At 47.0% G+C, this 72,089-nt stretch overlaps 1 protein-coding gene across 3 annotated transcripts; it reads left to right on the top strand.

The window, feature by feature from the left end:
* Positions 1-25,615: 25,615 nt before the first annotated feature.
* Positions 25,616-52,368, top strand: LOC123428742. Of its 3 annotated transcripts, none has more exons than XM_045112915.1 (7): positions 25,616-26,138; positions 26,591-26,632; positions 48,802-48,884; positions 48,973-49,074; positions 49,188-49,402; positions 51,226-51,320; positions 51,757-51,846. In XM_045112915.1, the coding sequence occupies exons 1-7, from the start codon at positions 25,991-25,993 to the stop codon at positions 51,777-51,779; spliced, it is 708 nt and encodes a 235-aa protein (XP_044968850.1). In that variant the 5' UTR covers positions 25,616-25,990; the 3' UTR covers positions 51,780-51,846. The 3 variants fall into 3 exon arrangements, with proteins under 3 accessions (XP_044968850.1, XP_044968840.1, XP_044968844.1); XM_045112905.1 differs by having other exon boundaries at positions 25,633-26,138; positions 51,838-52,368; XM_045112909.1 differs by lacking the exon at positions 26,591-26,632 and having other exon boundaries at positions 25,634-26,138; positions 51,838-52,368.
* Positions 52,369-72,089: the final 19,721 nt, after the last annotated feature.

Below are 72,089 nucleotides of genomic sequence, written 5' to 3'. Positions count from 1 at the left end.
ACTTTCAGTCCTGTACCTTTAACCTGCTTAGTATAGGTGGAGCAGTCATCCCCTCTGACCCCGTAGATCAGTTGCCCCGCTTGTTTCCAAATCTCGATCTTTGATCGACGAGCCAGACCCGACACAACACATTCACCCCCTTCGTGGTACAACGCTACAGCGATACTATCGGGTACCGAGGGTGACACCTCGCTAAGTACTCCTGATGATATCTCTGTAGTATAGCTAGTCGGTCGTGGTTATCGAGGGTGATTCCTCTTTCACCATTCCCGATGACGTCTCTGTCGTGCCACCCCGCGAGTGTGGGACCCCCGAGGGTGATTCCTCTAAGCCCACTTTGACGGGTACATCATTCGGAATCCAACGAGGGTGATTCCTCGGATTCCCCTGATGTTACAACCACACAGTTACTCGACCATGTTACTGGGATCTTCGGTGTTTAGTTGTAAGACGGGTGGATTCCCGCGAGACTGTGTTGCTGGCCTAATTAAGATGCTAATGGATTTGGGTATTTGATCTGGGTTGGTCGGAGACCTTTTCGCACTAACCGGCTACGCGGGAAGAATTATGGGTACTCGGCGTCGCGGTATCAGCCGAAGCTTTTCAGAAGCCAGCAGTGTAGCGGCGCGCGCCCGAGTGGTCCCGAGATGCATCGCGCTTGTGATTAAGGGATGCTAGGACTGACGTCGGCCGCCCACGCCACGTGCAGGAGCGTGAAGGGGAACTGGGCCCATGAACCCTTTGTGCTTAGGATTTAGACCGGCGGGCTGGCCTCTCTGATTAGTCTTAGGTGGGGCTGCGACGTGTCGATATTCCGAGGCCGGGCAGGACCCAGAAAAGTATGTCCGGCCAGAGTGTTATCGAGCGTGACGGGACATGTGGTGCACCCCTGCAGGGATGAAAATTAACTATTCGGATAGCCGTGTCCACGGTTACAGGACGACTTGGAGTTGTGCCCTGATCTTATACAACTACAATTGTCACTTAACTGGAATTAGTTTGCCTCGGGATTGCTTCCTCGCAGGGAGTCGAGGGAGGATCTTTAGGCGTGACCTCACTTTAATATTGCTGCAACAATATGACTATTATTGTGTTACCCCTGTTCTACTCTCGTCTATTGCTGCAAGACCCTGAAGATGCTAGTCTTCGATAGGACTAGGCCTTCTCTCTCTATTCTCGCATTGCTGCAGTCAGTCCACATATAACCCCCCTTCTTTGATACTGATGCATAATTAGAATAGTTCTGATGTAAGACTTGCGAGTACTTTGGATGAGTACTCACCGCTGCTTTGCTCCCCTCTTGTCCCCTTGATCCGTTTGTTGCGACCAGATGATGAAGCCCAGGAGATGGAGGTCCCCGTCGCCGACGACTGCTACCCCGACGGTGCCTACTACTACGTGGAGGCCGCTGATGATCAGGAGTAGTTAGGAGGTTCCCAGGCAGGAGGCCTCGCCTCGTTCGATCGTTGTATCTTTTGTGCTAGCCTTCTCTAAGGCACCCCATGTTTTATGTCTGTACTCAGATATTTGTTGCTTCCGCTGACTCGTGTGTTTATCGAGCTTTCGTATTCTAGCCCTCGAGGCCCCTGGCTTGTAATATGAAGCTGATGTTATTTTATTTGTGTCTAGAGTTGTGTTGTGATATCTCCCCGTGAGTCCTTGGGTTTGATCGTACGCATTTGCGTGTATGATTAGCGTACGATTAAGCCGAGGGCGTCACAAGTTGGTATCAGAGCCAACTGCCTGTAGGTAGCCCCCTTTCCAACTCCTTGGCCGAAGTTGAGTCTAGTGTTTGAAAAACTTACTAACACTGATGTTGTAGCTTACGGGCCCACATCTCAATTGGGTGGTATTAGTATCTTTTACTCCTTTCCTATACTCTGGGCTCTACTTTCTCTTCTCTTTCGGGTCAAAGATTTTACTAACTCTAACATTAGGTTCTCGAATCACATCAATCCGGAGCGCTGGACTATCTACTCTTTTTCTCGTGAATATGTATTACACACACTGTCATTGACATCCGTCAATCTTATTTTAAGATGCGTCCCGCAAGGCAGCACGTGCGCCTGACACAGGCCACCGAGACGACTGGGTTCCCGGCCATTTTGGTCGATCTCCTGACCAGGCTGGGATATCGCTGGTACCCCGAGTACACTGTGTTCGAGGATTTCCGCGAGTACAACCAGTACCAGTACCAGGCTGAGGTTCGCATCTTCGACCAGAGGGGCGGCGAGACCCTCGAGCGCCATGTGTTCTGTGGTATTGGAGTGTCGGTCGAGATGGCCGTCCATGATGCGGCCTACATCGCCATCACCCGTCTCCGTGGAGCGTACCCTCACCTGGAGGAGAGCCCTTTCAGATACATCCCGCATGCTCCTGCTGCGGATGAGACTGGGTCTGATCTCACTGCCTACGCTTCTGACGTTCGGGAGCGCAGCGACCGTTCCTACGTCGCTGTCTGCGCCCCCTACGTGACGCGTCGCTACGACGCGCGGATTCTGGTGCAGTACACTAAGGCAATGGATCGTGCTTTCCGAGCTCTGACTGTGGAGTTGTATGCTACACGCGCTCGTATTTACGACGCGTTGACAGAGCTGCAGCCATCACACTGTCCGAGGGTTCCACCTATGCGCATCCGCGAGCCGAGCAGGACAGAGCTACCATCAGCTCTCGAGTGGACTGATGTTGGGGGTAGAACCCCTGCACTTGGACCTCAGCTCCTCGACTGGATGCGGTACCCTCACTAGAGTCACAACGGGACACAGGGTCCTGTCCCTACCTTCTATCACCGCCAGCTACCAGGATTCGATCGTCCTCTCCGACGTTGATGTAGCCTTATCGCTACATCTCGTTGTGGTACTCTTCCACCGCGTGCCTGCGCGCCGCCTAGTGAGTCCAGGGTATCGTCAAATGCGTCCGGGCTATCGCCAAATTTCGAGTTTTTAATCGTTAGTCTGTAATCGAACTTATGTATGGGTCTGTATGTCGAACTCAACTACTATGGAGTATCTATCGCATTTCCCTTTCATTATGCTTGATTACTTCATGAATGCGTGCGATGCCTTTCGATTACTTTAAGCTAAACTACCCCTGCTAAATATTTAACAGGATGGTTAGACCAGCTGGCCGCCCGCGTGGCCGTGCCAACGATGCACCACCCCCGCCTCCTGAGTATATGGCGGGGATGATCCAACAGTTTGAGCTGAACCGCCAGTTTATGCAAGGGCTCATGGATCAGTTCCAAAGGCCAAACATGAACCAACCACAAGGCATGACACTGCAAGACTTCTGCCGTCTCAACCCTGCGATCTACCGCAGCTCAACTCAGCCTCTTGATGCTGATGACTGGCTCCGTGACATTTCTTATGAGCTAGAGTCTGCCAATGTGCCCCTGGCGACCTATGTCAACTTTGCCGCCTACTTTCTGAAGGGTCCCGCTGCTCAATGGTGGGACAGCCACAGACGCTCTCAGCCCGATGGAACTATCATCACTTGGGCAGAGTTCAAGGCTGCTTTCCGTGCTCGATACATTCCCCAGGGAATCATGGATCGGAAGAAGCGTGAGTTCCGCAACTTAGTCCAGGGCAACAAGACTGTGGATGCTTATCAGCGGGAATTTCTGGAATTATCTCGCTATGCTGAAGAAGACATTGCGACTGATGCACGCAGGCAGGAGAAGTTCCGTGAAGGCCTCCACCCTGATATCAAGCTGACGCTCCTCGTTCAGGACTATGCTGATTTCGCCACCCTCGTGAACAAGGCTATTCAGGTTGAGACTGGTCTGCAGGAATACAAAGATAGCAGCAAGCGCAACCGTGACATGGGCTCATCTTCGGGCTCATCTGCACAGAAGCGGAAGATCTGGATCCCCAACAACATGTACCATGCACCTGCTCCTACTCCGAGACCGTCCTATGCTGCACCTCGCCTGCCTCCTCCACCACCTAGGCAGCCGAGGCTTCCAGCTCCACCGCCTCGAGTCCCTCCTTCCCGTCCTGAGGATGGGCTGTGCTTCAAGTGTGGCCGGCCAGGTCACCGTGCTAGAGACTGCAGGCAGAATCAGAATCAGCTGGCACTTCCCGCAACTGGCCGTGGCAACAACCAGAACCGCAACTTCAACACTAAGCCTGCTTATGTTCGTGGTCAGGCCAACAACATTGATATGGGTCAATCTCAAGACCAGCCTGCTACCGTGATGGGTACACTTCTCGTTAACTCAGTACCTGCTTCTGTATTGTTTGATACAGGAGCATCGCATTCCTTTATGTCGGAAAATTTTGCATACATGCATGACATTAGGAGCGAAGAGATGAACATCCCGATAGTAGTAAACACCCCTGGGGGCGAATGCCGAACCTCTGTGGTTTGCCCCCATGTTCCAGTTGAAATTGAAGGATTAGAATTCCTTGCCAACCCCATCCTACTAAAGTCATCCAACATTGATCTCATATTGGGGATGGACTGGTTGAAAGCTCATATGGCATCGATCGTTTGTGCCACCAAAACCGTCCACCTCCTACACCCTTCAGATGAACTAGTAAGCTACCATGCTCATCTCGTCCGTAATGCTGAGGCACGGCTGTATGCTTTGAATGCATTAAATACGTCGCCTCTTGAAGGGATTGAAAACATACCAGTGGTCCGAGAATTCCAAGATGTTTTTCCAGAAGAACTTCCGGGGATTCCCCCTGCTCGAGCTGTCGAGTTTGTCATTGACTTGGTACCCGGTACCACTCCTATTGCCAAGCGTCCTTATAAAATGCCACCACATGAACTCCTTGAACTTAAGCAAGAAATTGACAACTCGCTCCGTCTGGGTTTCATCCGTCCGAGTTCCTCTGCTTGGGGAGCACCTTCTCTCTTTGTTAAGAAGAAGGATGGGACAAATCGATTGGTTCAAGACTATCGTCCTATCAACCAGGCCACTATTCAGAACAAATATCCTCTCCCGCGGATAAATGATTTGTATGATCAACTTGCTGGTTCCACCGTTTTCTCTAAGCTCGACTTGAGGTTGGGATACCACCAGATCCGTGTTCGCAAGGAGGATATTCCAAAGACCGCCTTTGTTACTCGATATGGATCATATGAGTACACTGTCATGTCTTTCGGCTTAACCAATGCACCGGCAACCTTCTCTCGACTGATGAATTATATATTCATGGACTACCTCGACAAATTTTTCGTGGTATATCTGGATGATATTCTGGTGTTTTCGAAGAACAAAGAAGAGCATGCTGAACATCTTCGTCTTGTACTGGATAAGCTTCGGGAGCATAAACTCTATGCGAAGTATTCCAAATGTGAGTTCTGGCTAGACGAAGTGACTTACCTTGGTCATGTGATTTCCAAGGATGGTATTGCGGTCAACCCCGAACGAATTCAAGCTATTCTTGACTGGACTCCCCCGAAGAATGTCAAGCAAGTCAGAAGTTTTCTCGGACTCGCCAGCTATTGCCGTCGATTCGTCGAGAACTTCTCCAAGATTGCGAAGCCCTTAACCAACCTGCTTCACAAAGGTGTTAAGTATGAATGGACTGATAAGTGTCAGGAAAGTTTCCAGGCACTCAAGGACAAACTGACGTCCGCTCCAGTACTTGCTCCTCCAGATACGAAAAGGGATTTCGTCATATACTGTGATGCTTCTCGTCAAGGAATAGGTTGTGTCCTAATGCAGGATCGCAAGGTGATCGCTTATGCTTCACGTCAACTGCGTGCTCATGAAGAGAACTACCCAGTTCATGATCTCGAGCTTGCCGCAGTCATTCATGCATTGAAGGAATGGCGACAATACCTTGTCGGTAATCGCTGTGAAATCTACACCGACCATCAAAGTCTGAAGTACTTGTTCACTCAACCGGAGCTGAACCTGTGCCAACAAAGATGGATGGAGCGTATAGCAGATTTTGACTGTAGTATATCATATACCCCTGGCAAGGCTAACGTAATGGCTGATGCCTTAAGTCGCAAGTCATACTGCAACCACCTCCAGGTTCATCAGGTTCACGATCGTCTGCAAGAGGAATTCCGTAAGCTGAACCTCCACATTGTTCCTCAGGGTTACCTTGTTCCCCCTCCTGAAGAGTATCAAAAGATGAACCTTCGTGTTGTTAATCAGGGTTCCCTCAGTAACCTAGTGGTTGAACCAGATCTTGTGAGCTCCATAAAGAATATACAAAACTTTGACGATGATGTCGACAGGATTAAGAGTTATATTGCGAAGGGTAAACCCTCCTTTTTCACTGTTGATGAAGGTGGCGCCTTGTATTTCAAGGGTCGCCTATTCGTCCCAAATAAGAAGGAAAATCTCAGGATGACTGGGAAGGTGATGGAAGAAGCTCATGACACACCATTGTCTATTCACCCGGGTAGTACCAAGATGTACCAAGACATCCGGCAGAGATTCTGGTGGCCCAATATGAAACAGGACATTGCACGCTATGTGGCAGAATGTGATATATGCCATCGTATCAAAGCAGAACACCAAAAGCCTGCTGGAACTCTGCAACCTATCTCTATTCCCGAGTGGAAATGGGATCACGTTGAAATGGACTTCGTCACTGGTTTTCCCAGGTCTCAGAAAGGTAATGATGCTATTCTTGTCGTCATTGATCGACTGTCCAAAGTTGCACATTTCCTGGCCGTCAAAGAAACGATTAATGCTAGTCAGCTGGCAGATCTTTATATGTCAAGAGTTGTTTCACTTCACGGTATTCCGTTGGTAATCAGTTCAGACCGTGGCAGCTTGTTCACTTCTAAATTCTGGGAAAGTTTTCAGAAGGCTATGGGGACTCATCTGTCTTTCAGCACTGCATTTCATCCTCAATCCCAGGGACAAGTTGAACGAGTCAACCAAATTCTCGAGGACATGCTTCGAGCTTGTGTCATTTCTTTCGGTAAGAAATGGGAGGAATCTCTCCCGTATGCCGAGTTCTCTTACAACAATAGCTATCAAGCTAGTCTGAAGATGGCCCCTTTCGAAGTATTGTATGGGCGAAGGTGTCGGACTCCTCTGGATTGGTCAGAAACTGGGGAACGATCACTCTTCGGTCCGGATATTATTCAACATGCCGAAGATCAAGTCCGCATTATTCATGAGAATCTGAAGGCTGCTCAGTCTCGTCAGAAGAGTCAGTATGACCGTCATCATCAAGATATGGTCTATCAACCTGGCGAAAAGGCTTATCTTCGTGTCACACCAATGAGAGGTGCACACCATTTCGGAATCAAGGGCAAGTTAGCTCCTCGTTATATTGGTCCTTTCACTGTTCTCGAAAGGCGTGGAAGAGTGGCTTATCAATTGGAACTGCCGGCGAACCTTTCTCAGGTTCACGATGTCTTCCATGTTTCTCAGCTCCGTCGCTGCTTCAAGGACCCTATTCGAGCAGTGGATCACGATATGCTAGAGCTACAACAAGACCTCTCTTATAAAGAGCATCCGGCCCGCATTCTCGACCAAGCTGAACGTAAGACTCGTCGCAAGGTCACCAAGTTCCTTAAGGTGCAGTGGTCAAATCACTCTGAAGATGAAGCCACTTGGGAACGCGAGGATCATCTTCGTAAAGAATACCCCAGACTCTTTCCCTCTACCTCTTAATTCTCGGGACGAGAATTCTTGTTAGTAGGGGAGAATTGTGACATCCTCGACTTTTGCTACAGTAGTAATTGTAATTAAGCTACAGTGATCAACCGTTAATAATGCCATGTCATCGGATTTCCATCTCAGACCCGCGTTGATTCGAGTTTGTCCGGATTTCAAATTTGAAAACAAAAGTAGAGTACGTTATGAGTTCATCGCAAATATTAAAAGAATATATATGTAAAAAAAGGGAAAGTATTAAAGAAATAATAATGATAAAAGAAAGAAAAGAAAACTGAAAGAAAGGATTAATAAAAAGAAAAGGGAAAAGGTAAAACAAAATAAAAACAAATCAAAAAAAAAAAGCAACCCACCCCCCCTGGCCCAACTGGGCTCAAGGCCCAGCCGGCCCCCACCTCCATCCCGCAACCCTAATCCCCGTGGGAGCCGCCGCCTCCTCCCCTCGCTACTCCCTCCCTTTCCCACGCCGGCGAGCCGCCCCCCCCCCCACGGCTCCTCTCCTCCCCCGGCGGCCCCGCCCCTCACTGCCTCCTCGCCTCCCCCCGCCGGCCTCCTTCCCCTCGGCCACCTCCTTCCACGGCGAGCCCCGGCCGCCCCTCGGCCTCCTCCTCCCCGCAGACAGCCCCGGCCTCCCGTCGGCCATCTCCCGCTCGGTCCGGGAGGGACCGGGCAGGGAGACGTCATCATCTCGCCGGGTCCGACCGGCTCCCCCTCGTCGGCACATCACCACCATCGGCACCGTCACCGCCTCCACGTCCGTCTCCACCGTCAACTACGTGCGAACTCCGGCTTCACCGGGCCGTCACGTCACCGTCGGTGAGCCCCTCCTCGGGCTCCTCCCACCGTGTCGATCTCCTCGCCGTCCCGGTTCCGTTCCGGCAAACGGGGCCTCGATCCGTCGACGGTGGACTCCGGTAGGAGGGATTAAAGTTTAGGTTCTTCTAGGTGGTGTTAGAGAAAGTTGTTCTCTGTCTCTGTTAACAGAGAGAGAGAGATGAGTGCTGTGAGAGAAAAGAAAAATGAAAAAGAATAAATGGTGTATTAGATGCGTATGTATGTATGTATGTATTCGATACCCGTATTATGTATGTATTTGCGTATATAGTCATGTGGAGAGATACGACATTTGTATGTTTATTTATTTGTGATTTAAAATGTGTATTTCGCCTTAGGTCACTTACCGGTGGGGCCATTGCACCCGGGTCTATGACAGGGAGGCCCCACGCGTTAGTTGAAATAAAAATATAAAAATAATGTTTTCTTAAAATAAATAAATAAATAGATATTTAGTTAAGATAATTAATTAACATAATTAGAGTATGACACGTGGGTCCCTCGTTGAATTAATCTGATTAATAAATATTTAATCTTAAATAAAACTTGTGCCTATGACGTTCGGGACCCGCTGGTCAGTTGACCGGTCAAACGTTGATGTGAGCCTCACATCACGATGATGTCATAATAGGATTTTACTAAATCTTTTAAATCTGATTTTAATTCTTAAATAATTAATAAAACTTTAAAAATTAATATTAAATAATCCGTAAGTCAGATCAAAATATTTTCAACATGAAAGTTGATCAGCAGAGCGAGACGAACCCGGGTACACGGCCCGTTCGTCTGTCACGCGTCCCTAGCATAGTAAACATGGAAATTTTCCATCGTTTCCAATATAACCGGTAGTAGCCCGAGACCCGGAAAATATCGTCAGATATTCTTCCGACCCGTCAATGACGGATGTTGCTGCGTTAGTTCATGTCTAGCCTGCATTTTTCCATGTCATGATTTGTGTTGCATCGGTGCTATTATTTATTGTTTCTTCCCCCTCTTCTTACCGGTAGACCCCGAGACTGACGCTGCTGCCGGGTTCATCTACGACCCTGCCGATCAGTCCTTTGCCGCAGAGCAGCAAGGCAAGCAAACCCCCCTTGATCATTCCTATATCGCCTATGTCTTTCTTCCTACTGCTTGCATTAGTATTTTGCTACTGTTGTAGTTAGCTCCTATATCTGATGCATAGCCTGTTTTTGATGAACTGCTACTTTCAGTCCTGTACCTTTAACCTGCTTAGTATAGGTGGAGCAGTCATCCCCTCTGACCCCGTAGATCAGTTGCCCCGCTTGTTTCCAAATCTCGATCTTTGATCGACGAGCCAGACCCGACACAACACATTCACCCCCTTCGTGGTACAACGCTACAGCGATACTATCGGGTACCGAGGGTGACACCTCGCTAAGTACTCCTGATGATATCTCTGTAGTATAGCTAGTCGGTCGTGGTTATCGAGGGTGATTCCTCTTTCACCATTCCCGATGACGTCTCTGTCGTGCCACCCCGCGAGTGTGGGACCCCCGAGGGTGATTCCTCTAAGCCCACTTTGACGGGTACATCGTTCGGAATCCAACGAGGGTGATTCCTCGGATTCCCCTGATGTTACAACCACACAGTTACTCGACCATGTTACTGGGATCTTCGGTGTTTAGTTGTAAGACGGGTGGATTCCCGCGAGACTGTGTTGCTGGCCTAATTAAGATGCTAATGGATTTGGGTATTTGATCTGGGTTGGTCGGAGACCTTTTCGCACTAACCGGCTACGCGGGAAGAATTATGGGTACTCGGCGTCGCGGTATCAGCCGAAGCTTTTCAGATGCCAGCAGTGTAGCGGCGCGCGCCCGAGTGGTCCCGAGATGCATCGCGCTTGTGATTAAGGGATGCTAGGACTGACGTCGGCCGCCCACGCCACGTGCAGGAGCGTGAAGGGGAACTGGGCCCATGAACCCTTTGTGCTTAGGATTTAGACCGGCGGGCTGGCCTCTCTGATTAGTCTTAGGTGGGGCTGCGACGTGTCGATATTCCAAGGCCGGGCAGGACCCAGAAAAGTATGTCCGGCCAGAGTGTTATCGAGCGTGACGGGACATGTGGTGCACCCTTGCAGGGATGAAAATTAACTATTCGGATAGCCGTGTCCACGGTTACAGGACGACTTGGAGTTGTGCCCCGATCTTATACAACTACAATTGTTACTTAACTGGAATTAGTTTGCCTCGGGATTGCTTCCTCGCAGGGAGTCGAGGGAGGATCTTTAGGCGTGACCTCACTTTAATATTGCTGCAACAATATGACTATTATTGTGTTACCCCTGTTCTACTCTCGTCTATTGCTGCAAGACCCTGAAGATGCTAGTCTTCGATAGGACTAGGCCTTCTCTCTCTATTCTCGCATTGCTGCAGTCAGTCCACATATAACCCCCCTTCTTTGATACTGATGCATAATTAGAATAGTTCTGATGTAAGACTTGCGAGTACTTTGGATGAGTACTCACCGCTGCTTTGCTCCCCCCTGTCCCCTTGATCCGTTTGTTGCGACCAGATGATGAAGCCCAGGAGATGGAGGTCCCCGTCGCCGACGACTGCTACCCCGACGGTGCCTACTACTACGTGGAGGCCGCTGATGATCAGGAGTAGTTAGGAGGTTCCCAGGCAGGAGGCCTCGCCTCGTTCGATCGTTGTATCTTTTGTGCTAGCCTTCTCTAAGGCACCCCATGTTTTATGTCTGTACTCAGATATTTGTTGCTTCCGCTGACTCGTGTGTTTATCGAGCTTTCGTATTCTAGCCCTCGGGGCCCCTGGCTTGTAATATGAAGCTGATGTTATTTTATTTGTGTCTAGAGTTGTGTTGTGATATCTCCCCGTGAGTCCTTGGGTTTGATCGTACGCATTTGCGTGTATGATTAGCGTACGATTAAGCCGAGGGCGTCACACCGGCACCCTGCCGGAGGGGACTTTGGAGTTGGAGGGCTTCTTCATCATCATCATCACCCCTCCAATGACTCGTGAGTAGTTCACTTCAGACCTACGGGTCCGTAGTTAGTATCTAGATGGCTTCTTCTCTCTCTTGGATCTTCAATACAAAGTTCTCCATGATCTTCATGGAGATCTATCCGATGTAATCTTCTTTGGCGGTGTGTTTGTCGAGATCCGATGAATTGTGGACTTGTGATCAGATTATCTATGATATATATTTGAGTCTTTGCTGATTTCTTATATGCATGATTTGATATCCTTGTAAGTCTCTCCGAGTCTTGGGTTTTGTTTGGCCAACTAGATCTATGATTCTTGCAATGGGAGAAGTGCTTGGTTTTGGGTTCTGCCATGTGGTGACCTTTCCCAGTGACAGTAGGGGCAGCAAGGCAGACATCAAGCAGTTTCCATCAAGGGTAAAAAGATGGGGGTTTTATCATTGGTTTGAGATTATCCCTCTACATCATGTCATCTTGCTTAAGGCGTTACTCTGTTCTTATGGACTTAATACACTAGATGCATGCTGGATAGCGGTCGACGTGTGGAGTAATAGTAGTAGATGCAGAAAGTATTGGTCTACTTGTTTCGGACGTGATGCCTATAGAAATAATCATTGCATAGATATCGTCACGACTCTGCACAGTTCTATCAATTGCTCGACAGTAATTTGTTCACCCTCCGTCTATTTGCTTTCATGAGAGAAGCCACTAGTAAACACTACGGCCCCCGGGTCTATTCACATCCATCGTTTACAACTCCACTTTTACTTTGCTTTGTTACTTTGTTGCTTTCAGTTCTCACTTGGCAAACAATCTATAAGGGATTGACAACCCCTTCATAGCGTTGGGTGCAAGCTTTTGTGTTTGTGCAGGATCTTGAGATACTCTTTCGCCGGATTGATACCTTGGTTCTCAAACTGAGGGAAATACTTACCGTCGCTGTGCTACATCACCCTTTCCGCTTCGAGGGAACACCAACGCAAGGCTCCAAGGCCACGGGGGAAATCCTTTGCATACTTGCCTAGGAAGTCCCTTAAGGCGTAGCCGTAGCTGAAGGATTCCTGGTGCCGCCGACACAACTATTTCTGGCGCCGTTGCAAGGGATACACAACAAACATCAGAAGTATTTCCGGCGCCATTGCCGGGGAGGAGAAATCAAGATCTATCCAAGTAGGTCTCACAAACTCTTCTCTTGCATTTACTTTTGTTGCCAGTTGCCTCTAGTTTTCCTCTCCCCCACTTCACATTTGCCGTTTTCATTCGCCTTTCTCCTTCGCCGTTTTCTTTTGCTTTTTGCCTTTCCCTTTCGCCGCCTGCTCCTAGGTTTGTTCGTGAGAGATTTTTCCTCATGGCCAAACCAAACAATTTCAGAAAATTGGAGGAGATTGAAACTAATGTCAAAGGTTTCATGTCTTCACAGTTTGACCAAAATAGTTACTTTCGTAGGGAATTAAAAGAGCAAAATTCCTTTTTGGTCTGCTTGAATAAAGAGGTCGATGATATGGCCAATGATTTCCTTGCACTTAGTTCCCAGTTTGCTCATCTTGAAAAATTGGTGGGCCAAATTTCTGACAAGCAGGCTACCTTAGTCAATAAGATGGCAGCTAAACCTGAAATTTGTGATGAAAATCATGAAGATCATAAAGTGCTTGGTGTGTCTCCTCTTGAATCTTTGTTTTCGCGTGTCAAACCTACTTATGGAGGGGCTGGATATGAATCCACTTTGGTTGAAAAACGCCCCAATGATTCGGAGTCCACCTATCTTGATGATAAAGGTGTGGAGAGTGGAGTAGAAGAAGTCAAAATTTCGGGTAGTAATGAAACTCCCACTTTGGATTTCAAGGAATTCAATTATGATAATTGCTCCTTGTTTGAATGCATTTCTTTGATGCAATCCATTGCAAACTCTCCACATGCTTATAGCCAAAGCAAATCCTTTACCGCGCATATCATAGATGATATGATGAAATCTCTTGAAGAGAAGCTCGAACTAGAAGTCTCTATACCTAGAAAACTTCATGATGAGTGGGAACCTACAATCAAAATCAAGATAAAAAACTCTGAGTGCAATGCTTTGTGTGATTTGGGTGCTAGTGTTTCCGCGATTCCAAAGTCTTTATGTGATATTCTTGGTTTTCATGAGATTGAAGAGTGTTCTCTTAATTTGCATCTTGCAGATTCTACTGTCAAGAAACCGATGGGGAGGATCGATGATGTTCTTATAGTTTCAAATAATAACTATGTACCCATGGATTTCATTGTACTTTACATAGATTGCAATCCTTCATGTCCCATTATTCTTGGTAGACCTTTCATAAGGACTATTGGTGCTATCCACGATATGAAGGAAGGGAATATTAGATTTCAATTTCCCTTAAAGAAGGGCATGGAGCACTCTCCTAGAAAGAAAATAAGATTGCCTTATGAATCTATGATAAGGGCTACTTATGGTTTGAGTACCAAAGATGACTATACGTGATTCCATCACTTTCGCCTAGCTAAGGGCGTTAAACAAAAGCGCTTGTTGGGAGGCAACCCAACGAATCTATCCTTTTTCTTTCTGTTTTGTGTTTTCCACACTTTCATAATTCTATTATGATTGTGTTTTTTGTGTTTCTTTTTGTGTTTGTGCCAAGCAAAACCGTTATGATTAGTCTTGGGGATGATCGTTTGGTCATGCTCGAAAATACAGAAACTTTCTGCTCACGAAAAGAATTTTCATTTTTTTTCTGTAAGAGATTTTGAGTTTATTCTTTTTGCTTCTGATGGCTACGCAAATTCTTCAGACTGTCGTAATTTTTCAGAATTTTTTAAGTACAGAGTATACGAAACATACAGATTGCTACAGACTGGTCTACTGTTAACAGATTCTGTTTTTGTTGTGTTGGTTGCTTATTTTGATGAAACTATGGATAGTATCGGGGGGTATTAGCCATGGAAGATTGAAAGTACAGTAACCCAACATCAGCACAAGTAGAATTGAAAGTTTGCTGCAGTACCTAAGGAAGTGGTGGTTTGCTTTCTTGTACTAATGTTATCACGAGTTTCTGTTTAAGTTTCGTGTTGTGAAGTTTTCAAGTTTTGGGTGAAGTTCCTATGGACAAAAAGATAAAGAGTGGCAAGAGATCAAGCTTGGGGATGCCCAAGGCACCCCAAGAGATTCAAGGATGTCGTAAAAGCCTAAGCTTGGGGATGCCCCAGGAAGGCATCCCCTCTTTCGTCTTCAATCCACCGGTAACGTTACTTGGGGCTATATTTTTATTGACCACATGTTATGTGTTTTTGCTTGGAGCGTCTTGTATCGTAGGAGTCTTTTATTTTGTTGTGTCACAATCATCCTTGTTGCACACCTAGAGAGAGAGACATGCACTCACCGTGATTTTGTCGAGTTTCACTTATATCTTTTGGTAGACCATTCAGCTCACATGTGCTTCACTTATATCTTTTAAGCTAAATACTTTTGCTCTATGTGCTTCACTTATATCTTTTAGAGCACAGCGGTGCGTGGCTTGGTAGTTGATCTATGCTTTGAAAGTAGTCTCAAAAGGGGTAGTTATCCAAAGGGATACGAAAACTTCCACCTTCATGTGCATTGAATAGTTAGAGAAGTTTGATTCATCTCAATTAGTTTTGAGTTGTGGTTATGGTAATATTGAAGTCATGCTAGTAAGGTGTTGTGGATCTAGAAATACTTGTGTTGAAGTTAGTGATTCCCGTAGCATGCACGTATGGTGAACCGCTATGTGATGAAATCTGAGCATGATTAGTATATTGATTGTCATCCTTTGCGTGGCGGTCGGGATCGCGCGATGGTTTATACCTACCAACCCTTCCCCTAGGAGTATGCGTTGAATGCTTTGTTTCGATTACTAATAAAAATTTTGAAACAAGTATATGAGTTCTTCATGACTAATGTTGAGTCCATGGTTTAGATGCACTTTCACCTTCCACCATCACTATCTTCTTAGTGCCGCGCAATTTTCGTCGGTGCACAAAACCCACCATTAGCCTCCCTCAAAACAACCACCATATCTACCTACTATGGCTTTTGCAAAGTCACCCTGAGATATATTTCCATACAATCATCACCATGACATGTGCCACCACGTCTACATTGCCTTTGCATGACCGTAAGATAGCTAGCATGATGTTTCCATTGATGTATATGCCATGCTAGATCATTGCCATGGTACACTACCGAAGGCATTCCATATAGAGTCATAATTGCTCTAAGTTTTCAGTTGAAAGTGTGATGATCATCATTATTGGAGCATTGTCCCATGTGAGGAAACAAAATATGCCAAAGAAGCCCACAAAAAAAGAGGCCAAAGAGCCCACCAAAATAAAAAATAATGTGAGAAAAAGAGAGAAGGGACAATGCTACCACTTTTTCCACACTTGTGCATATTGAGCACCATGATCTTCATGATCGAGAGTCTCTCGTTTTGTCACCACCATATAGCTAGTGGGAAAATTTCATTATATAACTTGGCTTGTATATTCCAATGATAGGCTCCCTCAAAATTGCCTTAGGTCTTCATGAGCAAGCAAGTTGGATGCACACCCACTAGTTTTCTTTAAGAGCTTTCACATACTTGTAGCTCTAGTGCATCATTTCTATGGCAATCCCTACTCATTCACATTGATATCTATTGATGAGCATCTCCACAGCTCATTGATATGCCTAGTTAATGTGACTATCTTCTCCTTTTTGTCTTGCAACCTCCACCACATTCCACACCATCTATATTGTTATAACCATGGCTCACGCTCATGTATTGCATGAGAGTTGAAAATGTTTGAGAAAGTAAAGGTGTGAAACAATTACTTGGCCAATACCGGGGTTGTGCATGATTTAAATTCGTTGTGCAATGATGATAGAGCATAGCCAAACTATATGCTTTTGTAGGGATAACTTTCCTTTGGCCTTGTTATTTTGAAAGTTCATGATTAGTTTGCTAGTTTGCTTGAATTATTATTGTTTTCACGTTAATAGCAAACTATTGTTTTGAATCTAATGGATCTGAACATTCACGTCACATAAGAGGAATTACAAAGGACACCTATGCTAGGTAGCATGAAAGCATCAAAAATTCATTCTTATCACTTCCCTACTCGAGGACGAGCAGGAGTTAAGCTTGGGGATGCTTGATACGTCTCAAATGTATCTACAAATTTTGATGGTTTCACGCTGTTATCTTGTCTTCTTTGGTTGTTTTATGTACCTTTTTATATCTTTTTGGGACTAACTTATTAATTCAGTGCCAAGTGTCAGTTCCTGTTTTTTCCGTGTTTTTGACTCTTTTCAGATCTGATTTTGGAACGGAGTCCAAACGGAAGAAAAACCCCGAAATGATTTTTTCCCGAACGGAACAAGTCCAGGGGGCTTTTGGGCCAAGCCAGGTGGGCTCCTGGGAGCCCACAAGCCCCCACTCCGCTACCAGGGGGGAGGCGGCGGTGGGCAGGCTTGTGGCCTCCCTGGCCGCCCCATGACCTAGGTCTTTGGCCTATAAATTCCCAAATATTCTGCAAAAAATATGGGGAGCCTCGAAAATACTTTTCCGTCGCCGCAAGCTTCCGTTTCCGCGAGATCTCATCTGGAGACCCTTCCCGGCACCGTGCCGGAGGGGACTTTGGAGTTGGAGAGCTTCTTCGTCATCATCATCGCCCCTCCAATGACTCGTGAGTAGTTCACTTCAGACCTACGGGTCCGTAGTTAGTATCTAGATGGCTTCTTCTCTCTCTTGGATCTTCAATACAAAGTTCTCCATGATCTTCATGGAGATCTATCCGATGTAATCTTCTTTGGCGGTGTGTTTGTCGAGATCCGATGAATTGTGGACTTGTGATCAGATTATCTATGATATATATTTGAGTCTTTGCTGATTTCTTATATGCATGATTTGATATCCTTGTAAGTCTCTCCGAGTCCTGGGTTTTGTTTGGCCAACTAGATCTATGATTCTTGCAATGGGAGAAGTGCTTGGTTTTGGGTTCTGGCATGTGGTGACCTTTCCCAGTGACAGTAGGGGCAGCAAGGCACACATCAAGCAGTTCCCATCAAGGGTAAAAAGATGGGGTTTTTCTCATTGGTTTGAGATTATCCCTCTACATCATGTCATCTTGCTTAAGGCGTTACTCTATTCTTATGGACTTAATACACTAGATGCATGCTGGATAGCGGTCGACGTGTGGAGTAATAGTAGTAGATGTAGAAAGTATCGGTCTACTTGTTTCGGATGTGATGCCTATAGAAATAATCATTGCATAGATATCATCACGACTCTGCACAGTTCTATCAATTGCTCGACAGTAATTTGTTCACCCTCCGTCTATTTGCTTTCATGAGAGAAGCCACTAGTAAACACTACGGCCCCCGGGTCTATTCACATCCATCGTTTACAACTCCACTTTTACTTTGCTTTGTTACTTTGTTGCTTTCAGTTCTCACTTGGCAAACAATCTATAAGGGATTGACAACCCCTTCATAGCGTTGGGTGCAAGCTTTTGTGTTTGTGCAGGATCTTGAGATACTCTTCCGCCGGATTGATACCTTGGTTCTCAAACTGAGGGAAATACTTACCGTCGTTGTGCTACATCACCCTTTCCGCTTCGAGAGAACACCAACGCAAGGCTCCAAGGCCACGGGGGAAATCCTTTGAATACTTGCCTAGGAAGTCCCTTAAGCCGTAGCCGTAGCTGAAGGATTCCTGGTGCCGTCGACACAACTGTTTCTGGCGTCGTTGCAAGGGATACACATCAAACATCATGGCGGTTCCGGCGAGGGGGGGTCGCCGGAGGGGCCTCCCGGGGTGCGGGGCGATGGTGACTGTGCCTCGATGAGGGCGACGGGGAGAGGGGGACCTCCCTGCTCGATCCCTCCTGGATCGAGCGAGAGGGAGGGTCCGGCGGGTGGAGGGAGGAGGGGGCCATCAGAGTGGGGGCGACGGGGGGGGGGGGACTGGGGTGCCGGCGAGGATGGGAGGTCGCCGGGTGGGGTGATGGGAGGGAGGTCGGCACGGTGCAGGGGCGAGCGGGAGGCGCAATGGCCAGTGGGGTGCTCGGCCGACGATGGGATAGGAGGGGCCGAGCAAGATCTGGAGGAGGAGGGGTGCTCGGTGTGGGAGAGGAGACGAAGGGGGGAGCGCTCGAGGGGGATCTGGGGTGACGGGAGTGGGATGTGCGTGGTTGGTGGGGAGGGTGAGTGGGGCCTGGGGCGGTAGGTGAGAGTGGGGGCTCTCGGTGGGGAGGGAGTTGCGAGCGGGAGTGGTGGGGTGAGCGAGCGCCCGTGGGATGGGACGCCCATGGCGGCGCGCGGGAGGAGTGGGAGGCGGGGCAGGTTTAGGGTTGCTCCTGGTGGGGGGGGGGCTTTATACCCCCACCCATTAGGTGGGCCGAATGGGGGTGGCCGGCTAGGCCATTTTGGCCCACTTGGGCCACGGGCTTTTGTCCTCTTTTTTTATTATTTATTTTTATTTACTATATCCTTTTATTAGTTAATTTTATTTACTTTCTTTCATTTTTTTATTTTTCATAAATCTTCTATTTTAAATATATATAGATTACCAATAATTTTAAAAGTGTCTGATTCACTTTTATAATTCGTTAAGGAATTTTTTTATAACTCCCCTGACATTTTTATTTTAACAATCGAAATCTTTTCTCGTTTGACTTTATCTTTATGTTTTGAATTTTGATTCGGTTTCAACTAACACGAGATCATTAATATAATTCACGGTGACGTGGCATCATTAGCGCGGGATCACTGTAGCTTAATTACAATCATCACTGTGGCAAAAGTTGAGGATGTCACATCATAGATCTTTGGTACAAAGATCCCAACACACCCATTGATGACTTACACCTTCCACCTGGACCCAGTCACATGGTGACTTCATTCATCAACGAAGAAAAGTGAGGTTCAAAAGGAGAAGTTTTTGCAACAAAATCTTCCAACAATGATGCTAGAGCAACTTGTCTCCACTCAAGCTGAGCTGAAAACCCTCACTCACAAATACACATGTCTTCAAGCTAAAAGTAAAGGCGTCACAGTGAGGTTTTTCAAGGCTGCTACTAAAGCCATTGATGAGTACAACAACAGGGTTGCAGTCCGAGCACAACCATCAATTCCTCAGGCCAAATACACTTTAGACCTGGCTGATGAAGATGAAGAACCTGCAGCTCATGAACCTGCTGCTGATATACCCGTTGCTGATGCAACTGCTGCTGATGAAACTGCTGAAGCATTTGCCAGGCCTGCAACTGCCTATGCAATGCTTGAAGAGAATGCACCTTCACCAAAGTCTTCAAAGGTGAAGAAAGTCCCACTTCCTTCTGCATCAGAAGTGAAGAAAACCAAAGCAACTGAGAAAAAAGCTAAGAAGAGAAAGGCATCAACACCTTCAAAGTGTTCAGAGGAAAAACGCCTAAAGACTCTGCGTGCTTCTTCATCTGCTCCAATTAATGCAACTCCTCTCAGTGTTTCACCGTCATACATGATTGTACCATTTGGTGAAGAACAAGTCATTCAAGAAAGGGATGAGGAAATGGATGAAAACGGGCCTGCAACATCCACACCCATAGATGAGGAAATTCAAGTTGATGACATTCCTCAAGCCTCAACTCCTCCTCAGAACCCAGAGGTAACTGCTGAAGAAAAGGAGGACGATGTGGACATTGGCTGCAACACACTAGTGATCCATGATGACTTTTGGGAACAAACTCATCCAAATTTACCATTGGTCCCTCCAATTCCTCAAATTCCTGAACCCCCTGCTGTCACTGAAGTTTTGATTGGCCCTGAAGAAAAGAGCACTCTAGCCAAGCCTGCACGTGCTATGGAATCAACTGCATGAGCTGATGACAATGGCAATGTTGAAGGAACTGTTGAGCCTCAACTGATACACTAACCCAACACATTCCTCAGACTTAAGAACATGTGCCTAAAGAATCTGCTCCGGCACAAAATGAAGAATCTGCTGTTGAACCACATGTTGCAAATCCTGAAACAACAGTTGTGGTGGCTCAAGTTCCTCAAGAAGGAAATACACGAAGACTTGGAAGCCGCTTCAAGCCAAATCTTCAGCCCAAGGGAATCAAACCCTACAAGGGAAAAAGGCAAAAGTTTGATAGGGCTCAATTCTTTAATGAACATCATTATTTTGTTCGCCCCAGTCCATATGAATCTCCTCAGTACACACGCAACAGATTTTGGACTCAAAGTCAGATGAACTACTACAGTGTTGTGCTCTTTGACAGCGAAAGGGTCTTCCCTCACATGCATATTCCTCACCGAGATATGGAGGAAATTCCCTCATATAAAATAGTCCTGAGAGTTCTTCATGATTCTGGCCTGCTGCAATTTTGCACCGAAATCTGTGACTGGAATAAAGAAATAATTCTTCAGTTCTATGCTACACTTCACCTGTCGGGAGATCGTCAAGATGTCAACACATGGGTTATGTACTGGACGACACATGACACACACTTCAAAGCACCTGTAACTGAATTGCTTCAGGCTCTTCTGGTGTCAATACCCTTAGATGGTGCCAGATGCGTATATGATGAACCTGAACTAGGAGCTCACTATATGCAAGTCCTCATGAAGCCATTGGCACCTGGTCAGCCACCAAGAACCAAATTCCTCGCAAAGGAGTTAATCTATGTGCTGAGGAAAGTCTATCCCATTCTGGCCAAGACTTTTTGTCGAATCAAGGGTCATGATTCAAATGATGAAGAAATCGTGGGTATCATGAAGAATTTGCTCTTCAATATCATACACGGACTCCCCATAAATCTTCATGACTTCTTCCTGAGGACATTGTCCCACTCTGCTCTCTCACCAATGGATTTGAAGCCTTATGCTCCCTGGATCATGAAATTCATCACAAAGAGGTCAGGTATTCCATACAAAGCTGACATTCTGGATCATCAAACTTATCTGCCTCCAATTGAAGTCGTCAAGAGCTCCTTTGATGAAATTGAAGGCAAAGGAAAATCAGTGATTGATGAAGGCACAAGGCCCCCTCATGGACAATTTCGCAAACCAGCGTCATATTCTACCAATGACGACACTATATCTCAAAAACCACCAAGCCAACTGCACCGCATGTGATGGCTGACCGTGAGCTCCTGCTAAGTCTTCATTATAAGGTTGATCGCAACCACAAATGGGTCAAGCATCTTGGAGAAATTGTGAAAGACCTCAATGCAACCAGGAATGCAGTGAAAAAAAAATCACTACTACGTTCATGAGATTTTTGATCGCACATGGGCTATTCTGTCTCACCACAAGACTCGTGAGGAACTTACAAATATGGAGTTCCAACAAGACTTGACTGGTCTTGGCCTCCGAAGAAGAAGTTCAAAAAGATCCATGTTCCTCAACTGGTGGCCAGGTCATTTTCTTCAACCCGCACAACCAATGAAGCTGAAGACGTTGATGACACTGCTACAACGCCCGACCCCAACACACATCCTCCAACTTAGAAGTGAAATTCTTCAAGTGCGTTAGTCCTTAGTTTTTGTCCCTTTTCGTCACTTGATGACAAAGGGGGAGAAATCTGAGTTAGTCTTCAAGCGGGTCTACTTATGGGCTATTATAAACTTTATTAAGTTACAAACTCTCGTTCTTCTGAAGTTTTTGCTGTAATGAGTTGAACTTAAGCCCGGTGGTGGTCTGACGCTTTTAAACGTTTTTCCTCGCATGCTTATTCCTCAAGTTGATTAAATGCATACATACTGAAATTGGTGAGAAACCATTTTTCATCTTGCATTCCAAATTCCTCATATTATATGTTAAATGCATGCATGAATTACAAGATACAGGGGGAGATCTCCATGGTATAAATCATCAATGTGCATTTGCAGTTCAAAGCAAAGTCCTCAAATATGCACAACTCCAGGGGGAGTTTCTCTATATCTTGCAATCAAATTCCTCAAACTCTGTACTTACACTTCATATTTTTATCCCCGTTGAAAACTTAACCTATTTGTCGTCAACCACCAAAAAGGGGGGAGATTGTAAGTGCATCTAGTGCCCTTAGTGATTTTGGTGGATTGAAGACTTATACATTAAGAGACTGATATGTTTGTGAGTGTACACATGCTCTATAAGTCGCCGAGGAGTTTGAGTTATTCGATGAATATCGACCCCTAAAAATGTATGTCTTCGGGTGAAGACTTTGGTCATTCCTTGAAGACTTTGATCGCGAAGAAATTGATATTCCTCATGAAGACATTGAAGATGAGGAATTCGGTGTGTCCCGAATAAAATACTCTGAAGACTTTGAAGCCTGAAGATTTACTCTTTCTGTTTCATTTTCTTCATTCTTGAGTCATAGGAACACCATACTGTTAAAGGGGTCGACGTAAAACTAAGGAAATAATTTCCTCATGATGCTCAACTCAAACCTACACCTACAAGTTCCTCAAAGTGAGAAACATGAGAGACACGAGGACTTCCACAGTTGAAAGTTCAGACCATTGTCGTGCCGCGCACCACCTGTCCCCAATCTTATCCACACAACGGTCATACCATTGGGGGCAATAATGTCATATCATGTCAGGATGCTCCTCGGTTATAAATAGCCTCCCCCACAACCACTAGCTGGTTGGATGCTCCGAGAGAATCTCACACCTGACATTTAGAGAAACCCAATTCCTCGAGGATTTTGAGCAAAAATCATCAACTGAGGAAAAACCCCAAACACCCAAACACCCAAACACCCAAACCAAAACCCAAAACCCAAAGTGATTGAGCATCACTGAAGAGATTGTTCCTGTGTGGAACTGACGCTTGTTAGCTTTTGAGGACTTTGCATCCCGCACACGGTTAGGCGTCATGGTCTAGAGCATCCACCATTCAATTGTGGATCGTCGGGTGACCGAGTTTGCGAGTGTTTGGAAGTCTGCCCTGAAGACTTACCGGGCGGGGACTGTGTGTCCTTAGCTCAAGGAGAATACGGTAGGGACTCTGTGTCCCGAGACTGTGTGTCCTTTGGTTTCAATACCAAGCCGCTCCAAACCAGACGTACAATTGTCACAACAGTTGGAACTGGGTCATCAACCACTGTCTTCATCAAGCTACTGGTTCTATTTCTTCAACTCTTTTCATTTCCTCAATTGCATGTTGAAGTCTTTCATTTGTATTATTTGAAGAATTTGACTGAAGACTTTCTCCTAATTCCTCACCTCAAATTCTTCACCTAAGCTATTCATCACAAGCTTATCCTGTATAAGTGACCTATGCAAACCGAACCTATCCGTTCACTCTGAGTACTTTGGTGTTGTCACTTTTGCACATCTATCTTAGTACTATTTCCGCTGCACCGAGTTCATGACTGAGGACTTTCCTCACTAGGAATTTCCTCAATGATGAATTTGTAAAAATCGCCTATTCACCCCCGTCTAATCGATATAACGCACTTTCAGACTCAATAGAAGCATTATGCTCCTCTTTCTGCTTAGCGAGGGACCGTTCGAGATCTTTAGAAGTGAAGGATCTCCCTTCATCCATGGATGAAGCTCCTCCTTCAAGACGAGGAGCAGGCAACGGGCCCCAACTTTATCCATCTCACTCTAGGGCGGTTAAGCCACCAAATTAGAGCACGAGGCTCTGATACCAATTGAAAGGATCGAGATGGACCTAGAGGGGGGGGGGGGTGAATAGGTACAATTACAAGTTTTAATTGTTTCTTAGCAATTTTAGGCAATAATACGGAATATGAAGGTGAGCCTAACAATTGCAAAGATGGTAGTCGTGCTACGCGTACTGAGCAAGACAACAATTAACTAAAGAGTTAAGCACACGTAATACAAGTAATATAAGAAATACCATAAAGACAAATAACCACAAGTAAAAAAGTTAGGGTTAGGGATAACCGCAACTCCGAGAGACGAGGATGTATGCCAATGTTCACTTCCTTGGAGGGAAGCTACGTCACCGTTTAGGGAGGTGGATGTTATCACGAAGGCACACCAACGCCACGAAAGCTTACCCTATTCTCTCTTTGAGCCAACACCACGAAGGCGATTCTCAACCACTAGTGGTAGACCTTGGGGTGGTCTCCAAACCCTCACAAACTTTTCGGGGGTAATCACAACGAACGATTCCTCGTCGGAGTACTCCTACCGCCTAGGAGTCTCCAACCTCCGAGAGTAACAAGATGCACCGCGAAAACAAGGGGGAATCAACTTTTGCTTTGGTGAATGTGTAGATCACGCACTCCTCCTTCACCCCTCAAAAGATCAAGAGCTTTGGTTGGCTAAGGAGGGTGAACTCCAAGAAACAGAGGTAAGAAAATGGTGGAGAGAGAAAATGGAGTAGCTGCGTATGCCTGGAGAAGAAGAAAACTATTTATAGGTGGGGAAGAAATCCAGCCGTTGGGGGCCAGATTTCTACCAACCCCGAAAGTTCTGGGGGAGACCGAAGTTTTCGGACCCCGGAAGTTCCGGCCTACAAATAGTGATTGCACCCTCGTTGAAGTGCCCCGGAAGCAGTCAGGATGGGGACCAAAGTTCCGGCGTCCAGAAGTTTCGGCCGCCATGGAAGTTCCGACGCCCGGAAGTTTCGGGCAGGGTTCGGCAAGGTTCCGGCCTAAACAGAAACATTGCACGAAAGCTGGCAGTTTCTGTGGTTGGCCCAAAAGCTCCCCGGACCTTCTGGTCCCCGGAAATTCCAACCGTCCCGGAAGTTCCGGCCTAGACAAAGTCTTTGCACTGTCAATTTTGACACATCTGAGAAATGATTTTGCCAGAACTTATTTTTACGAAGAGGTGATTCCCAGATAATTTTCACGATGCATCCCCTCTTAATAATGTGGTTGCCCTAAGGACTCGAGAAAGAAGAAAACCTTTTATGACACTTCATCTTTTTCCTTTTTCCGAGCAGAGGGGAAATAACCATACATGCTTCTCTTTACTTTTATCGAAGCTCTTTACACTAAAAGCATGTGGTTAGAAATACAAATAAAATTGTTATAGATGTCAAAAATAATTAAGGGCAATGATGCACTTTCAGCCGTCGCAGCTCGCCGCCGATGCAAGGTAAACGACAGCTTAGCCGGGGCCGCGCGCCGCTCGCTCGCTTGTACTGCTTGTCTTCACAATGGTGGAATTAAAAAGAAACAGAAACGCACGGTAGGAGAAGAGAATTCCAATATGCAAGACGAAATGCGGGCCAAATGCGGGCCGCTTGATCTAGTCGCATCATAAAGTGCAAGATGAATCGTCCGAAGCGTTCGGTCGACGCGGGCTGGAAACGATTCCTTTTACGGACTCGAGTTGACTGATCAAAGCTCAAACGAAGAATAAACAGTCGTATTTCGTTTTTACTGACAAAGTTGTCAAACAAGGCTCAAAGACAGGAAAGGTCACACGCACTCTCCTGATCTCCCCGTTTCGCCCCCAAATCCCATCAACTCCGCCAGATTGCGAGCGATCTTCTCGGAGACGGCCTGCGACGACCGCGGGTGCCAGGCGCCAACAACCACCGAGCCTCCTTCTTGTAGTGGAGCAACTGCAGCAGCTGCAGCTGCAACCGCTGCATAATAATCCGTAGCGGCGATAGTGAGAAAGCCAGAGAAGAGGGGATGGCCAGCCTGTCCATCACGGTGATGACTCTGAACCTGCATGAGGGGAATCAGCCGAGCGAGAGCCCTAACAGCTGGGAGAAGCGCCGCGACATCTGCGTCAGCGTCATCACCAGTTACTCCCCCACCATCCTCTGCACCCAGCAAGGTGAGCGGGTCTGCTATAGTATATGGTTTCCTTTTCTTGTGTCATGTAATTGAGTTGGTTGAATCGTTCATCGAGGTATGCATTTGATTTATACCGTTGTTAGATTTAAGTAGTATCCATACGGACTACGCGTGGAATTTGATCTCTTACTGTCCGGAGAAGGTTTGTTATTAATAACAAGTAAAAGTGTCTGGATTCCTTGTTTCAAAAAGAAAAGAAATAGTGTCTGGATTAGCTTCAACAGCCCATACGAGCTTTAGTGAACTGATTGATTCAATCTCTATTTTTTTGTTCGGTTCCTGTAGTTGGATATTCACTCTGTATTTGTTTCCAGAGTCACAATTTTCTTGCTCGCATTGGTGTGTTCTCTGAGTTCATGACTTACCTTCCCCATTTTGTTTCAAGTTCTTCATCAGTTAGTTCTAGACTGAAATAACATGTCTCATATCTAGGATTGAGGTGCCAGCTGGACTACCTACAGCAGTGCCTTCCTGGTAATGCTCTCTGTCCATGATACCCCCCCCCCCCACGGGGCCGGCTCCGGTCCTTGCATGCTATTACTATATTGGATGACCGTTGTACTTCTTTGAGCTTACTATCGAGAGTAGTCGCAAATATCACCTTCTTAGGCTTTGCTGCAAACTGGTGGAAATGTTCTTCGGCCTTGTTGAATTCATCAATATTCTTCATTATAAAGAATGAATTTCTCAACCTGCATGGTATTATCATCTACTCCCTCCATCCCACGATATAAGATCGTTTTTCAAGCTAACATAGCTTGAAAAATGGGAATATTTGCTAATATCCTTGTTATTCAAACCAACATTTTTTTGCCTGAATCATTTAGCCAAATGCGTGTCATTTTGTAATTGGAGAAAGTTTCCGTTAGAGTCCGAGGATTGGAGGGTGTAGCCGTGGCTTGGAGGTGCCCGAGGGTCGATGAAGGTCCTCCAAGTAGGTGTCTTACCTGTGTGTCGAGGGATAACGTTGGAGGAAGAGGAGCTTGGGGGCGAACAAGGCCTAGCTTAGATGGTTAGGTTCCTTGTGGTGGAACCAGCCCACCCAGGTTCAAGTCCTAGACTTGACATTGGCGCTCGGATATTTCCTAGATTTATTTAGGCTTTGCGATGTTATTCTCTTAATGGTATGACGTGTGCCCGTCGACTATGAGGTGCCTGTGGAGACTTCATCAATCTTAAGATCTGCTTGGGAGAAAGGACATCAGATAATTTATTCACCGAGTTTCCCATACAGACCACCTCTCCTTGTATTATGGAAAGTCCTACATCTAATTCTCTTCCTAAAGGAATCCTATCCTACTATGAATTGATTTCTTTCCATCAGCGAATCATCCATGCATGGAAGTAAATAAGATAAGACTACATTAGAAATTCCCCACTATGGGCCGAATGAGCCCAAAAGAGCATGATATATTGAAGGAGAAAGCGGAGGAATTGTTGCAAAAGGGGCACATTCGAGAAAGTATTAGCCCATGTGCTGTACCAGCCCTGCTCACGCCAAAGAAAGATGGATCTTGGCGCATGTGTACGGACAGTAGAGCCGTTAACAAGATCACCGTAAGGTATAGATTCCCTATTCCCCGTCTGGATGATATGTTGGATCAGTTTAGTGGGGCAAGAGTGTTCACAAAGCTAGATTTAAGAAGCGGATATCATCAAATCCGTATACGACCCGGGGATGAATGGAAAACAGCCTTCAAGACAAAGGAAGGGTTGTTTGAATGGCTAGTAATGCCATTTGGACTCTCAAATGCACCAAGTAACTTTATGCACTTGACGAATCATGTCCTTCGACCCTTGTTATTCCACTTTGTTGTGGTCCATTTTGATGACATCTTGATCTATAGCAAGGATGAGGATGAACACTTTGATCACATTCCAAAGGTGCTAGAAGTACTAAGGGAAAATGAGCTCTACGTCAACTTGAAGAAATGTGTTATCCCGCAAACGCAACTTCTTTTCCTAGGATTCATCATAACATGTGACGGTATTCGTGTTGATGATTCTAAGGTTGAAGCAATCCGAGAATGGCTAACTCCGAAGACCATTTCAGAGGTGAGAAGTTTTCATGGCCTTGCAACTTTCTATAGGAGATTTGTGAAGAATTTCAGCACTATCATGGCACCAATTACCGAGTGCCTGAAGAAAGGAAAGTTCCAATGGATTGAAGCAGTTCTCACAAGCTCTTGTCTTGGTTCTACCTGATTTCAACAAGACTTTTGAGTTGGAATGTGATGCAAGTAGAGTAAGCATTGGAGCTGTTCTATCTCAAGAACGGAAGCTCGTTGCTTTCTTTAGTGAGAAGTTAAGCGAAGATAGACAAAAATGGAGTACCTATCAGCAAGAATTTTATGTCGTTTTTAGAGCCTTGAAGACTTGGGAAGTCTATTTGCTGCCTAAAGAGTTCATTGTTTATAGTGACCATCAATCCTTGAAACATTTTAGAAATCAAAAGCATATTGATCGCATGCTAGCAAGATGGGCAGCATATCTGGAGAGATTTAACTATCTCGTTGTGCATAAATCTGGAACAACTAACCGAGTGGTCGATGCTTTGAGTCGTCGTGCATGCCTCTTGACTTCTTTTGAGGCTGAACTTCCAGGTATGGATCAAATAAGGGAGTTATATGAGGATGATGAAGACTTTGGCCATTAGGTGCTGACTATTTGGTGCAGGATGGCTGTCTCTTCAAAAATGATCGTTTGTGCATCCCAAGGAGTTCTTTGCATGACAAACTAATTAGAGAACTCCATTCAAGTGATCTTAGTGGCCATGTTGGACGAGAAAAGACTACCGCTAACCTAGAAGCTCGCTACTTTTGGCCACAAGTAAAGAGAGATGCTGTAAAGTTTGTTCAGCGATGCCCTATATGTGTAACCTGCAAAGGCCAAGTGCAGAACGCAGGGTTATACATGCCTTTGCCTGTTCGTGTTGCTCCATGGGAGGGCATCTCTATGGACTTCGTCTTCGGTTTGCCAAGAACAAGACGAGTGAGTGATGCCGTGTTTGTGCTCGTGGATAGATTCTCTAAGATGGCTCATTTCATCCCATGCTGCAAGACGACGGATGCTCATCATGTGGCAAACCTATTCTTTCGAGAAGTGGTCAGACTTCATGGAGTTCCAAGGTCCATCGTCTCAGACAGTGATAGCAAGTTTCTTGCTGCATTTTGGCTCACTTCGTGGAAGCAATTCAACACCGAATTGAAATTTTCTAGCACTGCCCATCCACAAACAGATGGACAAGCTGAAGTTGTGAACAAATTTTTGGGTAATCTGATCCAGTGCATTTGTGGAGAAAGAAAGGGACAATGGGATTTGGCTTTATCTCTTGCAGACTTCTCCTACAATAACTCCAAGCATCCACACGAAGGAGTCCTTTTTCCATTGTCCACACTAAAGTTCCAACACATGTGGTGGACCTGGTGAAGCTACCATCAAGGGAAAACTCAAAATCAGCATTGTCCTTTGCTGATAATTACACCAATTTATTTGAAGAAATTCGTGGTGTTTTGGAAGCACAAAATCAGAAGTATAAACAACTTGCTGACTGCAATGTTAGGAATATGCAACTTGTATTCCCTGAGGGCCAATGGCCAATATATATATACATGTACAGGTGGTAAATATGCAGGAAACCCCTTATACAACGGGGAAAATATACAAGCTAGAATATAACTCTAACACCCCCCTCAAACTCATGGTGGATAAACAACACTGAGTTTGGAGAGATAGAAGCCATACTGTGCTCTAGTCTGGGCCTTCGTAAAGAAATCCGCCAACTGTAATTCGGAAGGCACATACTGAAGAGCAATAACCTGATCGTGCACACCAGCGCGCAGATAGAAAGCATCAACACCAATATGCTTGGTGAGCTCATGCTTCACAGGGTCGCGCGCGATGCTAATAGCACTTGTACTGTCAAACAATAGCAGAGTAGGTGTAGTGACAGAAACACCAAAATCCTGAAGTAACCACCGTAACCAAGTCACCTCTGCCGTCAACAAAGCCATAGCTCATAACTCAGCCTCTGCACTCGAACGGGAAACTGCAGTCTGCTTCTTTGTGTTCCAGGCAATGAGAGAACCACCAAGAAAAACGCAGTAAGCAGAAATTGAACGGCATCCGAGGGATCACTAGCCCACGTAGCATCCGAATAGGCCTGAAGTTGTAATGAACCAGAGCGAGGAAAGAACAAGCAATGAGAGATCGTGCCTCGAAGATATCGAAGAACACGAAGGAGGTGACTATAGTGAACCGAAGTAGGAGCGGAGACAAATTGACTCGGAATATGGACCGGGTAGGAGATATCCGGACGAGTGACAGCTAGATAGACAAGACTCCCAACAAGATGACGATAACTTGTCGGATCGGGTAAGGGGTCACCATCAGTATCACGGAGGTGAACATTGAGCTCCATGGGAGTCTCAACAGTGCACTCATCAGTAAGAGCAGCACGAGCAAGCAGATCCTGGATATACTTTTCTTGGGATATAGAAAAGCCATCAGAGGTAGAAGAGACCTCAATCCCAAGAAGATAGCAAAGAGGGCCAAGATTAGACATGATAAACTGTTCACTAAGACGAGCCTTCACAAAGGCAATATACTCGGGGTCGTCACCAGTGATAATCATGTCATCAACGTATAGAAGAAGAGTTCGACCACGAGCAAAAGGGTGGACAAACAATGCTGGATCATGAGCACTTGCTAAAAAACCAGTAGCAATCACTACACAGGCAAAACGATCAAACCAGGCGCGAGGGGCTTGCTTAAGGTCATAGAGTGAGCGACGAAGATGGCATACCATGCCATCAGGAACAAAATACCCAGGTGGTGGCTGCATGTAAACCTCCTCACGTAGCTCACCATTAAGAAAGGCATTCTTAACATCAGGCTGAGACACAGACCAGTGGCGATCGGAGGCGACGACAAGAAGTGTGCGAACAGTGTACATATGGGCCAAAGGAGCAAAAGTCTCATCATAATCACAACCATGCTCCTGCTGAAAGCCGCGAGCCACAAGACGAGCTTTGTAACGCTCAAGAGAACCATCAGAGCGAGTCTTAACCTTGTAGACCCACTTACAAGTGATGGGACGAACATCGGGAGGAAGAGAAACAAGATCCCACATGCCTGTGCGCTCAAAAGCTGCGAGCTCCTCCGCCATCACAAACTGCCATTCGGGATGAACAACAGCTTGACGATAAGATGTCGGCTCAAGAACAGCAGAACCAACGCTTGGAAAACCAAGGCAATCAACGGTCGGAAGCGGACGAGGACGCAAGCCATAACTAGGCTGAGACGAGGAGGATGGCACATCAGTAGACGCATCCACAACACATGGACGACGAGTATAATACTAAGGAAACGAAGGAAGAATACGAGGAGGGATCTCTTCATCTGAGTTCAACTTCTTCCTGGACCTGGTAGTTGCCTTGGGCATATCATGAGAGCTTGGAGTTCCTGGATCAGAAGCAGTCTTCTCAGGACTAGTGCATGAGTTCACATCCATGCTCTGCTCTCTGAAATCATTCTGGCTATCTTCAGAACCGGACATGTTGACAAACTGATAAGCAAACAAGCTGACCCTGTGAATAGTTATAGAAGAGTAGGAATGGATGAGCATCACAAAACACAAACATTTAAAAAAAATTGAACTCAAAATTTTAGTCTTAAATATCAACTCTGTGTGTTTCGGTTCCACCGAGATAAAAAACTCGGAGCTTCCGAGACTGACCATCTGCTCAATAGAGACTTGGCCACACTTTTCGATAGCACCAAAAATGAGACCCGCTCTCACCGAGATGGTTCTCAGAAACCCTAGTACAGGAATCGGTGACACCCGGTGACCCCGAGACACAAAAAGCGGAGTCCTAACCCTAAAATTCATCGGTCGACTACGCTACGGGATTTGTTTTGTGGTAGGATCAATCTTAAACTGTGACTAGATAAGGAAGGAATCCTAATGCGCATGAATTGGATAGAGGAGCGCAAGAGGGGCGAGATCTTTACCGTAACTCGGCGAAGATCTCATACGGCAGGGACGGCAGGTGAGATTGCGGTCGACGGCGAGGGCGCACGGGAGACGAAGGGCGACGTCTTGGAGACACGAGCACAACAGTAGGGGTTTGCGGGAGGCGACAATTGAAGTGGAATTTCAAAGGTCGGGTCCGCTGGGTATTTATATCCTCATGCTGTCGGTGACACCGGTTTAAAAATATCGATGCCACCGAGTTTCATAACTGTCAGGTGACAGAGAAACTCGGTGAGGCCGGGATTTACGAATTGGTGATACCGAGGTTCTCAAAACATATCAATCCTAGGGCTTCGATGGGATCGAGAGTTTGGAATTGGTCACACCGAGTGGCACATGGGAGGTTTTGGAAGTTAGCTCTTGTCGAGACGGATCTCCAAGTGCTCCCCACACAGAGTGTCCCTAAAGTGCTTGTTCAAATTTTGTGATGTAGCATGAATAGAATTTGAGACGACAAAGCATAGATAACTAGAGAGAGGAACATAGACATTATTGTATATCCAATTGGCCAAATAAAAGAAAAGGTCAAATAACAACAATTGGATAGCCTCGAATGAGCAAAAGTATGTATACCAACATGCTCACACAATAAGATGTCAAATAAAACATGGCAAACATGCACAACCACTCTAGTATCTACCAAGCACTTTTGCGATGACAAAGTCATCTATATATGAGTATATTGACTTAGGAGTCAAGCAAGAATACTTGATCATAGGTCTTACTCATTGTTTAAGCACAAGTGGGGTTGCCACTTTTGTATAAAGCTTTCAATGTGTTCACACCTTAAGAGATGCTTATACTCAAGTCTTAGAGTAAAGCTCACCCTTGATGTGACATGCCTCCTAAGAGGGACAAACTAACCTTGGGTTTTGTCGTAGAAGACTTCATGTAGGTGTAGTAGTGGTGGATGCTCATTGTTGATGAAAATCATCTTGAGTTGGGAACAATCCTTGTTGTTTTTTACTCTTCTCACCTGCATGGGTTAGTCCCATACACAATGAACAAATACAAGGATATCTATGGACATGGAATGAAGTACATATGAGATGATGTCCATTGATACATTAATTACCTTGTCCTTTGCTTACCTTTGAGGAAATGTGTGACTCCTTGAACTAATGCATAAGGTTGGAGTTGATTACAACTAGTTCTTGCCAAAATGAATAAGAGTGAATTTCATTGGCGGAGTCACCCCTCTAAAACTTCTCTAGTTCTTCTTCTTAGGGACCCAGATCAACTTGATGGGGATCCTTGGAGTTGAGGTAGCGCTTGATGAAGTAGAACTAGTAGTGGCCTTGGGAATCCACTTGACCATGGCTTGTGATTCTTCCTCAAATGAGTCAATCTCCTCTTGAAGCTTGTCCGTGCCCTTGTGGTCTTGTGGTGGAAGGTCATCTTGAGAACTTGTTTCCTTGGGGAGAGTAGGATCATACTTCTCCTTTTAGGGAACAAACTTCGGGTTGGGGTATTGACCTTCTTCTCATTCAACTCCATTGGCATTGAAGTAGCCAATGCCTTGTTTCTTCCGATGTCCTCATTGCTTGCCTACAATTTCCTCAAATCGATTACGTCCGGCAAGACTCTTGAAGACACATCTCTCTATAATTCCTTTCAATAAATCATTTTCTTGCTCAAGTGTAACTTGGCTAAGAGCATCACTAGTGGAATCAAGAGAGCTACTAGCAATAACATCATTTGATTTAGCATTAGTGTTGTTGTTACTAGATGAGGAAACTTTCTTGCCTTTGTTACTAGTATGCTTAGGTTTAACTTGTGGAACAAAAGTAGACAGGAGTAAATTGTTTGAATAGATAAGAAGAACTCTTCTTTCGAAGATCATCATTGATTGCTTTTAGAAACTCATGCTCTTGCTCTAAATTTAGCTTCTCAAAGCGTAGCTTCTCATTAGTTCTTGCAAGTTCTCTATGATCTTCTAGAGTAGATTCATGGGCTAACTTAAGAGTGTTTAATTCTTTAGTTAGACGCTCAATCTCCTTCTTATCATCACACGACTTATCTTGACTACGATGATTATCATCAAGTTCATTTTCATTGCTATCACTAGTTTTATCAAAGAACAAGTCATCATCTCCTAGTAAGTCATCCTCATCACTATTAAAGTCAAAGTACTCGGGGTGTGATACCTTGGGGCCTTTAGCCATGAAGCAGTTTCCAATCCCTTCATTTGGTGAATCAAATATGTCATAGGAGTTGGAGGATACGAGTGCAAGACCGACAACACCTTCATCTTGACTATAGTCGGAGTTGGAATGGTAGCTTCTCTCGGATTGGTTGTCGCACTCGGAGTCGGATACCCGTTCACCAACCTGAGCTTGATGTCTTTTTCTTGAGCGGCTCTTGGTCTACTTCCTTCTCCGATTACTTGCTTCTTCGGGAGGGTCTTCGTTCATAATGATCTTCTCTACTCCTTCTCTCTCTTTGAGGTGACTCTTCTCTTGAGCTTCGTCTTCTAGGTGACTCTTCTCTTCTCTTTTTTTTGCGTGCGCGGGGGGGGGGGGGGGGGGGGCACTCATTGGAGTAGTGTCTGGGCCTTCCACAATTGTAGCAGTTTTGGTCACGACTAGATGAACGCTTCTCTTCATATCTTGAGTTGGAGCTTCTCTCTTTGCCTCTACTCTTGTACAACTTGTTGAATTTCTTGACCATGAGGCTTATCTCTTCATTGGTGACAAGGTTGTCATTTGAAGTAGCGGGAGCATCACTTGAAGCTTTGTAAGCACCGCTTGACTTGTTGTGCAGCTCTTCTGTGTCCTTGAGTGACATTTCATGAGCGACAATCCTTCCAATGACTTCCGTTGGCTTGAGATCTTTGTAGTTTGGCATCATTTGGATCAATGTGCACATGGTGTTGTACTTTCCATCCAAGGCTCTAAGTATCTTCTTGATTATGAATTTGTCGGTCATCTCTTCACTTCACAGATTCGGTACCTTCGTGCATATCAACCAAAGTGTCCCAAATTTCGTTGGCATTTTCAAGACGACTAATCTTGTTGAACTTTTCGGGGCATAGGCAGATGAATAGAATGTCGCATGCTTGAACGTTGTATTGCAACATCTTCAATTCTTCCGCAGTCACTTCACGATCCGGTTCCTTTCCATTACCAAAGAATTCACCTTGCAAACTAACACGAACAATAGCCTAAATGGCGGAGTTATGACCAAGAATATGCACTTTCATCTTATGCTTCCAACTACCAAAGTTTGTACCATCAAAATATGGACCTCTACGGTAGTAATTTCCATCACTAGACGCCATACTCTCCTAGGTTATGAATCCAATGCAATGGAGACCAAAGCTCTGATACCATTTTTGGATCTGAAGTATGTTTAGGGGGGGGGGGGGTGATTAGACTACTTGACCAAATAAAACTTAGTCTTTTCCCAATTTTAGTTGTGGGCAAGTTTTAGCAATTGTTGTAAGTCAAACACACCCTACACATGCAAGTTTAAGAGTATAGCAGCGGAAAGTAATGACATGCACATGTAAATAGAGGGTAGGGATAGGAAGCTTAACGCAAAGGTTGACACGACGATTTTTGGCGTGATTCCGATAGGTGGTGATATTGTACGTCCACGTTGATGGAGACTTCAACCCATGAAGAGTAACAACTGCGCGAGTCCACGGAGGGCTCAACCCACGAAGAGTCCACGGAGAAACAACCTTGTCTATTCCATCATGGCTTACTTCCACGAAGGACTAGCCTCACTCGGGGTAGATCTTCACGAAGTAGGCGATCTCCTTGCCCTTACAAACTCTTGGTTCAACTCCACAACATGAAGTAGGAGGCTCCCGAGTGACACCTAACCAATCTAGGAGGCACCACCCTCCAAAAGGTAATAAATGCGGTAGTACAATGACCTCCTTGCTCTTGTGCTTCAAAAGATAGCCTCCTCAACACTCAATCACTCTCTCACATATTTGGCATGGGTAAAAGAGATTGATTGGGTGGAAAGGAACATGGGGAGGTTAGAGATCAAGTTTCAAATGGATGGATTGGAATATCTTGATCTCAACACATGATGAGTAGGTGGCTCTCTCTCAGAAAAATGGATATGGCAAGTGTATGCGTGTTCTGAGTGCTTCCTCTACGAATGAGAGGTGGTGGATGGGTATATATAGGCATCCCCAAAAATCGAACCGTTAGAACATTATTACCCAAGTTGGTGAAACCGAAGTGAATCTCGGTGGCACCGACTTGCATAAAATGTGGTAACTTTCGTATTCTCTGTGAGACCGATATAGGAATCTCGGTGGTACCAATATGGGTGAACTAGGGCAGTTTCCAAATCTCGGTGACACCGATTCCAAGACTCGAAATTTCTGATTCTTGAAAACGACATACCAGAAACTTGGTCACTGGTTTCTGTGGCATCGAAAGGAATGTTGGTGGTACAGAGACTCTAGGGTTTGACAAAGGTTCCGTTTGGTGGAAAATCGGTATGGTCGAATGGAAAAACTTAGTGGCACCGGTTTTGATGTTTAGGTTTTGGACAGAGAACTTTTGTGGGAGAATGGATGAAGTATTTTTGGTGGCTATCTCTAAGCACTTCAGCAATCAATTCATCATAGATACCTCACCCCCTTTTAATAGTATTGGCTTTCCTATGAACTCAAATGTGATTTCTCACAAATATAAAATGTAGAGTCTTGTAGCTTGAAGCTTGGCCAATCCTATTCCTTTCCTTCTATCCACGGGTTCTCCTCACAATCCTTAGCCAATGCATCTTTGAACTTTTCTGAAATACACTTAGATAAGACCATTAGTTTTATTTTTCGAGAAAACACAAAAGCCTTGCGTTTCTTTGCATTGAAAAGGGGGGGGGGGGGAGTTTACAGCCTCCGAAGAGGTGGTGACAACACGGTTACATGCAGGTCTAGTGGACATCCCAGGTTGGGGGCAAGGCTACCCTAAGCCCTTTGTCCCCTGCCCGAGCCCAACACCTAACCTCATCTTGAATCCTATCTAAGAGATCGTTAAGCGACAGAGGGATATGATCGAACACACACGCGTTCCTATGCTTCCATATCATCCAGGGGACCAGCAGCGCGATAGATTGCAGTGTCTTGTGGAGCGGTGGTGGGGTGGCGTCTCGCGCCCTACTCCACCAATCCTGGATGGAAGCGTCATGCCTCGACAGAGGAACCGGGAGGTGCAGCCAGGACAGCGTCTCATGCCATGCCTGCCGCGCAAAGGAGTAGGAGATCAGCAGGTGTTGGATGGTCTCTGGCTCCTGGTCACATAGGAGGCAGCGAGTGTGGTGAGGGAGCCCTCGGCGCGCGAGCCTTGCCGCAGTCCAACATCGGTCCAGATTCGCAAGCCAGTGGAAGAACTTGACTTTTGGGGGGGGGCCCAACCTTTCCAGATGAGCTGCCAAGAGTGGCATGTCAATGATCCATGGAAGGTTGCCCGGTAGCAAGACCTCGCCGAGTAGATGCCGTTGGTTGTCCACTTCCAGATGAGCTTGTCCGGCTCGGAGGACAGATTGGTGCGTGCGACGAGCTGCCAAGTCCTCAAGTATTGGCCTATCTCCTGCAGGCCCACCACACCTCTAATGTCACGGGCCCAGGCATTGCCGGCTATGCTTTCCGCCACCGTCCTCGCTCTCCTTCTGTTCTTGGGGATGCATAGGTATAGGAGTGGTGCAAGCTCACGAATTGACTGCCCATGCAGCCATCGGTCCTCCCAGAACAGCACGGTGAGGCCATCACCTACTATCATGAAGGTGGACGCATGGAATAGGCCGTGCTCCTCAGGGGAGAACTGCAGGTCAAGGCCTTGCCATGCACGGTCGGCATCAGTCCTCGATAGCCAGAGCCAGCGGAGCCTGAGCGCTAGCCCCGTGCGCTCCAGGTCTCGAATGCCTAGCCCGCCGTAGGCGAGCGGCCGACAGACAGTGCGCCAGTTAACGTGGCAGTGTCCTCCCATCGCAGCCTCGCGCCCAGCCCAGAGGAAGCCACGCTGGATCTTCTCAAGCTGTTTCAGGGTCTTCTTCGGGGGCGCAAGGGCCAGCATCTGGTGAATCGGGATCGCGCTGAGGACAGATTTAACCAATGCCAGCCGTCCTGCCTTGTTCATGAGCCATGCCTTCCAGGACGGAAGGCGGCCTGCCACGGCGTCTACCAGTGGCTGCATCTGTGCAGCTGAGGGCCGGCGAGTGGAGAGCGGGATGCCCAAGTAGGTGATGGGCAGCTCCGCGGGCTGACAGCCCAGCGCCTCCAGCAGGGCGTCGCCATCCGCACCCCCATGCAGGGTCGTGGCTGAGCTCTTGCCGTAATTCACCCGCAGGCCCGATGCGGTCTCGAAGATGCCCAAGATGCTCTTCACGGCAATAACCTCCTCCATCTCAGCGTGGCAAAACATCATCACGTCGTCGGCATATAGAGAAATAGCCGGAATGCTGCGGCGGGGGTGCAGGCGCCGAAGGATGCCGGTCTGTAGCGCCCTATGCATGAGGCGTGCCAGCGCATCAACCGCCAGGACAAAGAGCAGCGGCGATGTGGAGTCACCCTGGCGCAGCCCGCGACGGTGCCAGATCGGGGGGCCGGGCTTGTTAGACCTTTCAGCCTGAGGATTGATAGTTGTGGATGACACTAGGAGAGTTGGGACAATTTTCGTTGGTTTATTTCTCACACAATGCCATGCCAACCTGAGGGGTTGGGGATACATATTTATAGGCTGCTAGCCAGCAAGCATATGCTAAGATGCTAGTCTAAGATGCTGCTAAGATGCTAGTCTAAGATGCTATCCTAACCGCCAGTCCTTGATGGTCAAGGATTCTATCCTAACAGCCACAAAGACCATGTGCTGCAGCCCCACAAAGGACTATGTGCTGCAGCCCCACAAAGACCATAGTACATAGACTTATCCATCATTCTCCCCCTAAGTCTTGTACGTCGTCTTGTGGGAGAGTCGAATCATCCCAATCCTGGAGCAGAGTTCGAGGAACTTGATCCTCCCAAGAGGCTTGGTGAGCAGGTCTGCGAGCTGGTCCGTGGTGTTGATGTAGCTCGCCTCAATGCTCCCTTCTTCCAAGCAGCTGCGGATGAAGTGATACCTCAATCGGATGTGCTTGCTCCGTTCGTGAAAAACGGGGTTCTTTGCCAGGGCCAGGGCGGACTTGCTGTCCACCAGTAGCTGCACCGTTCTAGTGTCTCGGACGAGGAGATCACCAAGCAATCGAGCGAGCCAGAGCGGCTGAGTGCAGGCGGTGGAGGCCGCTATGTACTCGGCCTCACAGTTGGACAGGGCCACCACCTGCTGCTTGACCGATTGCCAGCTCACGAGACACTTGCCGAGGAAGAAGAGGATCCCGCTCGTGCTCTTGCTAGTGTCGATGTCGCCGGCGTGGTCGCTGTCGCTGTACCCGACGAAGTGTGCCGCCCCCGGACACCTAGGGTAGTGGAGGCCGTGGTCCAGGGTCCCTGCCACGTAGCGGACGATCCTCTTCACTGCCTGCTGGTGCTCCGACGTCGGTCGCTCCATGAACCGACTGACATAGCCAACGGAGAATGCCAAGTCCGGCCGTGTGTGGGCGAGGTAGCGAAGGCTCCCCACAAGGCGTCGGTACTGCGTAGCGTCCACTTCCTCCGTCGTGCTGTCGCGGCTCAGTTTCAGCCTCTCCTCCTTCAGAGTGAGAGCTGGGTGGCAGTCGGTGAGCCCAGCTAGCTCAACAATGCGCTTGGCGTAGGCGGACTGTCGAAGCGCGATCCCGGAGTGATCCTGGTGCACCTCGATCCCTAGATAGAAGGAGAGCCCCAGATCACTCATCTGGAAGGTGGCCTTCATGTCTTCCTTGAACGCCGCCACCTCTGCATCTTTGATGCCGGTGATCACCAAGTCGTCAACATAGACGCCCACCAGCAGGGCATGTCCTCCACTGCCCCGTCGGTAGACGGCCGCCTCATGCGGGCTTTGCTCGAAGCCCATCTTCTTTAGCGTGGAGTCCAGCTTGGCGTTCCACGCCCTAGGTGCCTGCCGTAGGCCGTAGAGAGCCTTACGCAGGCGGAGTACCTTGCCCTCCTGGCCGGGGATCGCAAATCCCGGTGGCTGATGCACATAGACTTCCTCCTTCAAGTCGCCGTTGAGGAATGCCGACTTGACATCCATGTGATGGACACGCCAGCCCTCCTGGGCAGCTAGCGCAAGGAGAAGTTGCACGGACTCCATCCATGCCACGGGAGCGAAAGCGTCGTCGAAGTCGACTCCTTCCTGCTGCAAGAAGCCTTGGGCCACCAAGCGAGCCTTGTGCTTGATGATGGCGCCGGCTCCATCCCTTCAGCTTGAACACCCACTTAAGGGTGATTGCGCGGTGACCACGAGGGAGGTCAGCGAGCTCCCAGGTGCGGTTCTGCTCGACCGCATCCATCTCCAACTGCATCGCGGCGCGCCATGCCGCGTCTCTCTCGACCTCTGCAAAGGACCGAGGTTCGCCGTCCTCACACGCGAGTTGTAGCTGCGCCTCCAGGTCGCGTGGGACCAGTCTCGGCACCGGCTGGTCGCCGAGTAGATTATCCATCATACGATACCGCAGCGGTTCGCCGCTATGATACGCGTCGATGCGCTCCTCGTCGTGAGTGAGCGGGGAAGCGAACTTCATCGGATTGTGCTCTGCGTGAGCTGGTGCTGATGAAGACGAGCCCGGAGTGGTGACTGTCGGGGCTGGAGTATGCGGCGTTGCTGATTGTGGTGCCGTCGGCGTAGCAGGCACCGGAGTCGATGTAGTTTTGGGGGCTGGGGTAGACGTGCTCGGCGAAGAGCAGCTGCTTGCTCCCCCAGCTTCCTTGAAGTGGACATACTCGACAATGAAGTCGTCATACGTCGGCGTCGAGCCGTCGTCCACCGCCTTGTCCCATTTCCACCCTCGCCCTTCGTTGAACACGACGTCTCGCGTCGTGCGCACACGCTGTGTCTCTGGGTTGAGGATGCGGTAGGCCTTTGAGCCCTCCGCATAGCCGATGAAGACTCCCGGAGTACTCCTGTCGTCGAGCTTGCCGATGTGGCCGAGCTCTTTGGCGAACGCAAGGCAGCCAAAGACCCGCAAGTGGGAGACCGCCGGCTTCCGCCCATGCCAGGTTTCGTACGGCGTCCTGTCGTCGAGTGCCTTAGTAGGCGAGCGGTTGAGGATGTAGACGGCCGTTAGCACCGCCTCTCCCCAGAAAACAGCAGGCATCCCTCTCTGCTTGAGGAGAGCCCGAGCCATCCCCACAACCGTCTGGTTGCGCCGCTCGACGACGCCGTTTTGCTGCGGGCTGTACGGCGCGGAGTAATGGCGCTGGATGCCCTCATCAGCGCAGTACGACGCGAATTCAGCCGCCGTGAATTCGCCACCGTTGTCAGTGCGCAACACGCGCAGTTTGCGGCCGCTCTCCGCCTCCACAGCTACCTGCGCGCGCCTGATGGCGTCCGCCGCCTCTCCCTTACTGCCGAGGACCATCACCCACATGTAGCGAGAGAGGTTGTCGACGAGCAGCAGGAAGTAGCGTCGACCTCCTGGTGTGGCTGGCGTCACCGGGCCGCACAGATCTCCGTGCACGAGCTCCAGCCTCTCCTTGGCCCGAAAACTCGCTTGCTGGGGAAAGGGGAGTCGTCTCTGCTTCGTCAGCACACAGATGTCGTAGAACTGCTCCACATGGTCGAAGCATGGCAGGCCTCGCACCATCTCCTTGGCACTTAGACGCTTCAGGGCCTCAAAATGAAGGTGCCCAGAGCGCTCATGCCATTGCCACGCCTCGTCGTCCCGACGGACAGCGAGACAGACCGGTTGTGCCACCTGCACATCAAGGACGTAGAGTCGATTTTCACCTCTGGGTACCTTGGCGAGAAGGCGACGCTGGCGATCCCAGATGCGTAGGACCCCATGCTCAATCAGCACGCGTGAGCCGTTCTCATCCAGCTGTCCCAAGCTGATGATGGAGTTCCTTAGCGCGGGGATGTAGTAGACACCGGTGAGTAGCCGGTGCTCTCCTGTCTTGGTGGTGAAGATGACGGAGCCGACGCCCTTAATTTCCACACTGAGGCATCCCCAAACTTGACGGAGCCTCGCGCGTCGGAGTCGAGCTCGGCGAAGAATTCCCTTCGACCGGTCATGTGGTGGGTGGCGCCGGTATCGAGGCACCACCCCGCAGTCTTGTCCTTCCCGAAGCCATCGCCGAGAAGAGCGTGTGCTTTTGGCTCGTCGAGGTGGAGGAGAGCCTTTGCGACTGGTGTCGCTGAAGGTAGCTTGATGCTTGCATGCGCCATGAACAGAGCCGTCTCCTCCTCCTCCGCCTGTGCGACGTGATCCTGGCCTTGTCGTGGTTGTCGACACTCATTGGCCCAATGGCCAAGCCGGCCACAGTTGTGGCAGCTGTTGTCCTGTGCCGGCTTGGGCTTGCCAGCGACGCCGTCCTTGGCGCCTCCGCGGGCGTCACCTTAGGCATGTCCTTGTGCCTTCTCGCCCCTTCGCGCCTTACGCTGCTTGCCGCGCTTGCGGCCGCCCGTCGTGGAAGAGGGCTCCCCCTTCTTCTTGTCACCAAGGCTGGCATCCCACTGCTCCCGAGTTAGGAGCAGCTTCCCGCCGGTGGTGATGGGCCCCGAGGGAGGCTGTGGCTCGTCGGTGTCGACGACCTTGAGGCGACCTATCGCCTCCTCGATCGTCATCGTGGAGAGGTCCAACAAAGACTCGATTGAGCGAGCCATCTGCTTGTACTTCTCGGGAATGCACCGGAAAAGCTTCTCGACAGCTCTCTCCTCGGTGTAGGGGGCATCGCCGAACTTCACCATCTTCTGCAGTAGAGTGTTGAGACGGAGAGCAAAGTCATCAACGTCCTCACCTGGCTTGAAAGCCAGGCTCTCCCACTCCTTACGAAGTGCCTGCAGTGTGGACTTGCGAGCACGGTCGCTGCCGATGCGTGCCGCGGCGATGGCGTCCCAAGCCTCCTTGGCAGTCCGCTTGTTGGAAAGCAAGAACTGCATCTCGGGCGGGACTGCGGCGATGAGGGCGTCCAGCGCCCGTCGATCTTCTTGGTGGTCGACGTTGCTGTCCTGGACTGCCTCCCACAGCCGCAGCACCTGGAGCCTGATCTTCATGATCGCGGCCCACTCGACGTAGTTGGTTTTAGTGAGGGTAGGCCACCCAACACAGGGATCAACATCCCTGATCACAGTCCGGACCTCGTAGAGGCCGCGGTCCTGGTCGTTGCAGCCGCCGTCGCCGTGCGCACCTCCACCTGGAGCGCGGGCGTGCTCTGCTGCCCACTGCGCCGTCCGCTCTTGCGCCACTTTGGCGCGGTCTGCGTCGGCGCCGTCGTCCGCAGGCGCGGAGCCGTTGGAGCTGCCGGAGCCATCGCGCAGTGCCTTGGCATCCGCCGTAGCCTCACGTGCTGCCTCCGCTGCTGCTGCTGCTTCTACCTCCGCCCTGGCTGCTTCTACCTCCGCTCTGGCTGCTGCCAGCTCCGCTGCAGCCAGCCTCGACACCCTTGCTGCCGCAGCAGCTGCTCGCTCACGCTCCTCTGCCACGGCGCGCTCGGCCTCCTGCCGACGCCGTATGCTCGAGGTAGCCATGTGCTGAGAGCGACCTGCAGACATGGCTCGCCGTAGGAGGGCTGTTGCGTGAAGAGGAGGCTGTTGCTGACGAGCTGCTGCTCGACAGTCCGGAGGGAGGGAGGTAACTAGGGGCAGTCGGAGCAGCTGCTGCTATCGGCTTAGGCTGCTCAGGTCCCGGTGAGAGAGGTGAGCAGGAAATGCTCAGGGTACAAGATAACGAGGCTCTGATACCACTTGTTAGACCTTTCAGCCTGAGCATTGATAGTTGTGGATGACACTAGGAGAGTTGGGACAATTTTCGTTGGTTTATTTCTCACACAATGCCATGCCAACCTGAGGGGTTGGGGATACATATTTATAGGCTGCTAGCCAGCCAAGCATATGCTAAGATGCTAGTCTAAGATGCTGCTAAGATGCTAGTCTAAGATGCTATCCTAACTGCCAGTCCTTGATGGTCAAGGATTCTATCCTAACAGCCACAAAGACCATGTGCTGCAGCCCCACAAAGGACTATGTGCTGCAGCCCCACAAAGACCATAGTACATAGACTTATCCATCAGGGCACACCATTGAGCATTACTCGTGTGCTGGCCGAGGAGAGTAGGATGGACAACCATTCTCTGATCCTGTCTCCGAAGCCATATTGGCGCAGGACCTCGAAGAGGAACGGCCAGGATATGGAGTCGAAAGCCCGCGTGAGGTCTAGCTTGAGCATAATGCACGGCGCGCCCAGGTGGTGGAGCATCCGCAGAGACTGCCTGATGAGCATGAAGTTGTCGTGGAGCGTGCGTCCGGCGATGAAAGCATTCTGGTTGCGGCTCACCAGGCTGTCAAGCTTGGGAGCGATGCGCAACGACAGAACCTTCGCGAAGATCTTGGCGACGATGTGAATCAGGCAAATTGGCCGATAGTCGCCCAGCTTGTGGGCATCCGCGCGCTTGGGCAGCAGGGTGAGCAGGGCTTGGTTGAGCTTACCAAACCCTCTCCCTCGGAGCGCATACAACTGCTCAAAGACGTCCAGGATGTCTTGCCTGATGATGCACCAGCAGGCGCGCAGGAATTCGGCGGTGAACCCGTCCGGCCCTGGTGCCTTATGCGGCGGCATGCGGCTCACCGCAGCCCAGATCTCCTCGGAAGTGAATGGCTCGTCCAGGCTGTCCAGATGACCGGGCGTGATGAGCTGCTCCAGGTCAAGCGTGTGCTCCCGGTCCACGGCAGTGCCCATAAGCCCGTCAAAGTGCTCGAATGCAGCCTGGGCCATCTCCTCGTGATCAGACAGGACATGCCCATCGACTAGGAGGCTATGCACGCGATTCTTCTGGCGACGGTAAGTGCATTGCCGGTGGAAGAAGCTCGTGTTCGCATCTCCCTCCGCGAGGAAGGTGATACGGGCGCGCTGCCGCGCGATAGTGAGCTCCAGGGAGGCGAGCCCAAGGTATGACAGCTTGAGCTGCCTGCGCAACCAATCCTCTGGTGGGGTGAGCGGGCGTGTCTCCATCGCAAGGTCGAAGCGGGCAATCAGCTCGCGGGAGATGGCCAGCTTGTCCCGGACGCTGCCCGTGGATCGGGCACTCCAGCTCGTAAGGGCGCGTGCAGTGGCCTGCAGGCGTCGAACCAGCCGCTGGAAGGGGTCGGGGTCATGCACCGAACTCCAGGCCGTGGCGGCGGTGTCGTGGAACCCGTCGAGGCGGAGCTAGAATTCCTCGAAGCGGAAGCGCCTATGGGCCACGGGCATAGGAGAGTAGTCCAATAACAGCGGGCAGTGGTCGGACACGACGGATGCGAGGCAACGGAGGTGGCACTCCCCATGGTAGTCCTCCCACTCCGAGGTGCATAGAACCCGGTCAAGGTGCACAAGCGTCGACGGCGATTGCTCGTTGGACCATTAGTTCAATGACACATATGTTGTTATTAATTACCAAAACCATCTTAGGGAGAAGTTGTGTTTTTAGGTTGTCACTAGGGCATCTTAGACAGCTTGAAACGCCGATGACCCCTCACTGGACCAACAGAAGCCCTCCTTGATGACACCAACTAAAGTGGCCTTGTTCTGTAGGTGAGTAGCCTCACCAGAGTCCCAAGAGTAGAGCATGCTCAAAAATACTCCTTTGAAGTGCCAGCATTGTCACCAAAGGAAATTTCTGCTCCAACTCAGTAGTCACCAAAACACGATCCAGTTTCTCATAGATTGGTGTTCCCAAATTATTTGCCCAAGTAAACTGTCGACCTAAAAGAGCTATCTCTCTCGTGTCTATGTTCTGAGTAATGTCACTGACCATGTCCATCTTCCATCAAAGTTATTCTTATTTCTCTCATCGTGTCTCCGGAGAATGTCGAAGTCCCCACCCATCAACATGAGTAAGGACTCAGACTGACAAACCCAGATTAACTCTGCTAGGAAATTTGGTTTGAACTCTTGTTGGGCCGCCCCTTAGATCACCACCAATGCCCACGAGAAGCCATCATCACCTCTTGAGTACACATGAAATATGGCAGCAAAATCACCCACTTCCATATTTAGTGCCTCAATCATAGCTTCATTCATGTTGAAGCGTATATGTGGATTGCCTAGATCTTTCCATCAATTCAGACTTTTGATTGCGTTGGCTAGTGCATGAAGTTTAACATGGTATCAAGGCCTAAGGTCTTGAGTTGAAGTCATGGCTTTCTAAGTTTATCCAAAAATTCCTGCTGCCCCATCCATGTCCATGTATAGGCCTCTTGAGTCATACCTCTGAGCCTATTCAAGTGTTGACTTCCTACATCACATGTGAGAGGAGGTGTTGAAGTGTGCATGTGGATTGCCTAGCCCTTTTTATCAGTTCGGACCTTTGGTTGCGTTGACTAGTGCATGAAGCTTACCATGGTATCAGGACCTAAGTTCTTGAGTTCAAATCCTGGCTTTTGCGATTTATTCAAAAATTGCTGCTGCCTCCCTCTCTGTCCACGTATAAACCTCTTGAGCCATACCTTTGAATCTATTCACGTGTTGATTTCCCGTGTCACAGATTGTGTTGAAGTGTATATGTTGAGTACCTAGCCCTTTCCATCAGTCTAGACTTTTGGTTGCGTTGGCTAGTGCATGAAGCTTGACAATTCACACCCAGCAAAATACCACCTGACCTTCCTCTCGGAGGTAGGCAATACCATGCATAACCAAGACCACCACATATGCAGCTCAAAAAATGTGTCGAGAAGTTAGCATGCTGAGTCTCCATGAATGATCGAGTCCAAGTTTTGTCCTCTAGGAATGTCGAGTCTCCATAAACGATGGAATCCATGTTTTGTCCTCTAGGAATCTCAGTTAGAATTTATCTTTTAACCAAGTCATGAAGACCTCTGCTATTCTAGAAAATTCCTCTCATTGGTCGTGAAACCTGTTTTTGAATTTGTTTTGCGTGCTACTTTGCACAACAGAAATATCGTATTGCTTTCTAGTGCGCCTTAGAGTGACCTTTACAGGAATACCAGGAACATCTATATAATTTTCCAGTAGCCTTTGCTCTTCAGGATTCAGGTCCTCACACATGTGTTGAATATACAATATTCAGAGCCCATGCTGATCATCATCCTCGACGGGAGTATCAGTGGCTGTTTTTTGTAACATTACCAGCGCCCTCTCAATCTGTGAGTCCAACAACTCATTGATCGATGAAGCCACCTCACGACTTATTACATAAGAAGACCCCTAGTCTTGAAGCTTTCTGAACAATTGTGGAACGATTGTGTCTAAAACAACGCGAGAACCTCGATATATGCATTAGTTGATAGGATCAAAGTAGAAGCCAAATGTTGGGCACAAGCTGGGGCACAAGGACTGAGAGTTGTGCTGCCCGCCTCCTGGGACGTCCATTGATGACGAACTGGCCTTGTAACCACCACCTCTTCGGAGGCCTGTAATCTCCCACCTTTTCAATGAAATGAAAGGCAAGCGCTCCTTGCGTTTTCTCGAAAAAAAAGCTTTCTGAACAATTTCGATGGTCGATGGAGTGATGGTCTCGTATCCTAGTAGTGGAGTGATGGTCGATGGACGTGGGGTAGGGGATGCCACCAAATGCAGCAACCTCCGCCGTAGGTCTCTTGATTCTGCTATGGCCTCAGGGGAACTTCAAGCTATAAAAGGACCCACAGGGAATGTAGCCAGTGTTTTGGTATCAACACAACTTAGCAATGTCATCATTAATTTCATGACACCTCATCTTGCTGTAATCACCCTATGCCCTAGGATTCATGGTCTATCGATGATTGCTTTGTATAAGCTAGCCACTGTCAAACTACTTGGCGCATACTTCCAAGCAATTTTTGGATCAAATCTGTATACTCTCCTTTTCATTCGCGTTGTACTCCCTCCGTTCCTAAATATTTGTCTTTTTAGAGATTTCACTATGGACTACATACGGATGTATATAGACATAATTTAAAGTGTAGATTCATTTATTTTGCTTCGTATGCAGTCCATAGTTGAATCTCTAAAAAGACAAATATTTAGGAACGGAGGGAGTACTACATAACAGGCGCTTGTTATCTGCATATGAGAAGTACAAAAATAGTATCTCCTATCTCCTTTCTATAACCACACGCGAGAATAGTGCAATTATATTCTGATTCAGAAAAATAAATGCTAGTGTTATTTCCTTTATGTTAGAGCCTAGGACCACATGTGGCGGTTACATGACTGTATGAGTTTATGAAGTATATATTGCTCTTACTCAAACATATATGGTTCTCTGTGTTATATTTTGATCATACAATTGGCGTAAAATGAAACAACTGAGAAGCACTGATTATCAAATATATTTATATTCTTTAGTTGATTGATTACCATGGGATAGAGTGGACAAAACTATTTAAAGGGTGATCTGTCATTTCTGTTGGGCTTATATGCTTTTCCTACACCTGTAGGGAAACACATTTTTCTTTGACCAAGATGAACCAAATTTAGCTCTTAACTAAAAGGCCTGAGAGCTAGCTATTCTTTTTCTAGCACAATGCTGTGTTGTCTGTTTATCTGCAATCTAGGATGTATGGGGTCGAATTACCAAGCTGTTGCACTTATCCAGGTTATGAGCAATTTGGCATTTCAAGAAAAGGTTCACAGGACACCAATGATGAATACTGCACAATATTCTACGAAAAAGAGAAGGTTTTTCTTTCCTTGACATGATACTATTCTGCTAGAAATGAATAATGTCTCTTCATAAATGAGTTGAACTACCATGAATTTGATGAAGGTGGAGCTTACAGAAGGTGGCACCTTCTGGTTATCAGAATCTCCATCAGTACCAGGAAGCATTTCATGGGGAGCAACTGCACCATGCATTGCTACATGGGCAATATCCTTTTGCATTATACTTTTGCCATCATATTATTCTATCGTCTCCTAGTGTCTTGACTTGAATTTGTTGGAACTTGAAGAAATTTGTGCCTTAACTGACATGATGTACACACGTTTCAACTCAAAAGAATAGAACCACCTGGGTTCAGTTTCCAGATTGTAAATACAAATCTTGATGAAGATAGCCCTCGTGCTCGTAGACGAAGTGCTTTGCTTACGTGGCAGCATATAGCTTCGTTGCCACCCAATTTGCCTGTGATCTATTGTGGGGGCTTCAACACACAAAAGGAATCTATGACGGGACGTTTTTTGCTTGGCAGATCTAGGTATAACTTTTTGGAGGATGTTAATTTTGTTGAGATTAACATGGCTAGTTGACATAGAAATGTTATTTGTACAAATGTCGACTGCTTATTCCCGTCGTCAAGTAAAAAACCTACCTTTTACGCTAATATAAATAATATGTAATAACATATACGATTTTTGTAGAAGACTCTTTCTAGCATTTTGGTAAGATGAAAGTTCAAAAATACTTGATCTGCCGTGTAACAAAACCGCTGATATGGCTTTACATATTGTGCTGATGTGATAGGCATGATGTTCTTTTGGAGTACTTCCTCCATCCGATATATAAGGCCTAATACGTATTCCAAGATTTACTTTGACAATCAATAAGATCAATAATATATTAGATGCATGCTATAGAAATTATATCAACCGGAAACTCCTTCCAGTTACGCATTTGACGGTATACTTTTTGTAAGACACACATTATATATTATTGGTCTAAGTGATTGTTGAAATAAATCTCAAATTATGTATTAGGCGGAGTACATGTTATCGGATAGCTGTGCTGTATTGGATCTTGTGTCGATTCTATTTGTTGTACATACATGTTGTGCATGATCATCTAATGATATATTTTCAGAAGTAGCAAAAGTACTATTAGCAACATTTTTAAAAGATTCGAGCCTATTTTGTAACCTAGGTAGTTAAAGATATTGAGCATTGAAATTTCAGAAATAAAGTTTGAGTTTAGGTGTCAGAAACTACCATACATTTGGTTATTCATATATGATGAAGTCATCACGTTTTAAAAGGTTTGATTTCCAAAATTTCAGTATCCGCAAGTATTTAAGAAATCTTGAAAGTTATTTTTCTAAAAATCATGTTCCCCTATGTTCCAGCAGAATTAATAAAAACATATAACTTGTACAATTTACTAGTCACAATAATTGGCTTAGACATAAAGAAAACAGTCAACTTTAAAGTAGAGAGAATAAAAAATAACCATATTATATATCTCGGAAACCCCATAACACTGATCATCAACATTGTCAAGAGATTTCCCCAGAGTTCAGCACATTACTCATGAGAAGGGCAGGTATGCTTGTAGACAAGCCATCACCACTAACACCCGTATTCATGGAAGTTTATACCAGTAAAAAGTGCCATATGCTATAATACTCAAGTCTTTCAATGAATGTCAGCGAAGAGGCAAAAATTGATGGCAGACCTGAATCTTGCAACTACCAAGTCCCATATATCATATTTTCTCTGTTTCTCCACAAAGAAATAATTGCTTGTGAATGGTCGAGTATACTTTGCTCTTAAGTAAGTTCATCAGTATTCTACTCGAAAAGAAAGATACAAAGTAAGACCATACCAGGGGCAAATTTTGGTGACGTTAGCTAAAATTTGTTTAACAAAATACATATGCAATCAGGAACCATCTCTTTTTGCAAGCCCATATCAAATGCATAATCTTAAACATATGTGTGATATCTCGATGTTTTTTCTATGCAAAGGCAGCTCTTGCAAATGGAGAGCAATGGTCTGGTGAATGTGTTCACCCCATAGTCATTTCACAGTGAGCAAGATAATACTAACTATAGATCAGGTTAGGGATGATTGGTATTTGGGTTTGATTGGGCCTTAGTGTAATTTAGAAATGCTTAATTGCCTCTATCGAGAAATGGACCTAACCACATTATTATGATTGATACTTGTATAGACAGAGCACACGATTATGATGAATATTATAGTTCCTCGAGTGTGCGTCTTTTATGTTTTAGTCTAGCCCTTCCTATTTTTTAGATGACTCCCTTGTTATGTTGATTGACATAATTCCATATGATTTTGATTACAGGGAACATGGTGTTGTTGGTGATATGAGAGATGCTTGGCCAAATGCTCGTGTGCGCAAAAATGTTTCACTGATACACACATATCATGGATTTAAAGGTACCCCTTTTACTTCGCTCAGATGCCTCCTTTTCCAGTCCTATTGCTAAACAAAGGAAAAAAACATCCCCTTCAATATGAAAGGAAACCTTGCCACAGTAAGTAAATATAATTCATTTTCTTAAGTTTTTCTAAGGCAAACAGCTCAATTGACTATTTCAAGAGAAAATTGGCATTTCCTTATCTTATAATCAAGAAACTGTAAAGATAAAAGGGAGGGGCCGTCATGGATATGCTGTGTGAAGGTTATATATTTGTATCATTATATCGTAGATACAATCTTTATTTAGCTATAATTCCAAAAGCAACATCTCTCACTACTATGCATGCATTTTATCTTTGCAATGATTGGTTTTCTGCATCACCTGTTTTTCAGTGGGTGAATATTCCAAGATCAGTTTATTCTAAACAGTAACCTTGTTGGTTTCTCTTGCAGTTTGTACCTGCCAATATTTTTGATTTCTCAAGTAGCCGTATTATTTCTAGATATCTTACACGGAAGATTGCTGTGATGCAGGGGAAAAACAAGGTGCAGTAGAATTTCTAAAATTAGTATTCAGAGCTCTTTGTCTCTGCTGGGACAGACAAACTCAGGACTTGCATATTGACTGGATACTGTTTAGAGGACGCCCACTGGTTCCTGCACTATGCGAAGTCATAAATGACAATATAGATGGTGTTTACCCATCATCACATTTTCCCATCTTTGCTGAGTTTTTACTTCCACGCTCAGTTCGCCTAGCCGAGATGCCTTCATAGTCATTGTTTTTATTCTTATTGCCATTTCTTGTTCTCACTATTGTTCCCCGGCCTTGTTTCCATTTTGTCCAAATTGGCCGTTCTATATACCCAGCGGGTTGTTCTAGAAGCATCTCCCGTACCATGGCAACAACAGCTCGTGCGGTCTGTGAAATTTTACTGTTGTGGTTAATACTATTTCTGTTTCCTTCGCACTAGTCTGCACTTGTTATGTACGACGCCTTAACAGCCAGGACTGCTGCTATTGTGCTTGCCTGTCTTCTTTAATTATTAATAAGTTCTTTTTTAACCTCTTTGTCATTGGTGCGAGTGCGTCTTTTGGTGTATCTTTTTTGGGGAACGCTACGATGATTTCTCACCTAGCTATCCGTCGGATGCCGACCTAACGCACCGCATCCCCGCAGCATAGTCAGTAGTTATTTTCTGAAACGACGTTCGAGTTACGGAAACTTTCGCTTTGTTGCAAGAAATAAACTATTGTGCTGGCCGACGCTGACGGAGAGGGAGGCCGCGGAGTGCGCGCACGTGTTAAGGAGCTGGCGCCGGAAGCGGTGATGGAAGGTGGGAGCTCGTGCATGGATCTGGAGCGGTTGGTTCAAGAGATTAAGCTCCCCCAACAACGGGAGCTCGTTGGCGTCCGCGCCCCACACCTCCTCGTACGCCGCGCGAGCTGGGGATCCGGCGATCCGGCGAGGTGGGGATCTGGCGAGGGGCTGACCGGCGGTGGAGGGCGGCGGGGCAGCGCACAGGCCAACGGGTGGAGGGCGGCGGAGCAGGGACGGCGGGCCCGCGGCAGGCCGGTGACGGCGTGCGCACAGGGCTGCGGTAGGCTGACAACGGACTGGGCAGTTTCTGAAACATCTGCCCAGTTTTAGAAAAACGTTAGGCGCGGGATGAGAAAAAAAATCGACGGATGAGGAGGCGGTGGATGGGTCGCTCAGATCTCCGGTGAAAGGTAAGACTTTCCATTTTTTTTTGTTTGAAACGGAACAAACCAGCATTCATTCCATTAGAGCATTTTTAGCATACCCTTAAAAGTTGCCAAACCCTTTTAATTTCTGCGTTTTAAGGGTTTGATCCCAGAAAACATAAAACTGGTCCAGCCCGCAGAAGGTGTCGAGAACAAAAGTGGATAAACAGGACACTGATATTCAGCGAATGTGGGGTGCCTTGCCGAATGACTCGTCATGTGGAGCACACCCAGGCAGCCCGCATGCTTTTGTTCGGACGAACAACAAAACTGCACGCACCTGATTGATCACCGGACCGCGGCAAAATTGACAAAAATGATCCCTGGAGAAAAGAACTCACGGAGTGATCCGTCGAGGAAAAGATTTCACCAGCCTGACCTTTTTGTGTGGCGCCCGATACTTGGACGCCACACTACACTGTGTGACGCCTAGTAGTTCGGCGCCACACCCCCCGACCACCTGGCAGGAAGTGGCCCATCCTCCAGGCCGTGTGACGCCTAAGCCTCGGGTGTCACACATTGTAATGTGTGGTGCCGAACGCTTAGCCGCCACACATGGACTTAACTGGCCACGGGCCAGCCCCCCTTCCCACCCCCTACCCACCCCCTCCCCCAGCCCCCTCTCCCAGCCACTGTGTGTGGCGTCTAAGGCTTAGGCGTTGCACATGTGTGGCGCCTAAGGTTTAGGCGCCACACATGTGAAAACCTGCTGCAAGCTGAATTTTGACAGGTATGCAGCATTTTGACAGCACATATTTTCACAGCATATATTTTGACAGAAATTTTGACAGGTATGCAGCATTTAGAACATATGACAGCAACACAAACAACCGAAGTTCACATTTATATTTGAATCTAACACAAACAACCGAAGTTCACCAGTGTTGATCATTGTTCACAAGTGCAACATCAACACCAACAACACAAGTTCATAACTCCTAATGGTTCACAAGTGCAACATCAACACCAACAACAAAAGTAAAATGGTTTGCAAATGATTGAAAACTCCAAATGGCTCCGGTTCACATCTTGGGGCCTCGTCCCCTCTTAGATACTAGCTTCTTTCTTCTCGCAACCACAAATTGGTCCAGGTCATCCGACTCATCGTCATCGTCATCCTCATCCTCATCGTCCATGCTTCTCATCCTTGACAAACGAGAGCCCCCGGCCACCGGGTTCTTTCCTTTCGCATAATCATTCGGTGAGTACCGCCTACATTCCTTCCTAGGCTTCAACATGTAAGCGGAGCGTTGGAAAGCCTTCAACGTCATCTCGTCCACAGCCTAATACATATGAAGGTTGAAAGTTCAAAGTTGAAGGTTCAAAGTTGAAGGTTGAAAATGCAAAATGTTTTATGACTATGTCATGCCTCAGGAGTGTCAACATCATCCTCTACAGTATTTCTTTGGGTATTAGCTGTCGGGTTAATGTCACCATCGTCCATACGAGCGCCCGAAGAAGCTGAATCGTCTAGAGTATTTCTTTCGGATGAACCGGATCTCGAAGGTGAAACATATTCAGGGTCACGGCAACCTAAAATGTTGGATAGGCGCCGTAACTTCTGGCCCTGTTCCTGTTAGATTCAAATATAAATGACATATATTAGGTAACCTATAATGTTGCATTCGTGGGCAAAATAATAATAATGACACAACACCTTTATGAATAGACGAAGTGCAGATTCTCCCTTTTTTCCTCCAGGTGTGTTATCTAGAATATCTTCGGACTCATCAGCTTGTTTCTTGACCTCTTTGCGCTATGATCACAAGACAATGACATGCAAGTGAATAGGTGCACTAGAATTCATACTTTACATAGGTGAGCACACTTACCACAAAGTTCAGGACAGGGGCGAAGGAAGTTTGGTACCGTTCGCGAATTAACTTGTTGTAACGGCCTTGGGCAAGTGCCTCGTACTCAGTGGGTTCTTCCAATATGTCCTCCTCGTAAGTCGGCAGACAAATCTCGACACGAGTACTCGCGTGAAACCATCTTAAGTAGTTGCTGAACGCAAGCGGACAATGCTGGCGGTACTGGGTTCGTCGTATGCTCGAAGCTGCCTGCACACTTTGCTCGAACATAACGACATAGCTCTTATGATGCTTCTGACAATCCTTGATCTTTCGCTGCCTCCTCCTATCCAACCTGCTTTTAACAAAACACATCAGTAGCTCGCTCAACACTAAGAACAAAACTAATCAGTACTTATTTTCTGTTACCTGTGAAGCTGTGTATCCGTGTCCACCCACTCCGGCGGGTGTGGCTGAAAGTACCCAAATTGACGCATCACACGATGTGGGAGATGAAACTCAACCGCCCAATTGCATATAAGGGGACAACGCATTAGCCAAAGATGTCTTTCCTGCACGCATATGGATTGAGCTCGAACGTGTGTGCATCACCAAAGTTTGGCCCGACACCATATGGCTCCCATTCAACCTACAACACAAAATGAAAGGCACAATTCATTTTACTCACAACATAGAAGCTGGAAGTCAACTCTGAAACCATCTTACCTGCTCGGGGGTAAGCGAATCCATCTCGTTGGTGTATTGCTTGTACAATAGGTTCACTTCGCTTGCCACCTCCGATACCAAGTCCCACTTGTAAGCCCATGTAGGTTGCCGTACAGGGTTGCCGTGGTCATCCCAGGTATTCCACTGTGAGATTTTAGGGCGTCCAACAGGTAGGCGTTCCCAGCTCCATACTGAAAGTAGGAGCATACAACCACCAACTCCACCGTCCTTTGTCGTCCTGCGACAAGCATCGTCCAACTACAAGTAACAACAAACATGCATCAGTTTAGCAGAAAAAGATAACAAAGAGTACTTAATACTAACAATTTATTACCTGCCGATACAAGTAAGCTAGTGCGGCCGAGCCCGAGCTGAACTTGTTGTCGAAAACAGTCAACGCCTTCAGCCACATCCATGGAGCATTCTTGCCTGTGCCATCAGCAAAGATAGTCCTAGAGATGACGTACCACATGTACACGCGAGCATACCTCTGGATCACCTCGTCATCTGCGTCCTCAGGACAATGAGCAAAGTTCGCGGCAATCCAAGTGAAAGGAGCGCCGGCCGGGACTCTATCTTTCTTCCCTCCATCTTCTACCTCCGGCTCCTGCGGCGACATACCAATAAGAGCCTCCATTTGTTGCCGCCATCCCTCGGAATCAGTGCTCATACAAAGAGGCTTCCCCTCGATCGGAAGTGCGGTGATCATGGAAACATCTTGAAGAGTAACCGTCATCTCTCCGGTCCGGAGGTGAAAACTATGTGTCTCCGGCCTCCAACGATCAATAAGTGCTGTGACTGCCGCAGCGTTCAGATTGGGAGTTGACCGACTCACAAGCTGCACGAATGGAAGGAGTCTTGTCATCTCGATGTACGGGGTGTACCGCTCATCGTACTGCATTACAGACGATGCCCCATGAGACCGGTTCTTCAAGGGCGTAAGCTCCTGCAAACATATAGGAGAAGAAGATATCAAGTGCTTATTACATTTTCAAAAAATTACTCATCTACTAATAATCATTTTCTACTTACCATTTTCTTCTCTGACATGAAATAGGCCCGGTGTTCAACGTCATAAACATTATTCAGAAGCCACACCATCCTACAAATCACAAAAAAATACTCATCTACTCATATACTAACTAATATTCAAAAAATTACTCATCTACTCATATACTAACTAATATTCAAAAAATAATCATATTCAAAAAATTACACCATCCTACAATCCTAAGAACTCAAATCCTAAGAACTCAAATTACTCATCTACTCATATACTAACTCATATTCACCATATCCTAACTACTCAAATCCTAAGAACTCATATGAACTACTACTACTCATATACTCATATACTAACTACAAATATGAACTACTACTACTAATATACTCATATACTAACTACTAATACTAACTACTACTACTACCTACTAATACTAACTATTAATACTAACTACAAATATGAACTACTACTACTAATATACTCATATACTAACTACTAATACTAACTACAAATATGAACTACTACTACTCATCTACTCATATACTAACTACTAATACTAACTACTACTACTACCTACTAATACTAACTATTAATACTAACTACAAATATGAACTACTACTACTAATATACTCATATACTAACTACTAATACTAACTACAAATATGAACTACTACTACTCATCTACTCATATACTAACTCATATCCTAACTAGTCAAATCCTAAGAACCTACTCAAATCAATCTACTCAACAAAAACCTAATACACTTGGATAGAAGGATGGGAAACGGAAGGGATGGGGGAGGAGATTACCTTGGGGGATCAATCCAAGGAAGAAATCACCAGATCTGAAGGAGATGGGGGAGGGGATTAGGGAGGGGGTGAGAGCCAGCCGCCGCCGCCGTTGCAGTTTCTGTTTGAATGAGGGAGGGGGTGGGGAGGGGGGCTGGCCCGTGGCCAGTTAAGTCCATGTGTGGCGCCTAAGCGTTCCGTGCCACACATTACAATGTGTGACGCCCGAGGCTTAGGCGTCACACAGCCTGGGGGGTGGGCCCCTCCCTGCCAGGTGGTCGGGGGGTGTGGCGCCGAACTGCTAGGCGTCACATAGTGTAGTGTGGCGCCTAGGTGTCGGGCGCCACACAAAAGGGTCAGGCGGGTGAAATCTTTCCCCCGAGGGGTCACTCCGTGAGTTCTTTCCCCCCAGGGGTCATTTTTGTCAATTTTGCCCCGGACGGCCTGCACGCAAGAGCAAATCTTCACACCTGTCCCTGTGGCCAAGAGCTAATCATGCAAGTGGCCCCCCTTGAGGCGGGTATTGCGTGAAAAAACTAACCTCCTCGCCAAACCTGCATCTACAACTCTCATCGACCTTAGTTTCTATCGTCTCCCTGCCCTTCCCTCCCACCCGAGCCCCTCGTATGAAATTGCCTTTGCAAACCCTAGCCAGATCTAAACGAAAAAACACACCGATCTACTGGTTCAAGGTCAGTTCAATAACAATCAGAACATACTCCCTACCCCTCCTTGAAATTCTGGCCAGCTATCGTGTTTGTATTGTTGCTAGAAAAAACACAGCAATCTACTGGTTCAAGGTCAGTTCAACAACAAATCAGGACATACTCCCTGCCCCACTTTGAAATTGCTAGCTATCTTGTTTGTACTGTTGCCAACCGCAGGTCTGGGTGCAAAAGTAGCTAGGTCTGTTCACTAGGGAGGAATTGCCATGTGTGTTCACTATTACTTGCGGGTTTTCTGGGGCAAACATTGTTTTGGGACTTGGTGAAAAGGGCACTCAAAATAGTGAACACGAATTTTGGTTGCTCTCATGTTTGGTTTGAAAAGATGAAAAGATGAGAAAAAGAACGTTCAACAGTTAGAAAATTGGAGAACAAAAATTGCCATGCATATTTGAATGTAGTTCTCGTGCACTTAAGATGTAGTTGCCACCCTAATGTCTCTTTTGTTTGCCATATCATTACAGTGATACTTATCACCCCGTTATAGTTAATGTGACATGTCATCCTAACAGAACTTGCCACCCAATGAAGCATCAAGAGAATACAAACATAATGAATACACACCCGACCTCTGCATAGCTAGGATGCACATAACCAACATCAACCCACACACAAAAAAACATGCCAATAAAAAACACGCATGCACACATACAACGCACACCCACGTTGTAGTTAATTTTCCATCTCTATCTTCAGGTTGTTGTCATGTCATTTAAGCTAAAGTGGCCATGCTGGAAGGAAACTTAAAAATGTCTAAAGGTAGTAGATTCCAGTTGCCATGACATTCTAGTGATACTTGTCACACCAGTTTCACAAAAGGTGTCATGTCACTTTGATTTAAACTCCTGAAAAGATGGGTTTAGTCGTTGTTTTTTCTAACCGGTGCAAGCTCCAACTTGGGATGCTCTCGACTATGAACAACTCATTTCATATAGACTGTTACTATCACTACTACAACAATATGTTTCATATGAACTGTTACTGTCACTACTACAACAATATGTTTCATATGGACTGTTATTGTCACTACTACAACAATATGCAAGCATAGGTAGAGAGTACAATTTTTTCCCGTTATTGTAATAGTGAAAAGTAAGAAGTAAAAGTGATGTAAACTTTATTTGGTAATTGCCATAGAAACATATTGTTTATCAAGACCGCATATTGTTGCCATGTACTTTATTAGATAATTGACATGGGATGTGTAACCTATTGGTATTGACACAGGTAAAGAGTATAAATAGAGGTTGTTGTTGTCGTCGCCGTCGCCGCTGCCGCCGCCGGCGGCGACGACGACAACAACGACGGCGGTGTTGTTGTTGCTGTTGAAAGGGGAAACAATGGGGAACACAACGCCACCGTCGAGGATGGCCAGACAATGATCGACGACGCCAATAACATGGGAGATGCTCCTGAAGCCTCCCCAGTACAAAATGGAGACCCCAAAGTAGATGCTGAGGACTTAGATCCCGATGACCTCTTTGAAGGGGTCGAGGACAATTACATGCCAGAGTCCGAGGAGGACAAGTTCCTCGGCATTGAGGACTTCATCATGCCAGAAGACCCCTTGGAGCAAGAGCGCTTCCGGCGGCGCCTCATCACCACCGCCCGAAGCATGAAACACAAGCAACAACAACTTCAAGAAAATACGGATCCGCTGAATGACAAGTGGCTTGAAGTACTCTCGACCGAACAAGACCTTGAAGACCAACGCAATAGTGCACCAAAACCATATCAAAGCATGCGTCTGGTGCCGGAGTTCGACGAAGAACTAACAACCGACAAGCTTGACTGCCCCCCTAGAGGTTGGGACAGGCTAATACGAGAAAACATCAACATATGACCAGCACCACGCCGTCATGACAAAGACACCGTGGTTAACCTAGACCCTCATGATGTTCGACGTCACATCGGGGAACACCAAGCACCCCCTCGGTCCAGTTACGGTTCAAGAGGACGCGCATGAGTCGGGTGGGAAGATAACGACACCTGGTTGGACAGGAATGACAGTGCCCAAAATCAAGCTTATGAGAGACTCTCCCCCGACCTCCAACGAGATACTACTCGGTCCGAGGTCTAGCCCACTCTATCTGTTTTACAGACAGGGTAATGAAACATCAATTCCCAGACGGGTTTAATCCCATCAACATAGAACCCTGTGATGGCACAACAAACCGAGCAGTGTGGATCGAGGACTTCCTTCTCCACATACACATGGCTATCACAGACCTCCACACCATCAAATATCTAGTGCTCAAGTTAAAGGGGCAGGCTAGGCATTGGCTTAACAACTTGCCTCCTCATTCCATCGGAAGATGGGAAGACCTTGAAGATGCCTTTAGGGAAAACTTCCAAGGCGCTTATGTCCGACCTTCGGACGCTGATGACCTCTTTCGTTTCTTCCAACAACCAGGTGAATCTGCTTGGAAGTTCTGGAACAAGTTCCTTACCAAAAAGAATCAGATCATCGATTGCTCCGACGCCGAGGCCATCGCCTCATTCAAAAATAATATCCGAGATGAATGTCTCACCGCCAGCTTGGCCAGGAGAGGTCGAGGACCATGTCAGCCCTTACTTCACTGATGACGCACTTTTGCGTAGGAGAAGTGTGATAGCCCGAGACCGACGCTCCAGAAGATTCCCCTTTTATTCCGTTGTTGCCGTGTTATTATTTGTCTGTCGCATTCATCATCACATCATGTGCATCATCCGCATTGCATCGACACTCCGTTATTTAGGAACGGAGGGAGTAATTTTTCCACTGTTATTCTTCTAAAAATGTGTAGTATTTAACATAACCATTGGTTGAATATTTGCAGCAACCTTTCTGTTTTACAATAATAAAAAGGATTAATTTGGAATAGTTTTGCTTCTGCTAAGTTGATTTAAAAAATATTCTTTCATTAAAACCCGAAGCAAATATTTTTAAAATAACAACCTGGATTTATCAAAAATAACCAATATTTTTAAAATGACTTGGTGATCTGTTTTGGAGTGAGCTACTTATTATTTTTTATCTTTATACGATGATAGAAAACCCGTGTGACGAAGGAGTTGGAGCGGAAGACCTCGAAGACCCCAGATACCTAGGTGACTAAGGCAAGCAACCCTTTGACCATGTTTGAGCATATGTTATGATGCATGCTAGTGTAGCAAATATTTCTGTTGCATATGATCATAAGTACCGGTAAATCATTGAAGTGATGTTACCGATGGCTCCTCCAGAGCACATGCATTGAGCTTGATCCTACCACCTATGAGGGTCATGCTAATATCATGTTGACAAGTAAAGCTAGAAAGGCAATAGCATGAGCATGTTGTTGGTATAAATCAAAGGTTTATGTAAACCCCATAGGGTGCCACTAATGCCCGAGGGTGATGATGAGTTAGGTGGCCACTTTTGGTGAAGTGGTGCACCGGGTATTTGTGTGTGTATGGTTTCGGAAATGAGATTTATGACGTGTCGACCGTCCCAACCTTACTTGTACGACCACGTTACCCCTTTATGGGATGGGGCTGTGTTGATTACTCTGGTCGATGCTAGCAAAGAGCCACATTACTAGTGGCGGGAGTGATGTGTGGTCACTCTCGTGATGGGGACGTGCCGGGTAGGGCGACTATGCCGTTTTTACGTGTTCCAGGCACACCATTGGTCCCTGCATGGTTGATACTGTCCAGAGTTGGTGCTCGTAAGACATGCAACATGTGGCTGGGTACTAATCGATTGGACCTCTTTGTCTAGTATCGTGAGGGGAAAGGCATTGATCGGGTACTTACCTCGGGTATGTTATATACCGCGAGTCATGGATGACACGGAAGTTTCCCGGATCTCATGGGTCCAACGTACTACCTCTACAGAGTGTAAAACTATTCGAATAGCCATGTCCACGGTCAAGGACAGTTGGGTAATCCTACTTAAACTACGTCCTGTCGTTTCCGCATAAACCAAGTGTGTGTGAGTATGTGGTAAATGGTGTTTCATGAAACAGTTAATATGACCAAGTTTGGTGACTTGGCTTATAGGGTAAACCCAGAGTGTTCAACCCTCGGCAGATATATTGGTATCTGTAACCTTTTCTTCAAATAGCATTTAACTTATGTTGCATACCCATGATCATGTTTATTTACAACCAAGATATTATCCACCAAAGATGCATGTTATTGTTATCGTTCACTTGCATTGTTCATATCATGGGCTGTTTGCGAGTACATTCAAAAGTACTCATTGGCTTGCCACTGGATATATTATTGACCAGACATGGAAGGACCGGAGATTGGATAAGAGTACGTATTCGAAGACGCCCCTCGAACTAGGACGCTTCCCAGTCAGAATACCTGTTGGTGTAGGCTGATGGCATAGGCATCCGCTTTGCCCTAAGATTTCCGTTACTAGTTGTATCCGTGTGATTTGGCCTTATAGGCCCTACCTTGTGAACTTGACCATTCGGCACATGATGTAATAATTGTTGGAAATATGCCCTAGAGGCAATAATAAAATGGTTATTATCATATTTCCTTGTTCATGATAATCGTCTATTGTTCATGCTATAATTGTATTAACAGGAAACAGTAATACATGTGTGAATAAATAGATCACAATGTGTCCCTAGCAAGCCTCTAGTTGGCTAGCTCGTTAGTCAATAGATGATCATGGTTTCCTGGTCATGGGCATTATATGTCATTGATAACGGGATCACATCATTGGGAGAATGATGTGATGGACAAGACCCAATCCTAAGCGTAGCACTAGATCGTATTGTTTGTATGCTAAAGCTTTTCTAATGTCAAGTGTCTTTTTCCTTCGACCGTGAGATTGTGCAACTCCCGGATACCGTAGGAGTGCTTTGGGTGTATCAAATGTCACAACGTAACTGGGTGACTATAAAGGTGCACTACGGGTACCTCTGAAAGTGTCTGTTGGGTTAGTACGAATCAAGATCGGGATTTGTCACTCCGTGTGACGGAGAGGTATCTCTGGGCCCACTTAGTAGAACGCCATCATGAGCACAATGTGACTAAAGGAGTTAGTCACACGATAACGTGCTACGGAACGAGTAAAGAGACTTACCGGTAACGAGATTGAACAAGGTATAGGTATACCGACGATCGAATCTCGGGCAAGTTCTATACCGACAGACAAAGGGAATTGTATACGGGATTGATTGAATCCTTGATATCGTGGTTCATCCGATGAGATGATAGTGGAGAAAGTGGGAGCCACCATGGGTATCCAGACCCCGCTGATGGTTATTGGCCGGAGAGGTGTCTCGGTCATGTCCGCGTGTCTCCCGAACCCGTGGGGTCTACATACTTAAGGTTCGATGACGCAAGGGTTATAGGGAATTGTTATACGAGGTTATTGAAAGTTGTTCGGAGTCCCGAATGAGATCCCGAACATCACGAGGAGCTCCGGAATGGTCCGGAGGTAAAGATTGATATATAGAACGGATGGTTTCGGACACCAGAAGTGTTTCGGGCGTCGTCGGTAACGTACCGGGACCACCGGAGGTGGCGCCGGGGGTCCACCGGAAGGGGGCAACGTCCCCGGGAGGCTAGATGGGACAAGGGCGGGAGGCAACCAGCCCCTAGGTGGGCTGGTGCGCCCCCCACACTCAGCCCAAGGCGCAGGAGGTGGAGAGGGGGGGGACCCTAGGTGCTGGTGGGCCTAAGGCCCACCTAGGGGTGCGCCACCCCCTCCCCTTGCCCTGGCCGCCGCACCTCCCATCTGGGGGGGGGGGGGGGGCGCTGCCGCACCACCTAGGGTGGGAACCCTAGGGGTGGAACGCCCCTCCCCTCCTCCTATATATAGTGGGCACTTTTGGGCTTTTGGAGACACAGTTTTCCCTCTCCCTCGGCGCAGCCCTGCTCTTCTTTCTCCTCCTCTCTGCCGGTGCTTGGCGAAGCCCTGCCGGGAGACCTCGTCTCTCCATCGACACCACACCGTCGTGCTTCTAGAGATCTTCCCCAACCTCTCCCTCCTCCTTGCTGGATCAAGGTGCGGGAGACGTCACCGGGCTGCACGTGTGTTGAACGCGGAGGTGCCGTAGTTCGGCACTAGATCGGAATCACACCGCGATCTGAATCGCGCGAGTACAACTCCATCAACTTCGTTCTAGTAAAGCTTCCGCTTAGCAATCTTCAAAGGTATGAAGATGCACTCACCCCTCTCTCGTTGCTGTTCTCTCCATAGGAAGATCTGAATATGCTAGGATTTTTTTTGAATTTATGCTACGTTACCCCAACAGTGGCATTCGAGCCAGGTTTTCTATGCGTAGATTCTGTGCACGAGTAGAACACAAAAGGTTGTGGGCGATGATTTGTCAATTGCTTGCCGCTACTAGGCTTATTCTTTTCCGGCGGTATTGTGGGATGAAGCGGCCCGGACCGACCTTATACGTACGCTTACGTGAGACTGGTTCCACCGACAGACATGCACACCGTGCATAAAGGTGGCTAGCGGGTGTCTGTCTCTCCCACTTTAGTCGGATTGGATTTGATGAGAAGGGTCCTTACGAAGGGTAAATAGCTTTGGCATATCATCATTGTGGCTTTCACGAAGGTAAGAAGGCGTTCTTGCTGGAAACCCAAATCAGCCACGTAAAACTTGCAACAACAATTAGAGGACGTCTAACTTGTTTTTGTAGGGTTTGACATGTGATGTGATATGGCCAAAGTTGTGATATTGCATGTATGATGTATGAGATGATCATGTTATTGTAATAGGTTTCACGACTTGCATGTCGATGAGTATGACAACCGACAGGAGCCATAGGAGTTGTCTTAATTTATTGTATGAGATGCAACGCCATGTGCTTACTATTTTACTTCATTGCTAACGGTTAGCTATAGTAGTAGTGATAGTAGTAGTTGGCGTGACGACTTCACGGAGACACGATGATGGAGATCATGATGATGGGGATCATGGTGTCACGCCGGTGACGATGATGATCATGCGATGCCTGAAGATGGAGATCGAAAGAGCAAAGATGATAATGGCCATATCATGTCACTATATGATTGCATTGTGATGTTTATCATGTTTTTCATCTTATTGCTTAGAACGACGGTAGCATAATAAGATGATCCCCTTAAAATTTCGAGAATGTATTCCCCTAAGTGTGCACCGTTGCAAAGGATCATTGTCTCGAAGCACCACGTGATGATCGGGTGCGATAGATTCTAACGCTCGCATACAACGGGTGTAAGCCAGATTTACACACGCGAAACACCTAGGTTGACTCGACGAGCTTAGCATGTACAAACATGACCTCGAATACAAGAGACCGAAGGGTCGAACATGAGTCATATGGTTGAATACGATCAGCATGAAGTTGCTCACCATGGTGACTAGTCCGTCTCACGTGATGATCGGACACGGGTTAGTCAACATGGATCATGTATCACTTAGATGACTAGAGGGATGTCGATTTAAGTGGGAGTTCATACTTAATTTGATTAAATGAACTTAATTGTCATGAACTTAGTCTAAAAGTTGTCTTTATAAATATTGTAGATGGCCAACGTCAACCTCAATTTCAACGCATTCCTAGAGAAAAACAAGCTGAAAGATGATGGTAGCAACTATGCGGACTGAGTTCGCAACTTGAAGCTCATCCTTGAAGCAGCTAAAAAGGCTTATGTCCTTGATGCGCCGCTAGGTGACCCTCCCGCTCCCGCAGCAGCCCAGGACATTTTGAACGTCTGGCAAACGCGGAGTGATGACTACTCTCTGGTTAGGTGTGTCATGTTATACAGTTTAGGAACGGGGCTCCAAAGGCGTTTTGAGAAACACGGTGCATATGAGATGTTCCAAGAGATGAAGCTAGTTTTTCAAGCTCATGCCCGTGTCGAGAGATATGAAGTCTCTGACAAGTTCTTTAGCTGTAAGATGGAGGAGAACAGTTCTGTCAGTGAACACATACTCAAATTGTGTGGGTTACACGGTCGTCTGACTTCACTTGGAGTCGAACTTCCGGATGATGCTATAAATGACAGAATCCTCCAGTCTCTCCCACCAAGCTACAAAGGTTTTGTGCTAAACTACAACATGCAAGGGATGGAGAAGACCATTCCCGAGTTGTACTCGATGCTCAAGTCTGCAGAAGTAGAAATCAAGAAAGAGCATCAAGTGTTGACGGTCAACAAGGCCACTAGTTTCAAGAAGGGCAAGGGTAAGAAAAACTTCAAGAAAGACGGCAAAGCCGTTGCCGCGCCTGGTAAGCCAGCTGCAGGGAAGAAGAAAAAGAATGGACCTAAGCCTGAGACTGAGTGCTTCTATTGCAAGGGAAAGGGTCACTGGAAGCGGAGTTGCCCCAAATACTTAGCGGACTAGAAGGTCGGCAACGTTAAAGGTATATGTGATATACATGTTATTGATGTGTACCTTACCAGCGCTCGTAGTAGCTCCTGGGTATTTGATACCGGTGCTGTTGCTCACATTTGCAACTCAAAGCAGGAACTACGGAATAAGCGGAGACTGGCCAAGGACGAGGTGACGATGCGCGTCGGGAATGGCTCCAAGGTCGATGTGATCGCCGTCGGCACGCTACCTCTACATCTACCACCGGGATTAGTTTTAAACCTTAATAATTGTTATTTAGTACCAGCTTTGAGCATGAATATTGTATCAGGGTCTTGCTTAATGCGAGACGGCTACTCATTTAAGTCAGAGAATAATGGTTGTTCTATTTATATGAGTGATATGTTTTGTGGTCATGCTCTGCTGGTGAATGGTTTATTCTTGATGAATCTCGATCGTGATGTTACGCATATTCATAGTGTGAGTACCAAAAGATGTAAAATTGATAATGATAGTCCCACATACTTGTGGCACTGCCGCCTTGGTCATATCGGCGTTAAGCGCATGAAAAAGCTCCATACTGATGGACTATTAGAGTCTCTTGACTTTGAATCACTCAACGCGGCGAACCGTGCCTCATGGGAAAGATGACTAAGACTCCATTCTCAGGAATAATGGAGAGAGCAACCGACTTATGGAAATAATAGATACTGATGTGTCTGGTCCAATGAACGTTGAAGCTCGCGGTGGCTATCGTTATGTTCTCACTCTCACCGATGATTTGAGTAGGTATTGGTATATCTACTTGATGAAGCACAAATCTGAGACATTTGAAAAGTTCAAGGAATTTCAGAGTGAGGTCGAGAATCAACGTGACAGAAAAATTAAGTGTCTGCGATCTGATCGTGGAGGAGAATATTTGAGTCACGAGTTTGGCACACACCTAAGGAAGTGTGGAATCGTTTCACAACTGACGCCGCCTGGCACACCGCAACGCAACAGAGTGTCTGAACGTCATAATCGCACTTTATTAGATATGGTACGATCTATGATGTCTCTTACCGACTTACCGCTATCATTTTGGGGATACACATTAGAAACTGCATTATTCACTTTAAATAGGGCACCGTCTAAATCCTTTGAGAAGACAACGTATGAATTATGGTTTGGCAAGAAACCTAAGTTGTCGTTTCTTAAAGTTTGGGGCTGCGATGCTTATGTGAAGAAACTTCAACCAGAAAAGCTCGAACCCAACGCGGAGAAATGCGTATTCATAGGATACCCTAAGGAAACTATTGGGTATACCTTCTATCTTAGATCCGAAGGTAAAATATCTGTTGCCAAGAACGGATCCTTTCTAGAGAAAGAGTTTCTCTCAAAAGAAGTAAGTGGGAGGAAGGTAGAACTTGATGAGGTAATTACACCCCCTCTCGAACAGGATAGTAGCACAGCGCGGGAAGTTGTTCCTGTGGCGCCTACACCATCTGAAGAGGAAGTTAATGATAATGATCATGAAGCTTCGAATTAAGTTACTACTGAACCGCGAAGGTCCACAAGGGCACGCTCCGCACCAGAGTGGTACGAAAACCCTGTGATGGAAATCATGTTGTTAGACAATGGTGAACGTTCGAACTATGAAGAAGCAATGGCGGGCCCAGATTCCAACAAATGGCTTGAAGCTATGAAATCCGAGATAGGATCCATGTATGAGAACAAAGTATGAACTTTGGTGGACTTTCCCAATGATAGGCGAGACATAGAAAATAAATGGATCTTCAAGAAGAAGACTGATGCAAATGGTAATGTATCCGTTTATAAAGCTCGACTTGTTGCAAAGGGTTTTCGACAAATTCAAGGGATTGACTACGAAGAGACTTTCTCTCCCGTAGCGAAGCTCAAATCAGTCCGAATCATGTTAGAAATTGCCACCTTTTATGATTATGAAATTTGGCAAATGGATGTCAAAACAGCGTTCCTTAACGGGAACCTTAAGGAAGAGTTGTATATGATGCAACCAGAAGGTTTTGTCGACCCTAAGGGTGCTAACAAAGTGTGCAAGCTCCAGCGCTCCATCTATGGGCTGGTGCAAGCATCTCGGAGTTGGAACATTCGCTTTAATGAGGTGATTAAAGCGTTTGGGTTCATACAGGTTTATGGAGAAGCCTGTCTGTACATGAAAGAGAGTGGGAGCTCTGTAGCTTTCCTCATACTGTATGTGGATGACATATTATTGATGGGGAATGATATAGAGATGTTGGAGAGCATAAAGGCCTATTTGAACAAGAGTTTTTCAATGAAGGACCTTGGAGAAGCTGCATACATATTAGGCATCAAAATCTATAGAGATAGATCGAGACGCCTCATAGGTCTTTCGCAAAGTACATACCTTGACAAGATATTGAAGAAGTTCAATATGGAAAACTCAAAGAAAGGGTTCTTGCCAGTTTTGCAAGGTATGAGATTGAGTAAGACTCAGTCGCCGACCACGGCAGCAGATAGAGAGAAGATGAGTTCTGTCCCCTACGCTTCTGCCGTAGGTTCTCTTATGTATGCCATGCTGTGTACCCGACCTGATATAAACCTTGCCATAAGTTTGGTAGGGAGGTACCAAAGTGATCCCGGTATGGAACACTGGACAACGGTCAAGAATATCCTTAAGTACCTGAAGAGGACTAAGGAGATGTTTCTCGTTTATGGAGGTGACGAAGAGCTCATCGTAAAGGGTTATGTCGACGCTAGCTTCGACACAGATCCAGATGACTCTAAGTCACAGACCGGATATGTATATGTTTTGAATGATGGGGCAGTGAGCTGGTGCAGCAGCAAGCAAGAAGTCGTGGAAGCATCTACATGTGAAGCGGAGTACATAGCTGCTTCAGAAGCGGCTCATGAAGGAATTTGGATGAAGGAGCTCATCACCGACCTTGGAGTGGTTCCAAGCGCGTCGGGTCTAATGACACTCTTCTGTGATAACACTGGGGCCATTGCCATAGCCAAGGAGCCCAGGTTTCACCGGAAGACGAAGTACATTAAACGCCGCTACAACTCCATCCAGGACCATGTCCAGAGTGGAGTAATAGAGATTTGTAAAGTACACACATATCTGAATGTTGCAGACCCGTTGACTAAACCTCTTCCACGAGCAAAACATGATCAACACCATAATGCTATGGGTGTTCGATAGATCACAATGTAACTAGATTATAGATTCTAGTGCAAGTGGGAGACTGTTGGAAATATGCCTTAGAGGCAATAATAAAATGTTTATTATCATATTTCCTTGTTCATGATAATCGTCTATTGTTCATGCTATAATTGTATTAACAGGAAATAGTAATACATGTGTGAATAAATACATCACAATGTGTCCCTAGCAAGCCTCTAGTTCGCTAGCTCGTTAGTCAATAGATGATCATGGTTTCCTGGTCATGGGCATTAGATGTCATTGATAAAGGGATCACATCATTGGGAGAATGATGTGATGGACAAGACCCAATCCTAAGCGTAGCACTAGATCGTATTGTTCGTATGCTAAAGCTTTTCTAATGTCAAGTGTCTTTTCCTTCGACCGTGAGATTGTGCAACTCCCGGATACCGTAGGAGTTCTTTGGGTGTATCAAATGTCACAACGTAAGTGGGTGATTATAAAGGTGCACTACAGGTACCTCTGAAAGTGTCTGTTGGGTTGATACGAATCGAGATTGGGATTTGTCACTCCGTGTGACGGAGAGGTATCTCTGGGCCCACTCGGTAGAACGTCATCATGAGCTCAATGTGACTAAAGGAGTTAGTCACATGATGACGTGCTATGGAACGAGTAAAGAGACTTACCGGTAACGAGATTGAACAAGGTATAGGTATACCGACGATCGAATCTCGGGCAAGTTCTATACCGACAGACAAATGGAATTGTATACGGGATTGATTGAATCCTTGACATCGTGGTTCATCCGATGAGATCATCGTGGAGCAAGTGGGAGCCACCATGGGTATCCATACCCCGTTGATGGTTATTGGCCGGAGAGGTGTCTCGGTCATGTCTGCCTATCTCCCGCACCCGTAGGGTCTACACACTTAAGGTTCGATGACGCTAGGGTTATAGGGAATTGTTATACAAGGTTATCGAAAGTTGTTCAGAGTCCCGGATGAGATCCTATACATCACGAGGAGCTCCGGAATGGTCCGGAGGTAAAGATTGATATATAGGACGGATGGTTTCGGAAACCGGAAGTGTTTCGGGCGTCGTTGGTAATGTACCGGGACCACCGGGACCACCAGAGGTGGCCCTGGGGGTCCATCGGAAGGGGCCAACGACTCCGGGATGCTAGATGGGCCAAGTGCGGGAGGGAACCAGCCCCTAGGTGGGCTGGTGCTCCCCCCACACTCAGCCCAAGGCGCAGGAGGTGGAGAGGGGGGGGGGAAACCCTAGGCGCTGGTGGACCTAAGGCCCACTTAGGGGTGCGCCACCCCCTCCCCTTGCCCTGGCCGCCGCACCTCCCATCCGGGGGGGCTTCCGCACCACCTAGGGTGGGAACCCTAGGGGTGGCACCCCCCCTCCCCTCCTCGTATATATAGTGGGCACTTTTGGGCTTTTGGAGACAGAGTTTTTCCTCTCCCTTAGCGCAGCCCTGCTCTTCTTTCTCCTCCTCTTTGCCGGTGCTTGGCGAAGCCCTGCCGGGAGACCTTGTCTCTCCATCGACACCACGCCGTCGTGCTGCTGGAGATCTTCCCCAACCTCTCCCTCTTCCTTGCTGGATCAAGGTGCGGGAGACGTCACCGGGCTGAACGTGTGTTGAACGCAGAGGTGCCGTAGTTGGCACTAGATCGGAATCACACCGCGATTTGAATCGCCGCAAGTACGACTCCATCAAACGCAGTCTAGTAACGCTTCCGCTTAGCGATCTTCAAAGGTATGAAGATGCACTCACCCCTCTCCCGTTGCTGGTCTCTCCATAGGAAGATCTGAATATGCGTAGGAATTTTTTTGAATTTATGCTACGTTACCCCAACAATAATCCGGTATTTGGATGTAAGACTCTTAATATTCAGTATCTGTGTGTTCGCTAAGCATTGATCTCTGGGATCGCCGAGCACCTTCATTCATCGATCTCGACTTGTAAGTCGGGGTCCCCACAGAGCCACCCGCTTTGCCCTAAGATTTCTGCTACTAGTTGTATCCGTGTGATTTGGCCTTATAGGCCCTACCTTGTGAACTTGACCATTCGGTCACGTGATGTAATAATCCGGTTTTGGATGTAAGACTCTTAATATTCAATATCTGTGTGTTCGGTGAGCTTTGATTTCTCGGGTCACTGAGCACGTTCATTCCGCGATCTCGACTCGTAAGTCGGGGTCCCCATAGAGCTGGTATCAGAGCCATCCTGACTATAGGAAGCCTTAGGTAGCATGGACGATAGCCAAGACGATTAGTGCACTTAGACCTTAACCTAAGATTCCGCACCCACTAAAAACTTTCTAACCCTCTCTCCTACATCTTGTAGATGGCCGCCGTACCTGAGATGCTTCTGGAGACGGGCTTTCCCCTACTTTTGGGTGATAGCCTCGAGAAGTGCGAAGTACGCCGCATGCCCATCTTTCTCTACCACGAGCACTGGGTCAACGCTGACACCAAGGAATATCACGTGGATGTGATAGTGAAGGCTAATAACTCCCCGACTAGTTGGTTCTTCGAAGGACCACAAATGGAG

Source organism: Hordeum vulgare, chromosome 1H, assembly GCF_904849725.1.
Source record: "Hordeum vulgare subsp. vulgare chromosome 1H, MorexV3_pseudomolecules_assembly, whole genome shotgun sequence".
In the NCBI taxonomy this organism is placed as follows: Eukaryota; Viridiplantae; Streptophyta; class Magnoliopsida; order Poales; family Poaceae; genus Hordeum; species Hordeum vulgare.
The sequence above is the reverse complement of the archived record's forward strand: the minus strand, read 5'-3'. Positions and strand labels throughout refer to the sequence as shown.

Coding starts and splice junctions, on each gene's coding strand:
- LOC123428742 (XM_045112905.1), top strand. CDS start 25,991: ATGGCCAGCCTGTCCATCACGGTGATGACTCTGAACCTGCATGAGGGG. Junction 26,139..26,590: donor CATCCTCTGCACCCAGCAAG/GTGAGCGGGTCT, acceptor TCTCATATCTAG/GATTGAGGTGCCAGCTGGAC. Junction 51,321..51,837: donor CACATATCATGGATTTAAAG/GTACCCCTTTTA, acceptor GCTGTGATGCAG/GGGAAAAACAAGGTGCAGTA.